At 44.8% G+C, this 72,089-nt stretch overlaps 1 long non-coding RNA gene and 1 pseudogene across 1 annotated transcript; one reads left to right on the top strand and one right to left on the bottom strand.

Moving 5' to 3' along the window:
• Positions 1 to 8,143: 8,143 nt before the first annotated feature.
• LOC134482314 (uncharacterized) lies at positions 8,144 to 10,038 on the top strand. Its single transcript, XR_010058348.1, has 2 exons — positions 8,144 to 8,338; positions 8,661 to 10,038. It is a non-coding gene; the product is annotated as an uncharacterized LOC134482314 (long non-coding RNA).
• A 13,682-nt stretch (positions 10,039 to 23,720) lies between these two features.
• On the bottom strand, positions 23,721 to 39,021 carry Rps7-ps2 (ribosomal protein S7, pseudogene 2; annotated as a pseudogene).
• Positions 39,022 to 72,089: the final 33,068 nt, after the last annotated feature.

The following is a 72,089-nucleotide window of genomic DNA, read 5'->3' as shown; positions in this document are numbered from 1 at the left end:
TGCAATCAGGAACCTACATCTGGAAATATCTATGAAGAGTTTAAAACAAGGAAGACTATTTGTAAAGTGCAAGTTCCAGCTTATTTAGAAAACCAATTCCCTGACTGCCGAGTTATACCCTCTCCTCCCTCTGAGAGTGAGCCACGTTGCTGTAATTATCTTCTCTCTCTCTCTCTCTCTCTCTCTCTCTCTCTCTCTCTCTCTCTCTGCTGGAAAAGTTTAATACAATATATTATGATCAGTTACTTCTCCCCTGACTCCTCCCACCCACCCAATGCCACACCCCCTCTCTCTTTAGAAAACAGGCAAACAAAACAAAAAATGTAAAATTAGAAACCATAATATACAAACAAAAGACTAGTAAAAAAAAAAAAAAGCCCAAACAAAGCGATCTGAGACAAAAGGTCTATAAAGACACCCTTGAGTTCATTGTGTTGGCTGTGGGACTTGCTTGTCCTTAAGTAGGGTGAGTGTACATAGTGAGACTCCGCGGAGAAAACTTTCTTCTGTAAGCACTCGTCAGCCTCCTGTTTAGGGGTGGGAGCCCATGTCCACTTACCACTCTCAGGCGGCTCTACATATCAAGTTCCAGGACAGCCAGGGTGACAAGTGAGACCCTGTGCCAAACAAACAAAAACAAACAAACAAACAAGCAAACAAACAGCAAAACCCCCTAAACTTTGCTAAGAGAAATGTTAAAAATATCTTAAAAAGGAAATGGGGCAAGAGTCAAAGATTTTAACATACCAGCTCTTGTATTGATCCGAAGATAAAACTATCAGATGAAATATCTATCAGTATTCCAGCTGGCTTGCCTTCAAAATTAAAAAACAAAAAGTAAAAAATGAAAAGACAAGAAGCAGCTTGAAAGGACATAGTTGCAAAACACATGCAAATGGAAGACGCAAAGAGTTTACATGGGACAGTTACAATTTAAGTATAAGAAGAGAAAGGTGCAACAGGCCACAGGCAGAGACACAGTTTTCAGCAAAAAATGGTGTGAGTGTACATGTATGTGTGTGCATGTTTATGTATGTATGTGCATGTGTATCTGTGTATGTGTATGCATGTGTGTTTTTGTGTATATGTTTACACATATGCACATGTGTATATTGTGTATGTATGTGCATGTTTATATATATGTGCATGTGTGTTTGTGTATATGTTTACATGTATGCATGTGTGTATGTATGTGAATGATTAATAAACACACACACACACACACACACACACACACACACACACATATATATATATATATATATATATATAAAATTTTATTTTATGAAGTGCCCAGGAAAGACAAACTTACAGATACAGAGAGTTGATTAATAATTCTCTGGGGTAAGACTTTAAGAATAAATTAACTATGAATGAGCGTAAGGGTGTAACAGGAGGGTTAGAAATGCCTGGAGCAGGTTTATGGTCATAGATGCAGCGTTAGATAGTGCAACTAAAAGTTACTGAATCATATACTTGACTTAATGGATCCAAAATATACATCAGTCAAGTTATTAAAGAAAAGGCCTGTGGCCCTGGGAAGATGTCTTAACTTCTCTATGCATAAGTCTATGTATTGTGTCATGAAGATGTTTGCCTCACAGGGTCATTGGGTGAAGCAGAAATTTCTGGTTTATTTAGAAACTCAGTTATGTCATATGTTGTTTTGGTAAAGCAGACACAAGAAGGAATGTTTTGCTGAAGCAGACACAGGTGAGGGGATGTGGTGCCGAAGCAGACACAGGTGAGGGGATGTTTTGCTGAAGCAGACACAGGTAAGGGAATGTTTGCTGATACAGACATGTGAGAGGACGCATGAAGTTTAGAAAGAATATAAATATGACTTCACAGACAGTGAGATGTAGGTTCTGGCATTGGCTCTCCTTGCTGGTCTTTGTGGCCGATTCCCTAAAATTGGTTTGCCTTACATTTACCTTACATCGAGTTGCTGATCTTGGCTTGTCATGACTTTGTAGAGAGTAACTCACCAAAGAACTTCTGATATTCCTGTGGGCAGATTGGTGGAGCCTTGTGGTTTCTTCTGGATTGATGATTCATGAGAGGTGTTTTGTTAGTGGGCTGGACTTTTGCTGCTGATTTGTGCTTGATGGTTCGCTAATGAACCAAACTGCTGATACAATGAAGACTGGAATTGCTCCAAAAAATTATTTCTAAACAGGTCTGCATCTGTCTTTGTCCTATTATCCTTTCCTTTCCACTACCTCTGGTGGGTGGTAGCATTTAATAATGCTTAGTAAAGTAGGTTTTGAAACATCAAGCCTACAATTGGGTCCAATTGTATAAGATAGTAGATGCCTACAGATGAAAACTAGAATGCCCGATGTGCTGTTTTGAATGGAAATAGCCCCAATAGGCTCACACATTTGAATGGTTGGTCCCCAGTTGATGGAATTGTTTGGAAAGGATTAGGAGGTGTGGCCTTTTTAAAGGAGGCGTGCCACTAGGGATGGGCTTTGAGGTTTAATAGACTAAAGCTCTTGTCCCTTGGCTCCTTATTTATGTTACTTAATAATATATTCTTGTAATTCTCGTTGTGGTAGAGAACTTTCTCCAGTAGCACGGTGCTTGGCTGTATGCATCCACCATGGTTTCTTTGGACAGATTCATGGTGATGATTGGTGATGCTTCCAGTATCTGGCTGCTGCTCATGATGCCAGAACTCATAGCCTTGGCGTTGCAGCAAATTTAATATATATATATATATATATAAGCTTCTATGACCAACCCAGCACTGTTTGTGAGGCAGCGCCTATCGGTTTGAAGCTCCGAAGTTGCTCATTTGCTCAGGCTACTAAATTACCATAGGAACAACTCTTTAATGCGAACCATAATCATCCTATGTGATTATCAAATGCTTTAATACCACCTACAACCAAACTGACCATCATCAATGAGTACCATCGGTATATTTTATAAAAACCAGCCACCAATTAACTCCGTGAACAGTCTTTTACTTAATAAAGTATGGAAATTTGGAATCCACAGAACTTATTGTGTTAAATGTCATGTATTTGAAATTTAGTGAAGCTCTAGATGTATTTTCACAAAGACTTGAAAATATTTTGACTTTTAACAAGGTTTTTATAATTTTGAACATTTTGTGATTTTCTTTTCGAGACACAGTCTCAGTCTGTAACTGGCTGGCCTTGAGCCTCCGTAGCTCCTATATCTGCCTCCAACATGCTGGGACCACAGGCGTGTGCCGTCTCTCCTGGCTCCCACTGGTTATTGTTTTATGCAGTTTATCTTTACCCACTGGAGAACCGGGGTGTTCAGATGGGCAAGTCTAGAAAAGGAGATCTAATCCTAACCCCAGAGGTCAGCATCATCATCATCGGGGTGCATATCCTTCTAGGTTTTTCAAGCATCTTCCAGTTATCAGCATGTCCTTCTTGCTCCCTAACACGTGCACGTGCAACACATGCATGCACACACGCACACGCACACGTGCACACACAGAGACATGTCAGTATCTCCCCCCCTCTCGCTTTTGTAGTTTAAGGAAATTCCATCTACTCAACAGGTTTATTTTTTAACTTAACTCTATACATAGCATATTGCATAGGTTTCCCCTCTATGAAAATTAATGCTTTGTATTCCCAGCAGTTTACCTAAGAAATAGAAAATCAAAATCCCCCCCCCCGGGGTACAGTGTTAATTGAAGTCTAAAATGGTTTCGGAATCCTGCGTCCTTGAGTTATTTTCCTTGAGTTATTTTCCTGTGTTTGCTCAGGGACGGTCTGTGGGTTCCTCTAGGAGAGTGGTGACGTGAGCAGGCAAGCATTGGCCCTTGGAGAGACTGGCTGTGCAACTGTGGATGCTAAGCTGGTTCTCTGTGTTATTATTGTCTTGTTAGTTAAAAGGCTGGTAGAAAAAAATAACAGCAGAAGTCTGAGTGTCTTGACAATTAAGCATTGTGTACCCCAAACTGGAAAACACAGAAATAACAAGATACAGATGGTAAGTAGTGGACTGGATTTTAACCTTCTTTGTTGCAAGATTTTGCTACTTTGTATACTAGCTTTATGCATCTGGGATAGAGGAGAGGGGTTTGTTTGTTTATTCTGATGTAGATCATTGGAAACCAGTAGCCACACAGAAGTGACTTCTTTACTATTTTCAATATACACACACCCCACAGCTCTCACCCTAAAGAAAATAAGAGATTGTTCACTCCAGAACCAAATATGAGTGACTAGAGCTTGGGAACACAAATTCAAGTTACCCCAAATACTATATTCCAAACTGGTAACATTTGTGATGTTTTTCTAAAAACTAAAGGACAGAAAGAAGCCATAAGTGAAGTCTCTTCACATACCCTGGAGGAAACGTCAGCTAAGCCGCTATGGCAAATGGGGAAACCTCTGCTCCAAGTCTCAACTGCTGTCTGTGATGTTTTTAGTCTCTGGGCTGGTGGAAGCTAGGGGTCTGTTTGTCCATCCTGAAATGATTTAACTAATAACCACAAGGATATTAGGTCACAGGCAGAATTGGGAAATAAATGCTTATTTAGTGGGCCAGATAGCCCAAGATAATTTGGTTTTTGTATCTGCACCATTCCAATTCTCCACAACTATCGAAGTTTTAGTCAGTTAATCAGCCTTGTAGGGAGTTTAATATAGGAGTATCCCAACCAGGAACTGCAGTTCATACCTGGTTTATTTTATTTTTTTATAAAGACATTGGGGATAAATTACTTTGATAATTTTACACACAGAAACAGAAAATTTGGCTCGTAGTGAGTTAGTTTTAAAGATGCATTCTGTTGCTAATTGAGGTGGTAAAAGGATGGCCAGGTGTGAGAAGACAGAGTTGGGAGCAGCAGGAAAGCTAGAAGAGAAAGAACAGGAAAGAGGAAGGGAGAGGGCAGATGGGAGGCAAGAAGGGCAGGAGGCAGACAAGAGACTTGAAAGCTGTCCTCCAAGGTAGGGGAGCATGCAGAGGAAAAACAGTTGGTTTGAGAAGCCAGTTCAAGGGCAAATTGACACTGTCAGCATTTGAAGTCCCCTAAACCAGGGAGTTATTGGTATAGACTCAGAAATACATCAGCATCCAAAGACAATTATTGCAACAAATCTGTAATAGCAGAGACTGGGGGGTGGGGTGGTAGCCTGTGTACTTTGCGTGCGTAAGGCTTTAGGTTTGATTTCTAGCCCTCTACAAAACAAAAACAATAAGCAGAAAATTATAATCAGCTTAAACATCCAGCAAATGCAATAAAATATCTTCTTCATTCAGTAGAAATCTAGGTGGATATAAAAAAGTGTAAGATAAGAGTTATGGATGTGAACACAGAAAAATATGTATATGATTGTTAAAAACATGTTGAGGAACATTATAGGAGATATGATTTTAATCTATAGAAACAAAAATATGATATAGCTAGTATACATCAAAAGGTCTTTATGCCGGTCCTGATAAAACCAGCAATGGAGAGGATGAGGCAAGAGCATTAATGTGAGTTTGAAGCCAGTCAAAGCTACAAAGTGAGCATTTTAAATATCCAGTTTAAAAAAAGAGAAGAAAAGGAACAGAGAGAAGAGACAGGAGGGAGAGGGAGAGAAGCCATGGCAGGGGACGTTAAGATTCCGCTCTGTGTATTTAGAGGTTGATATTAATGGTGGGTTTTTTTTTTCCACCCGGAGCTGAGGACCAAACCCAGGGCCTCGCCCTTATTAGGCAAGCGCTCAACCACTGAGCTAAATCCCCAACCCTGTTATTAATGTTCTTAAGGGATGGATGGTACTGGGCTTTGTATGGTTAGGTAGGCAATTATATTATATCAATTGGGAAAAAAAGAGAAGAAAAGAAAATTAAAATTAAAAAAGAAACTAAAGAGCTGGAGAGATGGCTCAGTGGTTAAGAGCACTGTACTGTTTTTCCAGAGGTCGTGAGTTCAATTCCCAGCAACCACATGGTGGCTCACAACCATCTGCAATGGAATCCGATGCCCTCTTCTGGTGTGTCTGAAGACAGCTACAATGTATTCACGTACATAAAATAAATAAATCTTAAAAAAAACTAAAAGCCAACAAAACCAAACGAACCTGTGCTTGCATGAATATATAGTAAACTCTTGATGGTTTGGGTCTTGATAGCTAACAGAGAACTGTTAGCAGGACATCCACTGGCCTCTGAGAAGGGAGCTCTGATTTACTGATGTGCTCATGGTTACTGATAAGAGGCTTCAGCTTCCTGTTTGCCCAGGGACACCAACAGAGCCCAGACCTGGGCAACTCTGTTCTTGCTGGGAGTGGGCAAATTTCATTATAATGTTTGGGCTTTGGGGTGAGCCTTGGGAAGACAATTTCCTCATCTATAATCTTAGGATAATAACGATCTTTACTGACAAGGATTATTCTGAATATTAAGAGTACAGAGATAGATACACTTAGACAACGCTTAGCCCTGTGTCTTCCCTGGTCAGGACCCATAAGCTGTAGCTACTGCAGTTATTAATAAGGTGGAGAAGTTCAGGATCAAATTTCCATCTTTTCAGGCCTTCATTTTCTTTATTTATGCCTCCCCCCCCCCCTTGTGGAGAGGAAAGCAATTTGATATGTGGAATTGAAAGCAGACAGATTTACCTACGATTTCATGCTAGGCCATCACAGCTTATGTTTGGAGTCTATAGGAAGAAAGAATTTTTTTTTCTTCATTTCGATTCCCCTCAACACAGCTTAGGTTCTTATCTGACAATTTGTATTGGTCATTAAGGCAGCCATTCCGGAATACAGACCTCTCAATTTTAAAAAATTCTTCCATAACGTTTAGTACTTTTTAAATGGAGTAATTTTAGTGCATTAAATTTATTCTGTGAGATGACATTAGGCCACATTCCTATTTGTTTTCTTGTGCTGATTTAATGTACTTTCAGATTCTTAAAATGTCTTTTTTATAATACTTCATGATTGCAAGGGATGCTTTTAAAATACGTTGACCCCACCCCACCCCCCATCCCCCCATAAAAAAGAAGAGAGGAAAAGGAGAACGCCTTTGACTTGCAGTTCATATGCCTTTTGCTGGCTCTTTACTGCTTCAGCGTCAGCAGCTTGTGGTAAGACGGAATTTGAGTTACACCACAGCAGGGATAATGGGATAGTGGGAGCCAGGCATGTAGTCACACCACGGCAGGAACTTGTGCTCATTGATGTATTTATGTAATAGTTCATCATTGAGAAATGACACTCTTAGAAAAAGTGCTGCTGAGTGGATGAGTACACTTCCCCTGTTTTCCAAGGGCCAGGCAATTCCCTCGAATGTTGACAGTGCTCCCCCCCCCCCCTCCGCCCCCCACCCCCACCCCCCCCACCCCCCATATGCTATGAAGCTCAGTTCTACCATGGCTTCCATTCCCACAACGGGAAGTCAAATCCCACAGGTCAATGGTTGCATCCTTCTACGCCCAGACCCTTTCACCTCATACAATGTAGCAGTTTGTAGAATCCCTTTTGAGACATCTGCAGTAGAAGCCGCTGCTCTAAAGAAGGGGGTGCATCAAACATTCGCCGGTGCTTTTTTTTTTTTTTTTGGTTCTTTTTTTCGGAGCTGGGGACCGAACCCAGGGCCTTGCGCTTCCTAGGCAAGCGCTCTACCACTGAGCTAAATCCCCAACCCCTCGGCCGGTGCTTTAACAATAACACTGAGCCATCATGGAAAATTCAGCTATCAAGTGTGCTGGTTCAGTTTCTTTTAAGTCCTCCCAATTACTGATTACTGATCAGAGACCATGTAAACAAGGATGTTTGGGGCTGGAGAGATGGCTCAGCAGCTAAGAGTACCAACTGCTCTTCCAGAGGTCCTGAGTTCAATTCCCAGCAACCACATGGTGACTCACAGCCATCTATTCTGGTGTGTTTGGAGACAGCTACAGTGTGCTCGTATCAGAAAATAATGATATAATTTTTTTTAAAAGAATGTTTGCCTGTTTGATTTGGTACTGGGGACTGAATGAGAGCCCTTACAGATGCTAGGCAGGGCTCCTCCCCCAACAAGTGGTAGCTTTGCCCCTCTGTGAATTCGGGTTGTTATTGCTATGAAGAGACACCATGGGTACACAACTCTTATAACATAAATCATTTTATTGGCGCTGGCTTACAGTTCAGAGGTTTAGTTTATTATCGTCATGGCAGGAAGCACGGTGGCACAGACAGACGTGGTGCTGGAGAAGGAGCTGAGGGTTCTACATCTGGGTTCGAAGGCAGCAGGAAGAGAATGCACATCAGAGACCTCAAAGCCCGCCCCCAGTGACGCACTTCCTCCAACAAGGCCACACCTCCTAATAGCGCCACTCCCTGGTGACCAAGCATTCAAACACGTGAGTCTATGGTGCCATTCTTTTTTTTTTTTTTTTTTGGTTCTTTTTTTCCGGAGCTGGGGACCGAACCCAGGGCCTTGCGCTTCCTAGGTAAGCGCTCTACCACTGAGCTAAATCCCCAGCCCCCTATGGTGCCATTCTTATTCAAACCACCACAACCCACATATACTTTTTATATTTGAGACAGGATCCCACCAACTTTTCTGGGCTTCGAGAACTTACTCTAGAGCCTAGGAAGGCCTTTCTCGGCCTCTTACGTGGCTGGAATTATAGGCTCTACAAAAATGATGTATAATTATTTAGCAAAACTCTTATTTTTCAGATCATTGTCTCTGCATTATGTGGGATACAACTGAGTATCTAAATCCGGCATATCTGAGAAACACGTGTCGTTGCATGGACCACGCCTATGAAATGGCCGGCACTTATCCAGAAACACAGGAGCAAGTGTGAGCGTGTCTAAAACCTCCCTCTGAAATAGATTTCTCACTGACCTTTGTCATTGGCTGCCCTGTCAGCATATATAGGGTTGTTTTCTGCCCCATCAAAATTCATCACCATTTCCCGGTGTCATGGCAGACGGAGAGATCTGTGGCCCAGCATCGTGTAGAGGCCTCTTCACTGCAGCTGACTTATTTTACAACCTGGGTTCAGTTAGTGGGGAAGGGAGACTAAGTCTGACGTGATGCCACGGAGCCCTAACACGAAACCACCTCTGATCCGTCTCTAGTCAAGGCAGGTGTTTGGGAGCTGTGGGAAGTGGAAAGGAGTTCTCCTTCCCTCCAAAACTCTGCTGGTGTCATTCCACAATTTGCAGCCACTGGCAATGCCTTCGACCAGACACCAAGGATCAGAACGTCCTCTGACTTCCCTTCGCTGCGCCTTCTGGGTTTCTTCTGATGAGTACAGAGACAGCGGGGAGGAAGAGGGAACGGCCCTCCTTTATCTGAAGCTGATTGCCTAAGGCTCTTTTGGGTGACAGTTTTCACTGTAACAACACTAATGAGATGTCATTTGGCCTATAAGGGGGGTGGGGAGAAAACATGAAAAGGATCAGAATAAGGCCAGCACGGTGACACCTGCCTTTAATTCCAGCACCCAGGAGATATTGAGGCTGGAGGATAATGGATTCCAGGCTAGCCTGAGCTACAGAGTAAAACCCTTTTTCAAAACAAAGGCAAACAAACAAACAAAAATCCCACTGTAAATCAGCATAAAACGAAGAGAGAAAAGGTTTTCTACAAAAGGGGTGTACAGCTTTCAGATGCTCTCTTCCTCAGCAGCTATCTGTCCTTGGGAGGTCCCTCAGTGCTAGCTTCCGATTTGCCCTTGGGCGAATTTTTGCGCCACTTATTCCTGGACATACCGCAGGCATAGCTGTGGCCCGGTAGGTATGTATATGCAGACACTCAGTATTCTGTCTTCATCTTTCCCCAAGATCTGCCCTGCCAGCTTCTCTTGTTTGTGGTCCCCTAAGGTGCACGGCAGCCCAAGGATGAAACCAACACCCCAATTTGCAGTTTCCAGGGTAGCTCAGTTCCCTAAGCAGTGAAGGTCATGTAACGACTGACTAATTTATTCTCTTTTATTCTGAAAATTAGGGAAGTTTTTTATTAAATTCTTCGCAACAGGACTTTTGATCCAAACTGTCTCTTAATCTTGTGTTTGATAAATAATAAATGTCTCACTGCTCACCAGAATGTGCTGTAGTCAGTGATTACTAATGCCTCATTTGCATGTGAAATTGATATTCCATACGGCTGGCCCAATCATTTAGGTCTATCCCAATAGGGAGACACAAATTAATTTGAGAAGTTCGAGTTGCAAACTATTGAAAGCTATCGAGCAATTACCAGGACAGACCTAGATGTTCAGGTTCTGGGTTAAGGTGGCAGACTTTAAGCTGTCTCTGTGCAAACTGGAGAAGGAGAAAATCTGAATAGGAGAGTCTAGGCTTGATCTCAGCGAGGTAGAGAGTTTCAGAAGCCCACAGAGGAAGTCCAGAGCAGTACTTAAAAGCTCTCATGGGGAGTCCTGGAGGCTTGGCAACAAGGGGCAAATCTTTGGTTTGGGTGCTGACTTCAAAATAGGAAGTGCATTCTGAATGTTCTCTGCCATAAAGATCATTCACCATTCAGTGTCAATCATTCTATACTCATCCGAGAATGCTTGTTAGACTCCCGTGGTACCCACACCACTGTGGCCAGAACACTTGAGTTACGCACTTCTGATTGGTGTTAGGGTTCATCGAAGAAAGCAAACGTTCGACTCTTTCTTAACATCCAATGGATTTTAGATGTCGTGCACAGATCAGTGGTGGTTTGACCTTTGTCAGCATGAGTCATGTAGCCAAATGGTTTTTCCTCCGAATCTCTGGTTCATCCCACCTTATGGTTAATACATTGCCAACAGGCGAAGAGTACTATGTCATACAAAGGGTTACAGAAGCTCCGCTTCTGTACTGAGAATTGGACCTAGGTTATCACACAATGTTCTGTTAAGCTGGGCCACTAGCATTTCAAGACTCATTTCTCTTTTGAGGCAGGGTCTTGTTATGTAGACCAGGATGGCCTTGGATGAACTCATAGGGTTCTGTCTGCCTTTCTGTCTCTTGAGTTCTGGGATTAAAGACCTACACCCCCATGCTCAGCTCAAAGTTCATTTTCATTAACGTGACAATATGAAGATTAACGTTTTACTCTTGTCCTTTTGCAGCAGACCTTTATACGTAATTTAGGAATTGAGTCTGATGGTTTACAAGTGTCAGAAACACTCCAGCTTGAGTGTTATGCCAGTAATGATGTGGCAATTATTTCCCTCCTTTTGGTGGTGGCGCTGAAGAGGGTACTTCTAGTTCATAGAGGGGCTTTATATTGATTAAGCCAGGCAATGTATGTTATGGTAAAAAAAAAAAAAACCAGCCCAACTGGCTTAGCATAAGAACCGTTCTGGCATCACTCACGTGAGTCTGCTGTAAGACAGAGCAGGTCTCTGAGCAGCTGCCCTCTTCCGTGGACTTAACATTCCAGGGACTGCCTCTCTTATGCTGTGTCTTTGCTAACGTACTCCTCTGTGACTGCTGTGGCAGGAGAAGGGAGGGGGTCTGGAAACTGGCTCCCCCTTGGATGTTCATTAACAAGACAGAGAGGACGAGCACACTCTCAGTCTCCCAGCAGCACTGCAGGTCGCTTGGCCAGAGTGGAGGAGTAAGGTGATCTGGGAAGTGAAGCTCACCTGAAAGTCAATGACAAGGATACTTGTTTATTGTTCCGTATCAGGCCATTAGAATCTTCATGACCGCTTTCATCACTCCTTTGAACAGCGTATTGGGGGGAAAAAAAGAAATAAATGCGCCAGTGTGACAGTAATGAGACAAACATGGGAGATTCCGCCATGCTCTTGAAATGGTAGGGCCAGAGAGTCCCAGCAACCACATGGTGGCTCACAACCATCTGTAATGGGATCTGCTGCCCTCTTCTGGCGTGTCTGAGGACAGCTACAGTGTTCATAAAGTAAATAAATCTTTAAAAAACAAGGTTGAAAGTAACTAGTAGTAAGTTAGGAAGGTCACAATTGCACAGTTGTTGCTGGATGCATAACTGTAATCATATCTCTATGGAGAATGAGGCAGGAAGACTGGACTTGAGGCCAGCCCAAGCTCCATAGTGTGCCCCTGTCTTAAAAGCAAACCAAATGAGCAGAAGGGAGCACCGGGCGTTCTAATGGAGACCATGAGTCTTTCTCTTCAAGGACTTTGGCTGAGAGAACCACCATCCTCCAAAGATATTCACATCCTGATCGGTAATATCGGCGACTGCATTGCATTCACAGCAAGGAGGCTGGAAGTTACAGGGACAACCTCATCAATGGACCTTCACATACGTAAGGAGATTGTTCTGGGCTATCCAGGGATGTTCAGCATCATCCAAAGGGCTCTTTAGTGTGGGTGAAAGGGGTTGAAGAGAGAACAGACCCAGAAGATGGCAGTGTAAGGAGGCTGTAGCATGAACTCGTTGGATTTGAAGCTGGTGAAAGGTGCCACAAGCTGAGGAACTTCGGACAGAACCAGGGCTTGAGAAGACAAAGGATATCTTTCCCCCAAGCCCTCATGTGGAACACTGGGTCACAGGCAAATAAGGACCACTGCTGTGCCCACCAGCATCTCTGCTCATGTGATCTTCTAGAAGAAAGGTTGATGTGGGAAGCTGGCATTTGTTGGGAGGCTGTGTGCAAAGTGCAGAATTACTTTCTTTAGTCCTTTAGTATTCTTTAGTATTTGTCTAGATAGATGCCCCTGCAGGAGGAAGAAAGTGGGGGAGGGCACTGTTTTTTTTTTTAGGAAACCCTAAGGCTGCATCTTTCCCAATCATCTAAGTCATCTTGTTAATCTGCTGAAAAAACTTATACAGGAGAAGAGGAGAGGAAAATGGAAAGCAGTGGCTTGTATCAGAAACTCGGCGTGTCATTACAAACACTAGATTCCACAGCTAAAATTCAAGGAATATTCAGGGAAGTCATTGGTGAATTACTCTGGAGCAAGTGAAGCCTAGGGCTGAAAAGTTAGAAGAGAGCTTTGGGTATGATCAATTACTTGGCAAGGAAAAGAGAAAGAAAAAAAGGAGAATCAAGGAGAACAAGTACAGCCCGTCTGTTCGAGTCTAGGAGGTAGCCAGGATGAGTGGCCAAGTCCCAGTTTCTATGAAGGTTTAAAGTAAACTCATCATCGTGTTAATGGATGACTGTCTAGGTAAATGGACAGATAGGTAAGGGGGTAGGTAGAGAAGAGCCACAGCAGGAGAGTTGCTGTTTAGAATGACCAGCATTATAACACACTCACAGACATAACAAAGAGGCAAGCATTCGGTTCCATGAAGAATTGTTGAAGACTTGGTTCATGAGAGTCCCTAAAGGCCATCAGTGGTAGACACCCAGCTAGACTGCACCCAACAGTCTTTTCTATCTTTCCAGATGTGGGTGGATGGCTGACTATTCTTTTCATTCTATCTGATTAATTCTGCACTGAATAGAACTAGGAAATATCCTAAAGGTCTTTTATGTCTCTGCTAAGCTACGCCATTTGTAATTATTCTCCTGCTTCCTGCCCCAGTTCATTGTCGGGAGTTCTGCTCCACTCGAGTGGTGAGCATGTTATCACCAGCAGCTGCTCTGTAGCAATGACGGCAAAAGACAGCCAAAGTTTTACCTTTTTAAAGAGAGTCTCATGGTCAAGGCTGGCCATCTATTCACTACATAGCTTCTGGTCTTCCTGCCTTCCGGCTGTTGGGATTACAGGCATGTGTCACCACCCCTGATTTCACCAGGTTTTATGCAGTGCAGGATATCAAACAAAGGTCTTTGCTCATGCTGGACGAAGAAGCATCGTGCCATCAGAGGTGACCTGCCAAACCTTTATAGAGCTGCTTTTTAATCAAGTTTCATTTCCACCATGCTTCAACAAGCAGTTAGGATAGGCTTCAAAACCCCCCGTGTTACAAGAAGATACAAGTAAAAGTTAGCAATGAAGAAATGAGGGCAGAGGGAAACTGAGGAGGAGAAACAAAAGATCTCAGGAGGCACCATTCCCTTGTGGGATGTCATAGATCACACCGTGCACACACATCAGACCACATGCACATGTGTGTGCCCCCAGCTCTCTAGCAATTCATAGGGCAAGATTATCAGTCCCACGACAAGTCAGATGGTCAGAACCAGAACAGTAATTCCTGGAATCTAGAGCAGAGAGAAACTCCCATTAGTGGTCTCTGTAGAGAGGACCCTTGCAAATTTAATGGGTCGTGTTCTCAGTAGCTCTCTTCCTGAAGAGGATAAATTTTGTCACCTACTTGAGTATAAGCTTTTGGTACCATTCCCTAGCAGAATTTAGCCATACTACCCTACAGAGGGGTCAAAAGCATGTGTTTCCATTTCTCTGCGGTCCGTGGTTTAAGGAGTCAGGTAATCCCAGCACTCGGGATGCAGAGGCAGGGAGGATGGAGGATTTGAGACCCCTCTGGGCTGTGCAGTAGGACTGTGGTCTCAGAAACACTACAACCAACCCCAAACGTAAAAAGTACTTAGAGATACTACAGGGTAGACAAGTGCTCCTCCGTATACATCCCTGCTCTGCTGGGGCCCTGCAGGGGGTTAGCATGTGTGTGTTCTATTCTTTGTTTTATGAACAGGATGCAGGGAAAGCGGATGGTCCTTGCAGAGAGTGAGTCGGGGAAGAGCTTTGTTCTTCCTTTTCTTAGGGAGCTCTGGAAAGAAGGGGTGTATGTGTCTGTGAGCATGGTTAGTGGAGTGTGTGTGTGTGTTTGTTTGTTTGTGATGTGTATGTGTGTGGTGTGTATGTGTGTGATGTAGTGTGTATTTGCATGTGTGTGATATGATGTGTGTACATACATGTGTGATGTGTGATATGAATTTGTTTGGTGTGATGTGTGTACATGTATCATATATGTGTGTGTGTGAGAGATGGTGTGTATGTGCACGTGTGTGTCATGTGATGTGTGCACATGAATGTGTGTATGTGTGTGTGTGATGTGTGTATATGTGAGATATGGCATGTATGTTCATGTGTGTGTGGTGTGATGTGTATACATGCATGTATGCGTGTGTGTGTTTGTTTGTTTGTGATGCATATGTGTGTGGTGTGTATGTGTGTGATATAGTGTGTATTTGCATGTGTGTGATATGATGTGTGTACATACATGTGTGTATGTGTGATATGGGTTTGTTTGGTGTGATGTGTGTGCATGCATCTGTGTATGTGTGTGTGTGAGATATGGTGTATATGTGCACGTGTGTGTCATGTGATGTGTGCACATGAATGTGCGTATGTGTGTATGTGTGTGTGTGATGTGTGTATATGTGAGATATGGTATGTATATTCATGTGTGTGTGTGCTGTGATGTGTATACATGCATGTGTGTGTGTGTGTGTGTGTATGTGTGTGTGTGTGTGTTGGGTTGATAAAGGGTGGGAAGCCTCCTCTCCCAGCAGCTCAAGCCTATGTGTGCTTTGGCAGGAGAGCCAGTGGTTAGAGATCTTCCCCTCTGAGTTTTGAGGAATTTGATGGAGACCCTGTGAATAGGGCTGGCTGGGGCACCATAACCATCACCGAAATCAGAGGTACTAGTTGCCTGCTCTTGCCCATGTTCGAGTCCCCTCTAAGGCCCTAGATGCTCATCTGACTTGACATGTAAACAAAATTCACTCATGCTACCCTCTACAGCTCAGCACTGTCGTTGCCCCAAATCCCAAGGCCGGCGAAGTGTGGGAAGGCCTCCAGGATCCAGCGGTAGCTACTCACCTCACATCATTGGCAGGAAAAGGAAACAACAAGCCAGATTCCTTCAAGAGCACTTCAGTTGATTTTCTATGCTACGGTCATAGGGATCTTCTCAAAACATAAATCTCACGTGTCACTTTCCCATGGAAACCCTGCTGTAATTTCCCAAGCTCTTCAGCACAAAGCTGTGGGTTTGAGGGATGGGTGACAAGGACCTTAGCTGCTATTCTTCTTCTTCTTCTTCTTCTTCTTCTTCTTCTTCTTCTTCTTCTTCTTCTTCTTCTTCTTCTTCTTCTTCTTCTTCTTCTTCTTTTCTTCTTCTTCTTCTTCTTCTTCTTCTTCTTCTTCTTATTATTATTATTATTATTATATTTTCATCATCACCATCACCACCACCATCATCATCGTCATCATGAGGATGTCTTTCAACATGCTATGTAGCCAAGGGTCATCTTTTTTTTTTTTTAAAGATTTATTTATTATATATAAGTACACTGTAGCTGTCTGCAGACACACCAGAAGAGGGCATCAGATCCCATTACAGATGGTTGTGAGCCACCATGTGGTTGCTGGGATTTGAACTCAGTACCTCTGGAAGAGCAGTCAGTGCTCTTAACCCCTGAGCCATCTCCCTAGCCCCACCAAGGGTCATCTTGAACTGACTTTCCTGCCTCTACTTCCCAAGTGCTACAGTGTAGGTGTGCTTCGCTGGAGTTGTTTTACATAATCAGGTCTGCATGCATATTAGGCAAGTGCGTAACCATCTTAGCTGTGTCTCCCTAGACTATACCAACTACATTAGGTTTGAGACGGGGTCTCTCTAAAGTGCCCAGGCTGACCTTGACTCATGGTCCTTTTGCCTCAGTCTCCTGACATCCTGGGATCATAGAATTTCAGCCTCAGTTTCCCTCCACCAGCTCCTCCCTCTGGTTTCTCCTGCTCCTCCCCCTTCTCTTCCACTGCTCTACTTGTCCAGCTTCTCAGGCCCTGGGGCACCCATTTTCTTTTTTCTACCTGAATGGCCAGATGCAGGCTATTCCTTCTTTTTAGGAAGCTATTGTCTTTACTCTTTCCTCTGTTAGGCCAGCCCTGAGGAATTTTGCTTCAGGTTATAGCCTGGAAATCAAGGAGTGGTTCTGGCCCCTCAGGTGACATGGAGCTGGCTCTCTTATATCTCCATGTTTTCCAACTGTGGTGTAATGTTAGGAAGGTGACAACCGCAGAGACACCCCATGTGCTAGTGCTTTGGGGCAAAAGATTTTTATTTCTCACCTGGCTGAGACTCTCGTGCGGTGCCTCCTAGCAGCTAGGGAGACTACAGGGGGACTCAAGGCCCCATACACTTTTGTAGGGTAGCTCTTCCAGCTTTTAAGGCAATGGTTTTCAACCCATGTGTGTTGAACGACTCTTTCACAGGGGTTGCCTAAGACCTAAAACACGGATATTTATATTATGATTCATAACAATAGCAACATTACACTTATGAAGTAGCAACAAAAATAATGTTATGGTTGGGGCTCACCACAACATGAGAAATTGTGCTAAAGTGTCACAGGATTAGGAGGGCTGAGAACCGCTGGTCTAAAGCCTCAGAGGGCTCGACATCAATCTAGGGAAGAAGAAAAAAGGCACACCCATTCCTCCCGGCCTTTATGACAATGCCATGACACAGGGGAAGCACAGATCTCAGTGGGCACACTGCTCTGATAATTAACTGCCTATGCCTCCGACTCTGATCTTGGGGAATGGGAGCAAACCAAAGCATTGCTCACTGTTAAAACCAATTTGCCAGCTTCATACCTGGCAACCGGATTCAGGGTGGAGGAAGGAGATAGCCACCATGGAGGAGGGCAATTCTTCCTGACACTGCTTTCCCGTTCTCTGCAGTGGTGGAGAGATGGGCACAGAAGATAAGTTACCTTGCTTTGCTTTTGTTGCCGGACAGACCCTGTCAAAGGTGTCGGCTCCTTCCACAGATTGGAGCATTCGTTGTGGGTGGACGGGCTCTATAACGGCAGGTGCCCTTCAAGGCACGAGGATCTCCTTGCAGAATGAAGCCTTCTGATTACACTTGTTATAATGTTTTATGGAGTAGAGAGAAAATCTCTGCTGCTGTGATGGGCATTATAGCTCCACCCCACATCTGGCACCTGCCTCAGAGTCCACGGAAGTGGGTGGTTAGCACGCTTTTCAGAACCCGTTCTTACAAGGTGCCTATGAATTCTGAGTGTCTCTAGCAGCCATTTGTGTGCTAGTGTGGGGAACACAACAGTAGGAAACCAACCAACCATCAGTTAGGGTAGAAACAGAAGGAATGAGTAGACCTGGTGTGTAATTGGCTGATGAACCTGGAGGTGCAGAACTGTCTTTCCTGCAGCATGGTTCTAGTTAAGTCTCCAGGTAGAAGAGCTTGTTTTGTTAACATTTGGGGCCACACCTTGTTTCCCCCTTCCCAGCAATCCCTTCTGCCCTGACCCCTGCAGGCCAAGTAGGTGTTATCCCAGCTGCGTTCTGGCTCTCCACAGAGAGTCACGTCCCACTAAAGCTTCTGACTTCAGGAGAGGCAGGGCAGGTAGGAATGGTCTTTCTCCAAGCTATACACACTGTGGCAGGAATGAAGATGTTCTCAAGAGACACTTTGTTCCCTGTAGCTAACAGACCATTGAGACGATGTCCCCAGAGCATTGGAATTTTCCGGGAAATCTCATGCATGATGAGGGAAGAGGCTGGAGCCTGGTGACAGTCACAGGAGGAACTTTTCTCCCATAAAGAGATGCCACACAGTTCCTGTCAGAGCACCCTGCAGGAGAGACTGCAGCCAAGAGGACAGCGATGGGTGAAACAACACCTTTACTGTGTGCTTAGCCTTGGTATCCTGGCCTTCTATTTAAACCTAAGCCTCCTGGGAGGACCCCAGAGATGGACTTGTGTGTGTGGTGAGGGGTGGGTACTGGGTTCTTCATTATCCTTCCCAGTGTGACCACATGGAATGATTTCCTTCTTCATTTTTTGTTGCTATTCATTTGTGCTACTGAGTAAGAGTGGGTGAGCCTCACTTTTTAGGACTGCTACTAGGGCCCAGGATTTGACCCTAAGGCCAACAGATCATCCTGCTTATGGACTAAGAACCAGGCTGAGGCCTTATGGGATCACAGGTCCTCAGGCGGGGCACGGCCGTGTCAGGCTTTCACAGGCTCCCATGACTCTGAACCTCAGAGAAGGCTCAAGCATTCCCACTCCTTCCCCTACAGTCTTCTTCAACCAGTGAGCAGCTTAAGCAGATAATGACATCAGCCCTGTGATGACATCAGCCCCATGAATACTGACGGGCTGTCCAGCAAGTCTGGAGGCCTGTATGTGGACCGACCGGCTTACTTAGTCTTTACACATTTTCTATGTGTGAGCTCCAATACCATCACCTAAGGTAGAAGGAAGTTAAAGAACAGAGGAGGCAAATCCCCCAGGGTAAAGGTAAGAGGAGAGAACGTGGGCTCCTAGTCTGCTATATAACGAAGGGTGGTTCTTCTTGAAAATCAGGTCAGCTCTTAAAGTCACAATGGCATTCTGATATCATTATTTAAAGTGCAAACAACGACTGAGCAGGGCTACGTGGGCCTGGAATACTAGCACTGTACAGAGGAAGCAAGAAGATGGGTCAAGGACAGCCTATGGGATGAGATTCTGTGTGTGTGTGTGCGTGTGTGCGTGTGTGTGTGTTAGGTAAACAGAAAGTGTATAAAATCACTATTGAAGGTGGAAACCTTCTCTCAGGTGTGTAAGTGATACATATCCTGGCAGGCAGGAGCCAAGGAATTCCACAAAGTCACAACACACAACAAACCTCACACAAGAGATGTTTTGGGAAAAACCCAGATAGGTGGCTGCCTCTGCTCTAGAGAGAAGCAGCAAAGAACTGAACAGGAGGCAGGCTTTATATAGACTTGTGTGTGTGTGTGTGTGTGTGTGTGTGTGTGTGTGTGTCTTTCCATGGTAGCCTGGTATTAGAGGGATTTTGTGATCTGATCTTAGGGCAATCTCAGGTATTGGTGGGATTTTTGTGGCCTGATTTGGAGTATGTATGTATGTATGTATGTATGTATGTATGTATGTATGTATGTATTTAATTCTATAGGGCTATTTATTTATTTATTTGTTCTGTAGTGCAGGGCCTGGTCTGGGCACTTTCCCACCTTGAGGGGCTAGAAACAGCTACTGTGGTCATTAGAGAAATCTGGGGGTGGGGTCTAGCACACCTGGAAGGGCTTCCAGGATGTTCTTTAGTAGAGGTCACACCATGGAGGGTCCTTTTCAGGTCTATATGAAACCAGAATATTTTCTACAAAGTGAAGAGCATGCCGTGAGTGTTGTTTTCAGGCAAGGACAGTTACCCGAATCATGTCCTGAGACTACAGACGGCTCGCCCGTCACTTAAGGTCAGATCCTTTAATGAGGCATCTTCTTTACCGTCAGTGCGCTCTACAATTCCCTTCCAGACTCTATCCCCACTGATAGGTGGTGAACGACTATAGTCTGCATGACAGACCCATCTCTACACCATACTTGACTGGCCCAGAGTTCCATGGTCTTCCCCAGCCACCTTGGCTGAAGTAGCATGTCCATTCCCTCCGCCTCTTTCCCACCCCTCTGCTTCTCTTCTGTTAGGTTGGGTTGGTGGCTCTCAGTCTTGAAAGGGACAAATTAATTCTATCCCACACCCTGGGGTGGCTAATTAGCATATGAAGGGTCCTAATCTGAAATCCCTAGGCCCGGTTAGGTTAATAAGCATAGAAAGATTAGAAGTAATTTTTTGACTGGAGACATTAGTGGGGCTGCAGAATGCAAGGCAGATTTTGCTGGATTCGGTGCTAAGTGGAGCACAGGATCTCTTGTCAACAAAGCAAGAAAGAGTGCTGGTTAAGGATCCTACGGTGTGACGGTGTGACGTGTTTTCCTTTCTCTCGCTCTGTCTTCACCAGGTGCTCTGGTTTGGGTGTGGTTTGTCACCAAAGGTTCTTGGAGGAGGTTTGGTTCCCATGCGTAGATAGGGTGGGAGTCTTAAAAGCTGGGCCCTTGGAAGGTCATTAGATCATAGAGGTCTCACCTTCATGGGTGGATTAATTTTGGTCTCCTAGGAGTAGGTCAGGTCTGGGCGTGGCAGTTATACCGACGGCATCCCTGCTCTTTCCTCGGTCTCCTGCTTCCTGTCTCAGCACGTGATCCTTCTCTTCCACACGTATCCATCCATGCTGCCATCTGCTATGTCTTGACACAGATGGAAACAGATGAAGCCACCTTACGTACCATCCAAAACTGTGGGCTGAGTGACTCTCTTTTCTTTATAAAGTGTCTGGCATCAGATAGTTTATAACAACCACATAAAATAGATTCAGACACATCATGACGTTTTAAAATTTTTCTACTCAAGCCACCTTCTCCCTAACCAGTGGAGGAAGGTCACAGAAATTTGGGCTGCTCTGGGAAACAAGGACTGGCCCCTTTAAGAAGGGCTGCTCTGGGTGGGACTCTCACCTCTGCTCCCCACCCCTACCCCTTGGGATCTGTTTGTTCTAACAAAGTCTGTAGTTCTGTTCTTTCTTTCTTTGCGTGCTGTGCTTCTCTCACGGTTGGCTTTCAGCTTCTCAGCCGCCTCTAGGATCAGTTGACTGTTACTAGCTGTCAGGGACTCTTCTGATCTCTGCTTTCCTCTTTGACTGCTTTAGCATTCCCTGTCTCCATCTCTAGATGTCACTCTCTGCCAGAGGTCATTTCTTGTCTGAGTGGGTCTTCTCTCCAGACCTGTTCCACTACCTGTTCATCCCACGGGACAAAATTGACCGTTCCTCTAGACAGCTACCCCTCCTCAGGAATAGTGTGGTTAGGGTTTTACTGCTGTGAACAGGCACCATGACCAAGGCAACGTTTATAAAGTCAACATTTAATTGGGGCTGGCTTACAGGTTCAGAGGTTCAGTCCACTATCTTGAAGGAAGGAACATACATGGCAGCATCCAGGCAGGCATGGTGCAGGAGGAGCTGAGAGTTCTGCATCTTCGTCTGAAGGCTGCTAAAAAGACTGGCTTCTAGGAAGCTAGTAAGAGGGTCTTATAGCCCACACCTACTCCAACAAGGTCACACCTTCTAACAGTGCTACTCCCTGGGCTGAGCATGTACAAACCATAACATGTGGTGAAGACATATGCCCTCCAATGGAAGTCCAGAGGTCCTATTTTGTGACTCAGTTGACTTCCAGAGCCCATCAACTTCTGAGTTCCTCTCTTGCCTGTTGTTGGTCCAATATATCAGACTGAGCTGGGAGGCAAATTAAGTCAAGCCAAGCATCTCTTCTTTCCGTAGATACATCCCCCAGCCCATGGGGGTTAGGTGACCCCTAGAATATTGTAGCCTCTGATCTGAGATGTAGGGTCAGCTGACTGAATTGATGACCCTTGTCATCATGGCCCATTAAAAACCATTACAGGGGACCTGAGCCAAGCCCACAGAACTGAAGCTTATTCCTTGGTCTCTGGGGAGATTGGTCAATAGTAGTGATTGTTAAGTAGGACAAGGTGGTGGCAGTGGCCAGGTGGGGTCCAGGATGCCACAGCCCAGGGAGTAGAAGGCTGAGACTCCACCTGGAAGGCAGCCTGAACCAGATTGTAGCTCCTCTCCTCTAGAGCATTTGTCCTTGTCCTTTGGACGTTACTGCATGGGTAAACACCTTTGGGCTGTCAGTATGATGACTGCAGCATTTGAAGCCAACCGTGAGCCCGTTTGTGAGTGCTGTAGCTGTTGCAGGAAGTTCCAGGACTAGGAGTGCTGTGGCCAGATTTTAAGAAAGTGGAAGCTGGCTATTGGCAGTCGGGCAGGCCAAGGCGTTCTTGTCAGAAAGCCACAGGCCTTTTCTGAAATGCACTGGAGTCCCGCCTTTCTCTGTCAAGGCTGTCCTACATGCCAGAAGCTAAGTAGGATCTCTCTCCGCCTGCAGACAAGCCGGGGGCGGGCGGGGGGTCCTGCCTGAGAATAAAGTATTTGTCCACAGTTGGAATATGATACAGATTGCTTGCTCGGTGACCTTGTAACAAGGTTGTTGCAGAGTTGGTATCCACTGTCCCCATCTGCTTTTAACCACTCAAAGCCACCGGCTGATACTCCCAAAGGGACCTGAAAAAGAATCAGTGAGGGTGATTGTGCCATCATTTCTCTTGATTTGTAATTAGAGTCATCCCTCGATAGCTACAAAGGATTGGGTTCAGGACTCCTGTGGACAATAAAATGAGATAATGTTCAGATCTCATATAAAAGGAGATACACACACACACACACATACACATACACATATATATCCGTACCTACATACACACATACACACCTATATACACACATACACACATATATCCATACACACACACATACACACATACACATATATCCATACACACACACATACACACACACATACACACATATATCTATACACACATGCACACATATATCCATACACACATACATACACACATATACACACACATACACATACAGACACACAAAATACATACACACACATACACACATACACATACACACATACACACACATATACACATATATCCATACACACATACATACATACACAATACACACACATATATCCATACACACATACATACATACACAATACACACACATACACACACATAAATACACACATACACACACAGACACATACAGACACACAAAACACATACACACACATACACACATACACACATACAGACACATACACACATACACACATACACATACATACACACAAAGATACATACAGACACATACACACATACACATACATACACACAAACACACACATACACACACACACATATACACACATACATACACATTTATGTAGTGTGTGTTTGCATATAACCTGTGCATAGCCTTTCATGCATTTTATTAATTTTTAAATTGTGAGGTCTTCGTGTGGAGGTCAGAGGTTATTGTCAAGTATCTCTCTCACTTCATATTTAACTTACTTAAAAAAACTATTAATGACACTATATTCAGTCATTTTCTTTACAACTGAAACTCGGAATTAATTGACATCCTTACCTGTGAGCTTCCTGTACACACCAGAAAAAGTTCCGACCTTGTGCTCCACATTGTTCTGCTGTGCTTTGTCTAAATGAACTTTTATGAGCCGGCTGCCGTCCAGTTTCACTCTGATCCTCTGACCTACAATTTCACTTGGGAAGACCAAGTCCTCAAGGATGGCGTCGTGCACTGCGGTCAGGGTACGGCTTCTGGGGAGCTTTTACTTATTTTTCACAGGGCTTTTCCAGGTTGGCTCGGGCAGAATCCTCCTCTGAGCAATGAAGACTACTTGCTTCCCACTGAACATTTTCTCCAATTCATGAACTAGCTAGACTTGGACTTCCTGGAAAGATTTCAGCTGAGGAACAGCACAAAAATTATGATAGTTTTCTGACCACCACCAACTTCGATTTCCTTGGCTGTGGTGATGTTGAGTTCCCACAGCTGGGCCTTGAGATCTGAGTTTGTCTCAAGTTTGAACATTGCCTGAGATACCAGACCCAAACTCATCTGGCTTCTCACCTTTGGACGTTGGCACTGGAGCTGAACATGGCTTCCTCCTGATGGAGTGCCTGCTTAGAAAGAGCTGCTAGCTAATTTTAAAACAAGGTGTCTCACTGAACCTAGAGGTCATCTGCTCGGCTAGACTGGCTGGCCAATAAGCTCTAAGGATCTTCCTGTCTTCTCTTCCCCAGTGCTGGGATTACAGAGACCTGTCACAGGGCTCCAAAATGAGTGGAGATCCGAGGTCAGAGGTCAGCATCAGGCACCTTCCTCATTACTTAGCACATTAGGTTTTTTACACGGGGTCTCTCACTCAACCTGGAGCTCACCCATTTGGCAAGACTACCTGGCCAGCAAGTTTTAAAAGCTTTCTGTCTCTCTCTGTCTCTTTCTTCCTTTCTGTCTGTCTCTGTGTCTGTCTCTGTCTCTGATTCTGTCTGACTCTTTGACTCTGTCTCTCTGTCTGTCTCTGCCTGTCTCTGTCTCTGCCTCTTTGTCTGTCTCTGTCTCTCTCTCTCCCTCTTTCTCTGCACCATAGCACATATGTGGAGGTTACAGGACAACCTGCGGAAGTCAGTCTCTCCTCAGATCTCTAGGATTAAACTCAAATTGTCAGCTCTGGTGGCAAACACCTATCCCTGCTGAGCCATTTTGCCAACTTTATGCCTGGATTTTTGCATGCTCAGAATCTGAACTCAAGTCCTTACACTTGTGGAGGACTCTGTCAACCGAGTCATCTCTCTGTCCCCATTCAGACACTTTAGTTTACCAAACTATTTAACCAGGATAGATTATTTACCAAACCTAATACAATGTAAATGCTACATAGTTAGCACACCATATTGTTTAATAAAAATGATAAGAAAAATGTCTATATGTGCTCAATAGAATGTAATTTTATCTGGGGAAATATCAATAAATAGTTTCTGTGCATTCAGATGTTGCCCCCGACTCTATCTATCTATTATCTATTATCTATTATCTATTATCTATCTATCTATCTATCTATCTATCTATCTATCTATCTATCTATCTATCATCACCAAACCAAAGAATTTATTCACCTGTAATACAATTTAGAATGATAGCACGCAGTGAAACAAAGAAGTTTCTCCGTGTTTCAACTTCCTGTTAATTTTGTTGGGTTACTTTAATCAGTATCCTAGGTATTCTTGGGGTTTTCAAAATTATAATATCTTAAATATTTTTCTAACAAGCTTTACACCATAATTTGCATATCTAAAATTTTCATTTAAAGAATAAAATACAGTAAGACTAGTTAGCAGCACTTACAAAGAACCATATTCTACAGGAATATTCAATGAAATTTGTAATTTAAAGTCCGGGTCTCTCAGAAAGTCAGGTCACCTCACACAGTCCCCTTCAGACACCATCCACTTTACATCAAAAGTCGAGTACCTTCGGAGAGCATTCACAGGGCAGACACGAAGTATACTGTTTACGTGAACTCATTAGTAAGAAATTTCATCTTTTAAAACTACCCTATCTGCTTCTTCTCCTTTCTAAATGTTATACTCTATGCAGGCATACATTTATTTACTTATATATGTTATACATTATAGGCTAGGATCTGTATTGGAAGAGGAACCTGCCTTTTATTTTTTTCTTTTGGGATTGGGTACCTTGCTTGATATGATACACTATACATCCTTCCACTTTCCTGAAAATGCTGTGATTTCCTTTCTCTTTAGTGTAATAGCTCATTCTGTATAAATGGCAGGTTGGTGTTTTCTGGTCCTCTGTGTTGGACAGCAAGGTTGGTTCCGTTCCCTTGCTAGAGTGACTGAAACAGCGCTAGAAGTGCAAACATCTCTGTGGTAAGGGTGCAGTTCTCTGGGTGTCTGTCCAGGAGTGGACTCTCTGGGTCATATGGTAGTTCTATTTTTAACGTTTTGAGAAACATCCAGACTGATTTACATAATGGCTGTGTTAATTCGTACCTAGAGGTAAATAAAGGTTCATCCTTCTCTCCCTGTTCGTGCCAACATTTGCTTTCATAGTTCTCCATGGTAGCCATTTTGAGTGGGGTGAGGTGGAATCTCAAAGTAGTCTTCATTTGCATTTTCCTGGTGATTAGGGAAGCTGTATTTCTTTGTTTGAACATTGTTTGAAAATTGATTAGTCCATTCGTTGATTGGCAGCTTTGTTTCATTGACATTTGATCTCCACAGGTGTAACTAATACATTTTCCCCGTTCTGGTCTTTATGTTGTTGTCTGTGTGCCCTACTGATAGCTTCTGTTATTGTGCAGTCGCTTTTCAGCTTTATGCAGTTCCATTTGTTGATCTGTGAGCCAGGTCCTGCGCTACTTATGTTTCCTCTGCTCAGAAAGTCCTTGCCCACCCCAATGTCTTGAGGAGATTCCCTATGTTTTCTTCTAGGACTTTCAGTATTTCAGGTTTTGTTTTTTGATTTGTTATTATATTGCTGTTTTCATGATGGTGCTGGTGTCTGAATGTTTCAGGTTTTAAATTAAGGTGTCTGATGCAGCATGGTGGAGGCGGTTGGATTGGGTCTAGGATGTCAAGATGCCAGGGGTGAGGGAAAGGAAGGCTTTCAATAAACTTACTGTACTTCAGTATGCTTTCTTCGCCATGTACATGTAGTGTTTTAACTATAATACGACTGAGGTTTTGATGCTGACGGATTAGAAGCTCACACCTAGGTCTGTGTATCTGTAACTGCCCTGGCCATAATGAAGATAATTCTTTTTTTTTTTTTTTTTGGTTCTTTTTTTCGGAGCTGGGGACCGAACCCAGGGCCTTGCGCTTCCTAGGTAAGCGCTCTACCACTGAGATAAATCCCCAGCCCCAATGAAGATAATTCTAAAGGGATATTTTTTACTCCATCAGACTAGGGCGACAATGGGCCTCACAAACTTGGAATTCTCCTAGGAATCTAATGCTGGAAAAAGGAAAGGACCAAAATTTGGTACTAGCTTGTCTTCCAGGGGGTGGGGGGGGATTCACACAGTATGACAACGTGTCAGACTATCTTGCAGGAGAGACTAGAGCTAAGGCAAGGATGGACCAGTGAGGAGTAGGAGCATGCCTCGGCCAGGACTTCCTACTTAGCTGTGCGTGCTTCCTGTCCTGTCTTCTGTTTAACTAGAAACTTCATGTCGGGACCCTGAGGACGGATATGGGTAGAGGTGGGGCAGCTGGACTTCCATATGTATCCTTCTTCCCAGTGTGGCCTCACTGAATGCATCTCCTTTCTTCATCTTAAACTATTACTTGTGTCTTTATTGGCCTGTTTAGGGCAGGTGGTAGAGCCTAGCTCATTTAGCAGACCCAGAAGGAAGAGGAAGCCTGGGTTCTGAGGAATCAGAGTCCCCACCAAAAGTCCTCTCACCCTTCTCCTAAGTCCTGTGGCCAGAGTGGCTGTTCCACTGCATAAACTGCTCATAGCATTTCCAACCAGAGACTGTTCTGCAGCTCCCTGGTAACTTGGGTCCTCCTACATGGCCCTGCATGGCCTCCTGCCTCTTGGCACAAGGCTAACCCCAAACGTTACTGTGCCCTGGGTCTTTTTCCAGCAGCTGCCTTGGGCTTTGTCAGTTCTGACTATGCTCAGGGCCTTTCTGGCCTGCAGCTTCCTCCTGACGGAACATCTTATCCTAGTTCTTCTCAAGGCCCATTCCTCATCTTCTGGGAGCCCTTGCGCTTGTCTTCCCAGGACACTCATCTGACAAAGGTTTCACCTTAGTCCCATTTTAAGGCTCAAGCATCTAACTGCTCACCTGCTTTCCGCATTGGCCTCCATTTGCTCTAGAATGTAAAGTCTGGCATGGAAAGATCCTGGTTACTCCATTCTGTCCACAGTACCTGTCTTGTCGGGTCTTGAACCCAGTAGGAACTAAAAGGGATATTTAACTAAAAGGGATGAGATGTTGTTCAAAGCAGTCTTAAAGACGTGGGAAAATTAAAATGACCTCTCTATTCTCTGATGCTACATAGCATTAAAAAGCTCGCCAGGGCTCTGTGAAACATCCACTTTAGGGGAGAGAGTAGGACGGATTAGAGGCCACTCAGGTTCTCCAGTGACAACTGGTTTATTGTTTAGTGCGGAAAGGCTGACCTTTGCTTCGGTTTGTGGTCATGTGCTGATGGAGTTCATACCCAGCTCCCAGCAGTGGAAAGTCAAATCTGATCCCCTCACCCCACTTCTCTGGGTTATATTTATTTGAAGGACTGCTGCCTGATGACCATTTTTAGGCTAAAGAGAGACCCAGTGAGATCCCTTAAGTTTTGGCCTAATCAGCACTTCCCTCCTGTGTGGTTGTAATCCTATGTAATACGGGCTTCCTCTTCCTCTTTAGCTACTCTCTTACTGTCACTGAGAAGGTGATGTGAGCTTCAGACCCAGACCTACACATACACACACCACCACCACCACCACCACCACCACCACCACCACCACCACCACCATGCTCCCCTCCATGGGTCCAGTGGCCTTTTCTAGCAGGCATAGTCATATTCGAACCTAATAATGAGCTGAACAATTTCCCTTAGTTAGTGACGTCATAGCGGCGAAGACATCCGTAGCACAATGCGTTACACGTGTCTGTAGTGAAGAGCTGCCAATCTTGTAGAAGAACAAGGCATACACATATGTGCAGTGCATACCACTCAGAAAGGATGATGAGGATCTGCCAATGGCGTCTGCATTTACTTCACTTAGCATTGCTATCTTGGAGCGTGCGCTTTCTCATTTTAAAGAAAGGCTACGCAGAGATAAGTTTCCGAGGGATGCTGGTGGCAGCTTCACGTGTCTGCTCCTCTCCAAGCCCTTGATTCTGTCAGTGGGGCCTTGTGGAGGATCTGACCTGTCATGTCTAGGCTGTAAAAGTGATTGCATAGCAACAAGGTCACCAAAAATATGTCTTCTGTTAATTGGCACATGTTTAAGTTTAAATTAAAAAATTATTTTTTTTACTGTTTGTATGTCCAAATGTGTGCACACACAAGTACATACATGCATAGCATGTGTGCAGAGGTCAGAGGACTTTCAGGAGTAAGTTCTCTTCTACCAAAGAATCTAGGGAGTCAACTCAGATCCTTAGGGTTTACGCAATAAGATCTCTTTGTCAGTGAGGCACCTTCCTGGCCCTGACTGTACGTTAAAGAAATTCAGCTAGGAAATTCCCGTGTCTCGAACCTTGTCCTGCGTCCTTCTAGCATGGCTATTCAACTCCATAATGCAATGCAATGTGATCTGCTTTATCCCGTAAAAAAAGATTGTTTTGTTAAAAAAAAAAGCATCAAATTTACAGAAGAAAAATTAGGATTGATTCTTTAAAGTGTCATTGCAATAATTCTTTCAACAGAGACATACCAGTAAGTATTTCAAATGATGTGATTCCCACATATTTAATCTGTACCCAGGCTTTAAGGAAAATATGTTAGAGAGAAGCACACATGGGTGTGGCCTGCGTGGGCACATTGTGTGTCCTTCTACACCTCTGGTGTATTTCTGTGTCCAAGCTACTGTACACACTCTCTCTCTCTCTCTCTCTCTCTCTCTCTCTCTCTCTCTCTCTCTCTTTCTTTTTCTTCATGCCTGTCATTATCATTAGCACGAGTGTCTTGCTGTCAGGGAACATATCCTAATCATCTTATCACTGACACTCAGTGGGATCAGTGACAGCTGGACACTGTTTCTTTCTGCTCTGAGCACTTCATTTGGGACTGATGTACATGCAGAAAATGTTGGAGACACTGAAGTAGCTAAAATATAATGTTCTTGACAAGGGAGACGGCTCCATGGTAAAATACTTGCTATGGAAGCACAAGGACCCCAGCTTGGATCTCCAGCACCCATAAAAAGCTGAGTGTGGGTGAGGCCGAGGAGTTGGCTCATTGGGTAAAGCTATTTCCGGCCAAGTCTGAAGACTTGAGGTTTGGTGCCTGGACCTCCACATTAGAAGGAGAAATCTGAGATCTGAAAGTTCTCTGACCCGAGTTCAATCTCCAGAACACACAGAGTGAAAGCGCTGACACAAGCTCTCTGACCTCCACATATATACCACATGTGCAAGCATACACACACACACACACTCACACACACACACTCACAGACTAAATAAATTAATTAAAATAGAATCAGCTGTGGTGGTGAGTGGCTCAGAGGAAGGTGTATCTGGGAGCTCACTGCCCAGTCAACCACTTTAGCTGCATCTATGAGCGTCAAGTTTTGGGACAGAGCCTGCTTCAAAAAAAATGATAAGGTGGAAAGCAATACAGGGGGACACTCAGCATCAACCTCTTGCACACATATGCACATACAAGCCCACACACGTGTGTGCATATAGAATAATAATGATAAATAGATGGAAAATGACTCTCCCTCTTTGGTAGTGGTATTGATTTTTGCATTTGTATTACATTATCGGGGAAGGCCATTAAAACAATGACTAGCCTTGATCTCAGAGTCCTGGCTTCTCTCTGACAGGCCTACCATGTGCCTGGCACAGAGCTAGTAGCTGGGGGTACACAGTGAGCAGAGCAGAGGGACTTGCTTTCCTTCTGAAGGCTGTGGTCAAGGAAGCAAGGCCAGAAAGATGAGCAAACAGCCCTATGCTAAGTTCTGGTGGGTGGAAGGAAGGCAGGAGTGGAAGTCGCATTTGCAGAAGGGCCAAGAGGAGTTGACAGACGGTGGGGGCGGCAGGGGCTTCTGAGGACAAGGAATTGACAGACAGACAGACGTTGGGGGAAGAATGTGTGAGAAAGAATTGGGGAGACTAAAGCTTGGGTCAGCCTAGATCTTTAATTTAGTCTGAGAGAGTTGTTTTAGCACGAAATAAACGGAAGCTAGCCTGTGAGGAAAAATTATCTACTCAAAGCCACTTCACCTTGCATTCTGGCAGAGGCTGAAGGCAGCTAGGAGAACAGGAGAGGTGCACGGTGCTTCTGAAAGATGCTTGTCAGGTGTCCTGTGTGGAGGCAAAGGGGTGCAGGAGCACGGCTGGCTGTTTCTGAGCAGTCCAAACTTGGAAGCAGGGACAAAACCCCAGGAACGTTCTCAGCTGTTCACCTGCCTCGCTGGCTTGTGCCAACAAGAGTTACTTTCTCCTGAGTTCACAGGCTGGTGGTTATTTCCGAGGCAGCTTAGCGCTCCAGGGGTGGGGAGCATTTCTGAAGGCCTGGTGTGCATTTGTTAGCATGTTCTGTCTGTTGCAACCGTTGAGAGGACTGTGTACAGTTGCAGTGGTCAGAGTTGCTACTGAAAGCAAACATTTTCGTTAGTGCAGATTAGATAGTCCCCCCGCCCCGGAACTCTCCCCAATATAACACTAATTAAAAGCATTATACTACATTTTACAGATTCCCTCAGTATATTTGACTTTTTTTCAAGCGCTTCCAAATGCCTAGCTGGGAAGACGTGTAACTCTGGAAGTTTCCGTGAAATGGAAGTCTGCTCGAGAGGGACATCTGTGCCTCTCCCTTTGGCTACCAGACTATTGAGGCAACGGCCCCCAAAGAGTTGGAATTTACTCAGAAATCCCTTATTGGGAAAGGAAAAGACTGAGCTCTGGAATTCCAGAGAAAAGTCACATATTTGCTATCCAGCCAGAGGGGACGTTGTCTTCTAGGGAGACATTTCCATGCTTCTGACAACTCATGAGCCTACCTTGCAGAAAAGACTGCTGCCACCGAAGGGGAGGTTCAGTGAAGGGTGGGACCACGCCTTGGCCAGAAGTGGTTAGCTATGTGTTTCTTCCTCTTGCCCCCTGTTTAAACCTACACATCATGTCATAATTCCGGAGATGGACTTAGGAGGAGGTCACAGACCCATGCACTCATCCCTCTGCCCAGTGCACACATGGCATGTGTTCCCTTCTCAGCCTTTTATTATTAAACCCAGGTATTAGTTATTGAGGACAGGTGGCTGAAGATCGCCTACTATGGTTCTCCCGTTTTAGACTTTGACCTTGGTGATTCCATTATAACAACTTCCTGAATATTTAACTATTTCTTACGATGTAATAAAACAGGATTTAAACTATACCTCAAATGACATGTGTCTAGTTTTTATTTACTTATGCATTTACTTTGAGACAGGCTCTTTCTATGTAGCCTAGACTGGTTTCTAATCCGCGACCCTCCTTCCCCATCTTTTCTAGTTCTGGGATGACATGCGTATGAGCCTGGTAGCCATATTACTTTTTTGTTTTTTGTTTTTGTTTTTTTTTCAGAGCTGGGGACTGAACCCAGGGCCTTGCGCTTGCTAGGCAAGCGCTCTACCACTGAGCTAAATCCCCAACCCCAGCCATATTACTTTTAAGCATTCCCACAATCCTTTATCAACCTAATCAAATTTTACTATGGCTTTAAAAAGTTAAGGAAAACCCTAAGTCTGCAACAAATCACAGGCTCATGTTGTCTACTGTATTTTGACTTAATTTGCTCATATTTAAAAATGTTCTTTAACTGAGATATAATATTTTAATTGGCCACATTATTATGATGATCACCTAATGATACCAATTAATATATATGCACATTGTGTACTGCCTAAATTGGATCAGCCTGGTCATTAGAAGCTTTTGGTCAAGTACTGTGGGCTCTTGCCCAGTCTTAGACAGAGTCAGTGTGGATGGACACTATTACACCTGTGGCCAGCAAGGGATTAAGGCTGGTTATGTGTTACTGCTATGTATTATTGGCCCAAGACTAGTCACAAGAGATGCTAGCTGGCCTAGAAGGCTCTTCCCTTCACTTTTTCCCAAATATAAAACTGTTTCTGAGGAAAGGCTCTGTCTTTAGTTGGGGACCATTTGGATCTTTGCTGTGGCTTCTCTAGTACAGCTCTTAGTTCCAGAGAAAAGTCACATACTATCCTGCCCTACCTACCAAATGGGTACCCTGCTGTGTTGCCCAGGTTTGGGGTAGTGTACATGAATCTAGACCCTTGGCCGCTTGGCCAGTGCAAACTTGGGATGTGCTTGAGGCTTAAATAATGGGATCAGCATAGTCTCAGATGTGTATTGAGACCCAAGTCATAGCAAGTAATGACACAGGCCAAAATAGGAGTCCATCTCTATCTCTACCTTTATCTCTATCTATCCATCCATCCATCCATCCATCCATCCATCCATCTATCTATATCTATCTGTCTGCCTATCTATCTGTCTGCCTATCTATCTGTCTGCCTATCTATCTATCTATCTATCTATCTATCTATCTATCTATCTATCTATCATCTATCTAGTCTGACGATAGCCCAGATTAAGGGACAGTGGGTAGAGACAGTCATGCCTGAGTCTTAAAATCATGGGGCCTGTACAGTTTCAGGAAGAGGTCAGGTGTGAACTGGATCCACTCTATGGCTAGAACTTATGGTGTCCAGGACGCAGGCTAGCCATTTGGGAACTAGAGAGGGCACAAACATAAAACAGACAGGCATCTGCACTCTCTGGGTTCTGACACCTAGGGACGTCTACAGGCTCACCAGACTGTGGAGCTCCACTCCCCTTTCTATTCAGTATCCCAGATAAGATTTTTAAAGTGGCTGAAGAACCGTGTCCCAACTCTACTCCTTTTGCGACCTGCATGTAAATAAGAATTCCTGTGAGCAACATCATTTCTCTAGACCTGTCCTTCCTTCCTCACCTGTAAGCCTACACGATGTACTTGAAAGCTTTCTTCTCAAGAATAAGAATTTTTGACTAAGAAAACTAGCACACCAGCACATCCGTTAGTTTCAAAATCCCCTTATGCCATAAATAGCTACCCCCAAGACACCTAGCTACAGTCCTCTTCTTGCCTGCGTTCACTCTCTCTTTGAATGTGACAGCCCTCCTCCTGAATCAAGGGGCTCACTTACTTCATTTTGTTCTACTTGTCCTGAAATTCTCTCCTGCCAGGCATTCAAGGCCCTGGATGTCCCCAGGGGGCTCAAGCTGCACAGCCTCAATGTAGAAGTACATTCCCACTTCCAAGGCAGCGAGAAGCACGCGCTGCCTGTGCTCAGGTGCCCGGCTAACAGGGAGCTCATCTAGACACTCTTACCTAGCAGGGGTGGCTAGGGAAGAAGACGTGGAAGGGAAATGAGGGGCTCATAGACACTGTCTGGGTATTTGGCTTGGACAACTGGGGAGGTATATGTTGTGTGTAAATCCACTGACCTGTTTTAAAGCATTCACTTCTTTCGTATATGATAAGGTCAGCTGGATGTGTTAGTAACTAGAGATGGCTTATTAGAGGCACCAGGATGTAGGTGGAAAAACCCAGGGGTAGGGGGTGGGAAACATTTCCCAGCTCTGCCACTGCCCTAGTTGCAGCTGAGATAGATGTGGGCCCTATCTGGGGTCTCCCTTCCCTTCCTACAAATAGACAAGTAAAGTATGCCAGAAATCCAAGTTCTATTAGCTCTAAAATGTAAAAGTGGTTTAGATGAGAGAGATCTTATAATCAAAGTCCTTGAGAATTTTATGAACACCTAGGACCTTCTTAGGAAAAATCAGGAAGAATTTATGCACACGTTCGTGGAGTGCAATTCCTTCTTTCCTCCACCCCCAGCAGCTCATGGAATTAGGTGTCTTCCAAAGCTCTTTCCTGTCCCTTAACTCTCTGATACTAGGAGTCTCCAAACAAGGCTGCCCTCTTCAGCATCTTAAATCACCTTCTGTCTTCCAGAGACACATGGATAAAATGCTGCTGTCTTCCTTAGCCGCTCCATTCTTTCTTATCCTTTGAATTACTCCACCATCTATTTAAAGTGAGGTCCCTTCAGGCAAAGGCTATCTGTCTCTGTGAGCATTTGTTCCGGCAGCTAGGATACAGTGGCTTAACAATGCCTAATTATCATAATAGGGATCATGCTATAATGCCATCTGTAAACCCAGATAAGCTTAGGAGAGCATCATATTCTGAAACCTGTACAAAATAGTAGGCTGATGGCATTTAAGGGAATGTATTGGTGGTGGGGGGTGTTGTGCTTATGAGCTGTAATACAAGGTTAATTAAACATCCCTAAGACTCCACGTCTTTTGGTATACAGATGGCGGTAGATATATGTTTAAATATATTATTCGAAGTTGTCAGAATTAGTCACTAGATCCACTGTTCACTGAGGATTGGAACCCAATAGTCGAGCTTAGTTTTCTATGTGTCAGTGAGTGCCTGATGGGTCTGGGTTTGGAGAGTGAGGTTTTCTAGCTGGTTGGAACATGCCAAACGCTTAACTGCTTTCTTAAGCAGATTATTTGGAACATAGCCTCCCCTTATGAGTATTGATTATTATATTTGTAACTGTGATCCCATGCTGGGAGAAAATGGGCCGGAGCCCCGGAGGGGCAGACAAGAAGCTCTGCATTCTAAAGAGAAAGCCTTGTGCCCTCTGCTGAGCACAGAGGCAGAATGCTGAGCACAGGGACTGTGGATAGGAACAGTGGCTGCAGCCTGAGACCATCTCCTTTCCTGCAGGAAAGGGCTACTAAACGGTCCTGTACAAACCTACCTGCTAAGGCCTTGGTTTCATAGATTTCTATAATCGTAAGACTGCCATGGACATGGTGGAGAAGAATCAGGTTTGTTTTTCTCTTCCGTCCTGGCCAAACTGTAAAGAAACCCATTTTCCATTATCACTTTCTATTCTCTGATTTCCTTTAGAATACGGGAAATGAAAGTGATTGGTTATAGTCCTGGATGACCGGTAGCATGCTGAGCTATGTGCTGGGTTTCAATATCCTTTAGGGGTAGGCAATGGTGCGTGCGTGTGTGTGTGTGTGTGTGTGTGTGTGTGTGTGTGTGTACATAGTGTATGTGCCCATGTACTTGCCTGTTATCTTTTTCATGTCCTTCCTGTTAGCGTTCCCTCTAGGCTCCACCCCACAGTTACTTGGCAACAGCCAGGTATGCCTGACTCTCTATAGAAGGAGCTGTTTGCCCCCTCCTCACTCTCTTACTCCCTTGCTCTTACTCTCTTCCTTCTCTGTCCCTTCTCTCCCCACCCCCCCTCTCCACTCTCTCCATGTGTTCATGGCTACATGGATGGCCTCTACTATGTCTTCTCTCTCTCTCTTTCTCTCTCTCTCCCTTTCTCAGTCTCTACTCCCTCAACTCCCCTCCCCATGCCCTCTATTTCATACTATATCCATGGTCTGGTGGCTGGTACCTCAAGGGGAAGAGTTGTCTCAGCATGGGCCTGCAGAGGTACCCCCTTCCACCTCACCATTCCACACTTCTGCCAAACATATCCTGGTTCTTTCTTTCTGTTTTATAAAACACAACAGTCTGCACCCCAGTGAGACAGAGTCTCTTCTGAAGCTAGGGTGGTAGTCAGCAAGTCTTAGCAACCCTCTTATCCCCACTTCCCATAGCACCATGGTTACAGGATGTGTGGCCATGTCTAGTCTTTTATGTGTGTGTGCTGGGGATATGAACTGGGGCCCTCACGTTTGGTTAGCAAGTGCCCCACCCACTGAGACGTCTACAGAGTCAAGTACACGCAGAATTGTTTGCTTCAACACCAACTGGCTTCAGAGCTTGATTTGTTAGAGAAACACATGGTTCAAAGAAATAACTAACTCTTGTTTGCTTGTTAAGTCAGAGTCTCCCAGCCCAGGCTGGCTTCAAACTTGATAAGTAGCTAAAGCGGATCTTGGATTTCTGATCATACTGCCTCCACCTCCCCAGTGCTGGTTTGCAAGCCTGCAGAGATAAACGCTTCTTTGAGGATTGCTGTCCACATCTACCTTGCTTCTATTTTTCTCTTCTCCACAGGAAACCCTTTCATATGGATGATTAAAATTGTCCTTCTATATCCAGAAACAACATGGTGGTACTTATACGTCTTGGTTCTTCTGTTTGGCTATATCTATTGGCTTCTCACCGGGGAAGATGGGAATTGACTCCTGTTCTTCCTGACTTATCACACATGCTTACTTCACATCCTTCAAAGATAATTCATCATAATTTTAGTTAAATCATCAGTCAATGTTTACATTATTATGACTTTATATGCTATTCAGAATTCAGTCATGTAGAAAACTATAATTACTTTCCTTTCCCTGAACAATTTTTTCCCTCAAGTTAATAATCATTTTTTGTTTTAAAATGTGCCTTATTTTTCTGTGCATTATTTCTGACTCAACCCGTTGCCTGAATCAATGCTTCTAAAACTATCTGTGACGAATGATTAGTACTTTTTAAAAATTCTGGTCTGATGCAGACAGAAACTTTGCTGAAGCATATTTCTAGAACAAACTGTTCATGGACAGCACCTGTTGGCCAGCCACATTTTTGTATAACCCAGTTCAAGTTACGTTTAATGCTAGAATCTAAGTACCCCGTGCTATACCAGCCATCTTCTTAAGGAAGCTTCATCGGAGCTGGACCAGTATGGGCTGGTGGCCTTCTTTCCCTTTTTACTTCTTGGCTACAAGATGAGTGGCCTTACTCTCCACCCAGTGTTACTGCCATGAAGGTCTGACTTGAATCCAAGCAACAGGATCAACTGACCAAGGACTGAAGCTTCCCAAGCTGTCAGCCACTCCTAACCCCCTTTATCTGTGTGAGCTGATTATCTCAGGGATTTGTTACAGTTGCTGAAAACAGAAGCATTCTCTCCATTTTCTCTTTCTAGAGGTACACATGTTTGGACATTCACTTCCTAGATTTGCCTCTCATAGGAGGGTTTTCCACATAAATGATTTTGATTCTCAGGTCTTCACTCCCCAATTCCCGGTAGGCTTAGTCAGCATCCTGTAGATTGCTAGTCACCTGCCTTCCACCTACCAGAATTTTGTGTCCTCTACCCCAAAGGATTTGTATCCCTTGGTAGTCAACTTTGTGAGATTTTGGGAGAGATTGAAACCAAGCTTGTGTTCATGTTTGCTATCCTTACAATGTCTGGATCTGCTTTCTTTTCTCGGGGTCCAACATCCTTTCAGGCATGTAACACGGCAATTGAGGAGGTAGCTGTTGGATTCCACAAACTTTGATTTATGTCTCACACATGACTCTTAATAGCTACGTGACCTTAGACCAATCACTTCACCTTCCAAAAGTTCGGCTTTCTTGTCTGTCTGATGGGCACAGTAATCATGCTAACTCTGTATGATTGTGATGAACACTGTAGGATGTACATGCTATCATAAATGGGGGCTGTTACAGCCGCTACTACTAAAGGTTTCACTTTATCTTTTTCTTCTCTGTCATAGAGGTCTGTGGACCATAAAATTGCATTGCTATAGAAGTTAAACTAAGGCAAATTCTCTGAGAGGGTAGGGGTTTTCTAAGGGGGTGGCTGACAGTTTTAGAGGCTTCAGAGCTTGGATTCAAGTCAAGCCTTCACGGCAGGAATACTGGGCAGAGAGCGAGGTCACTCAGTTTGTGGCTGGGAAGTCAAAAGCAAAGGAAGAGAAGGCCACCAGCCCACACTGGTCAGGCTCCGATGAAGCTTCCTTAAGAAGATGGTGGATAGAGCTTGGATGCATTAATGGTACTTTGAACTGAGTTATACGAGGTGCACACAGTGTGCAATAGATAAATTACTTCAACATTTTGTGGCATCTCTTTTGATTACCCAGCTGAGATATTGAGTTTACACAGTGTTTCTGGAGCAGTCAGAGGTCAATCTTACCATGAAATCTCCAGAACTTTCCGGACGATGGCCGTGTCTAAGAACGATGCCAAGGTGTTGTCCCTCTGTGTCCAGTTCTTCTTGCTGAGGCTTTCAGGTTCCAAACCCTCGTTTTCTTCATTCTCCTCTGTTTTCTCCTCTGCCTGTTCTGCAGAGCCCAGAGCCAAGGCTGGTCCTCCTCCAAGCATCAGGACAGCTCTTCTTGACCTTTCTTGACCCTTATCCCTTTCTCTCAGTCTCCACTCTAAGGTAGTGCATCTGCTATGCTTCACCACCATGGCCTTTGGGCTCTTAACTCTAACTGCTGCATGGTAGATTCTTGTCTTAATCTTAGACCACAAACTGGTACCTGGCACATCTTTAGCATATATACCTTAAAATTAGCTTTATTTGTTACATATGGGCAGTACGAAGAGTTCAGGGAATATCTTTGTATGTACACAAAGAAGAAAATTATGGAATAGAGGAACTTAATATACCATTTCCCCCTACCAACTGTTTTCCTTCCTTATTTCCCTCCCTCCCTCCCTCCCTCCTTCCCTTCCTTCCTTCCTACCCACCTGCTTTCTTTCCATTTGTCTGCCCTTCCTTATTTCCTTTCTGCCTTTTCCACACCCCCTTTTCTCCTTCCTCTTTTTTTTTCTATATGGGCACTCAATGACTTTTCCAGCTCAAAGTTCCAAATGCTACAGGCCTTCTACAGGCCTTCCTCCCAAACAACATGGTCAGATACATCCCAGGGACAACCCTACTCCTTGTACTGATTTCTGACCAAGGCACTTTTGGTTGTACTATTTGTCATAGAGACAGAAAGCATACTGGGATGAGAGTTTTTTTTTTTTTTAAATCATCACAAACAATTGTCCAGGCAGGCCTTGAACTTGCCTTCTTCCTGCCTCGACTTTCCAAATAACTGGTCTTACAAGCTTCCTCCTGCCTCTAGGCCCACCTAAAGATGTAACACTTTTGTCTAAGCATGTTTACTTAGCCATTATTCTTAAAAGTGTATTTGAGTAGAGAACTTTGACAGAGGTTCTAGCTGCCCAGTCTGTTTCTGCTTGTTTACTAACTGGTCAATGGCCTTAGCACGGGGGTGGTCTCCCCTTAACAATGTCTGAACAGACATAGACAGTTGTGTCTCTTCCCCAGTCAGCCTAGAAGTAATATTTCAGTCACATTTCTGTGTGCTCACTGCCCTTCCTAAAATATAAACTCTGTGCATGCAGTTTCTAGTCAAACGAAGGCAGAGCAAACTTTATCTGTTTAATGAGGGAGAAGCTCAGAAGATTGGGAACAAGGCAGCTTGACACAGAAGCATGCACTTCAGACATGCAGGCCTGGGGCCCCTTGACCATCCACCAATGGAATCTGTCATTCTCCCGAAGGAATTTGGATTAACATAATGGTGGTGTTCAGGAGCTAGCTCATTATCATCTAAGAAAACTTTCGGGGCTAAATCAAACGCCAGACTTGATGTTCAAGATGTACTACCAACAGACATTTATTTAATGAACTATTTTCTGCTTACAGATGGAGGCTGAAGTTGTGTTCGCATGCTCTAAATGTCAAATGTGCATCTTTAGACTTAGTGGAAAGGGGAAAAGACAAAGCATGACGCACTGAACCTTGTTATGGGTTCCCAAACACAGGGTTCCACCCTCCAGCAGCGAGGAGGAGACTCTGAGTGTATCCGAGGGTTTTGAGTGGTGTCACTGTTTCAAATGGAAGCAGTGACCGACTCTTGAGATTTCAGGTGAGAACTGGGCTCTTTGAAAGTGTTCGTTCTCTGCTGGGCAGTGGTGGTGCATGCCTTTAATCCCATTACTTGGGAGACTGAAGCTGGAGAATCTGTGAGTTCAAGGCCAGCCTAGTCTACAGAGTGAGTTCCAGGAGAGGCCAGGGCTACACAGAGACACCTTCTTGAAAAACAAAAACCAAATAAACAAACAAAAATGTTCATCCTCTCTGGCTGTCATCCCTCATGGGTGGCGCTCTGTTTCATTGCCTCAGCATGCTTTTTCTCTCTTAGTAGGTCTTGTCCCTTACTGAAAAAGAGGAGCACATATGCTGATCTCTTAGGAAGGTGAAAGGAAACTGATAAGGCAGGATGGAAATCTAGAAACTGACCTTGGGAGCAAGTGATTGTGTTGAAATGCCATGGTCATGATCATTACTAATGGGAATAAAAAGCCATTATATGCAAATGAGCCCAAAGCAAATTTGATGAGAAGAGCAATTCATTTTATTAAGCTGTGTTTCTTAAACTGTCCTCTGGGTGTGAGTTATCACAGCTCTTAGATACCAGCTGACCATCTCTTAAGGACAATAGACTCTGAGTAGAGAACAACCCTGGCTTTTTGTCTGAGACTGAGAGGGATGAGGAATGGGAAAATAACCCTTGGTCACATGGCGTCTGTGAATGTTTTTCAAGACTATAGCAGTTCCATGAACTCCAACCAAGGTGGACCCACGATAATATTTTAAAATATCTCCGCAGTAAAGGGTGTTCTTTCTTATCTATGGCGATGCTGCTGTCTCTGCCACCCAGGTAAATTGGATTTAGTTGTTTAGTGCTCTGAGCCACATGCAGTCAGGCAGCTTTATTGAAGACTTGGGTTGATTGATTCATGGCCTTGTGGGCACAGGAAGAGCTAACCCTGGCAGGTAAGCTCGCCCATTCTGGGCAGAAACCAGGAAGCTATACATCTTGCTATCCTTGAGGTAGCGCAGGTCTCGAGACCTGCTGGATATTTCTTTCTCTTGGTGTTCAAGTCCTGATCAAGTCCTGATGTGACTTTGATTTAACTTGTCACTGATGAGTTGGAAGTCAAGAGGCGTTCTATTTTATGCGTCAAAAGCCAAGTTCCTCCTTTCTCTGTGTCGAGAAAATGCTAAGTTCTCATTTGTCCATGGCTTATTCTAGACAGAATGTGGGCATCTGAGTCTTCAGATACTCAGCAGGAGTTTGTTGTTGTCATTTTACAAAGAAGCCAAACACAATGAGAGGTTTGCTCAGCATTCAAGTTATGATGGAGCTGGAGTCTAAACCTAGGTCAGTTTCTCCAGGCCTTCTCTTCCTTCCTACTTGGAATCAAAACTGTTTCTCTCTCTCTCTCTCTCTCTCTCTCTCTCTCTCTCTCTCTCTCTCTCTGTCTCTGTCTCTCTCTGTCTCTGTCTCTCTCTGTCTCTGTCTCTCTCTCTCTCTCTCTCTCTCTCTTAGTCTGTGTCTCTCTCGTGTGTGTATATGTTTAATAAGCACATTGGGATCATAATCAGGTATGATGCACATCAACTTGAAGGGACTTAGGAACGAATATCAAGGTAAACCTGTAAGGTTGGATTAAGATAGGAATCCAGCATTTTCTGTCTCTACTTCCTGGTTATGATACACTATGACCAGCTACCTCATGTTCTTTGTGCCAGGCCCACTCTGACAGGATGGACTGCACCCTCAGTCCGTGAGTCACAGTAAACCATCCTTTCCTGGAGTTACTTTGTTGTGCATTTTATCACAGCAGTGAAGAAAGTAAGTGTACCTCAGGCACGAGGTATAGATATCTGTAACACTAATACTTGGGAGGCAGAAACAGGGGGATTGTGAGTTTGTGGCCAGCCCTTTCCATAGTAAGATCTTATCTGAAACAAACAAATATCAATTCCTCTATGGAGTAAATCTAGATTCCTGAAGGATTCATCGCAGAATGCCCACATGCCATGGTGATTTCATCTCTAGTTGTACACCCTAAAGTATGTAAAACAAAGAACCAATAGTTACTCATACACCAGGCTCCACTGAAGCGCTGTTCATGGTGCCCAGAGGTGAAAATAATCCAAGTGTCTCTCAACTGAATGGATAAGGTACAGATGGTGTGCACATGTGATAGACAGTTATTCACCACAAAGGAGGGAAGATGCTTAGTACATGCTACTTCACGAATGAGCATGAAGACAGCGCACTAAGTGACTCACACAGACAGACAGACATAGCATGGATGTAATTGAGCGCTGTACCTAGAGTAGGTACATCTCTAGAAGCAAGGCAGAACGCTGGGGCTCAGGGAGAAGGACAGAGGAGTCACTGCTTCCTGCACAGCTTACTTTGCCTAAGAAAGTGTTTTAGGACCACCAACATGCATGCCTGTGATTCTAGCATGCAGGAGGTTGAGGCAGGAGATTCGCCGTGAGTGCTAGGTCATGGCATATAGAGTGCAACCCTGTCTTAGAAATAACAACAAAAAAACAGTCTGGGGGAATAGATAGTAGTGATGTTACACAGCACTGCACATACTCAGTAACGCTGAAGTGCACACGTTAAAGAGGCCAGGCATGGTGGACCATGCCTGAATCCCTGCCCTCAGAAAGTCAAGGCAGGAGGGTCATGAGTTCAAGCCCAGCTTGGGCTACATATTTTGAGGCAAATCTGCGTTATATTGCACATCCCCCCAAAGAAATAAAAACAAGTTAAAGCAAATGTCTGTCTGTCTGTCTGTCTGTCTGTCTATCTATCTATCTATCTATCTATCTATCTATCTATCTATCTATCTATCTATCTATCTATCTAGGTCTATCTTTCTCCATAGGAAAGAAAGTATAAAATAAAAGAACAAGGTGTGGTGGATGGAGAGAACCAGTGGATCAAGACAGGAATCCTAACATCTCTGAACTTTTCTGTTTTGAAACTGAGTTGCTGTGGAATGCAAATTAACCAGCTAGTACTACCCAGAGTGCTCTGCAGAGGGTGGTGGAGGGGGTCATGGTGGCGTTATTGATTGCTCAAAGCCTGTACCTGGAAGGTTTGGACACATAGAAAGTGAGGATCTCTCACCACATGCGCTTGCAGCTGAGCAGGTCAACAATAACTGAGATTTTATTCTTGTTTTGTAAGAACTGCTCCCCCCACCCTTTTTTTTTTCTTCAACAGAATGCCACTGACGGACCAGGTGTTTAAAAAATGTGGCTGTGTTAAGTTAAATGAGCCTTTTTTGGACTCCAGATGGGAGCTGTTTGAAACCCCAACCATTTTTTTTTCTTGTTGATTTCCATGTGACTGGGAAAAAAAAAGATCCCACCATGGCAGAGAGAGACCGCTGACGTGTTCTTGCCGCCAGCTCACTGATGCTATTTGGGAGAAAGGAGAGACGCTAAAGCAAGACTCATAACCTTTGAAAACCGGAGGCTTGTTCTAGAAGCCTCTGAGGTGCTGTTAATGATGGCCAAGCCCAGGTGGCATGCTTTTCACAGGGCTCTCCCTGTCAAGGAGAGAGCATCCATTGCCTCATCTCGGGATGGGAGGTGCCTAGTAAGTTTCAAAGGACCCACAGAGGGCCAGTGAGACGGCTCAGTACGTCAAGGCACTTGTTGTTGAGCTTAATAATCTGAGTTGAACCCTAGGACCTATATAGGGTGGAAGGAATGAATGACTCCTGCAAGCCGTCCTCTGACCTCTGCAGATGGCATACGCCTGTCTGTCTGTCTGTCTGTCTCTCTGTCTCTATTTGTCTCTCTCTCTCTGTCTCTCTGTCTCTGACACACACACACACACACACACACACACACACACACACACACACACACACACACCCTGCTAACTAAATAACAAGTAAATAGAAAACCCACAGAAAGCTCTGGAACACTTCTATTAGACTGTTTGGTATCTGTGCTCCAAAGAGCAAATATAGTAAATCTGCTCTCTTTGGGCGTTAGCATTTTCTCAAGTAAGTTCTGCCAAATTCTTCTGGGTACTGACTACAGCCCCCTAATAAAACACAGCTGTAGACCTGGAAACTTGTCCTTTGAACATTTGGAAGTGTCTCTGCAGGCTTCCTCCTTACTTGAGACACATATGGCCACTGAAAAAAATAATGCGCCTTTGCATTTAACCCTTCCGGTCTCTCAAGGAACTGTTTACTGAGCAGAATTGTGATTCAGTTCGTGATTCCTTTGTGAGCTAAGATCAAATACACCTCCTAGAGCTAGTTTTTCTGATTATCTTGGAGTTAATAAGTTATCCAGGGGGACTTAGTATCTCTCTCAGGTCATATGTCCAATACTTGTTGAAATTAATAAGATACTTTGTATAAAGCACAGGCTAGCCAGTCCAACTACTCATAGATAAATAACTGCTAATGCATTTTGATGTATAACTCTAGACTTTTAATGCCTAAACATCACTTTTCAGTTTTTGAAAAATGGAGATCATACTAAACTTAGTTTAAGCATGTCATTATCAAGTACTAGTGCATTGTGAATATATTTTACAAAATCACTTTTTATTTTTGAGGCAGAATCTTGTTACATAGCCCAGGCTGGATTTGAACTTATGATCTTTCTCTCTCAGTATCCTGAGGGTCAGGATTACAGGTATGCACCATCATGTCCAGCTTCACATATTAACATATAATGCTATTATTATGAATTTATATAATAGATAACTCTAATGCTTATGTGTATCTGTGCATACGTGTAGGCACGTACCTGCCATGGATGGAGCCCAGAGGTCTGCAGACAACTTTTTGTGATTAGTTCTCTTCTACCATGTGGCTCTTGGGGATGGGACTCAGGTCCTCAGGCTTAACAGCGAGTGTCCTTGTCCACCGAGATACCTCAGCAGATCATATAATATCCTTGAACGGCTACTTAGGTTTTGGGTGTTTTTCTCACTTTGTGAATGTTTATAGTACATGCATGTGTGTGCATGTGCCTGTGTATTTGTGTAGGGGGTTCCCAGGCTCACACGTGAAGCTCAGAGGTTGACATGAGATACATTTGTCTTTCATTTTCCCACCTTATTTTTGAGATGGGGTCTCTCACTGAACTTGAAGCTCATCAGTGACCTAGACTGGCTGGCCAATGAGTCCTTGGGTCCTTCTGTATTTACCTCTTGGTGCTGAGATTACAGACACACAGCACTGTGCCTGGCTTTGTATGTACAAGAGCCCTGAACTCAGGTCTTCATGCTTGTGTAACAAGAACTCTGCCTCTGAGGCCATCTCCTCAGCCTCCTGACTGCTTGAGTTTTACCATGTAGATTTCATATAGCTAGTTAACAGTCTGCTACTAAAGTTGGTAATCTAAGAGACTTCTACTAGCTAGGCTTGAGTTTGGCTTTATTTAGAGGAAACAACAAGGAATAGGTTTGAACAAGTTGGATATTTCTTTCTCTTGGTGTTCAAAGGATGGCAGTGTGAGGTTGAGGACTGGGACCTAGCACTTGATCTTGTCTTCTCCACCATTTTTCTGGAGTACTTCAATCTACAAGGTCAATTCTTGGCTTAAAGTAGCTGTAGGAGTTCTGGACATCACGTCCAAATTCAAGATTGTACAGAATACGAAAGAGCCCAAAGGATCCCTCCCAGGCAAGTCAGTTGCCTTTACTGATTCTCTATACAAGTCCTGCATAGCACTCTGTTTTCCTAAAGCAAGTTATTCATGGTTAGCTGCAGGGGTGTCTGCGAAGAGTCAGGTTTAGCAGGTCAAGGGGTCTTGAGTTTGGTCCCTGAAAAACTGAATAGAGAGAACAGACACTGTAAGGTTGTCCTCCATGGACATGGAGAAGCATTGTGCTGGGTCTGAAATTAACCTTGGCATGCAGAGTCTGCCATAGTGAAATGCAATGGGTAGTTCCTGTCCATCTTCTTGAGAGGACCCTAGGGTCCAGGCCAGCATGGTCTAACAGTAACATCAGCAAGTCTGCTTCCAGGATCTGAGGTTTCTAAGGATTGGTGTGCAGAGGTTGAAATGGTTTTACTGAATACCTATTCCCTTTCAATTACATCATTCCTAATTTTAAGGAGATTTTTCTCCAAATAAGAGTCCTCAGTATTCATGAATTCAAATCCTTGTCCCAGTGGAGCAGTGCAGCATCCTGGGAAGAACAGGAGCCCCCCAGGCCAAGCAACCTGGTTGAGACCCTATCTACATTTATTACTTTGGTGGGTGTAGGTAGATCCTGTGACTTGGGCAGGCCTCTGTTTATGGGACAATTAAAAGGGACCGCAGAGATAATGAACTGAAAGTGCCTATCACCATAATTAGCTCACAGAGATGTCTGCCATCAACAGATGTTTCCACAATCTGCCCAGAAATAAGAGTTTAGGTGTATTGTGCTGAGTCTTGTCCTTACCAAGAATCCTTTTAAGCATGCAGATGGCTACCCTGTACTCTATCCTTTGCTCTTCCTAATTTGAAATTTTAGAGGAGCTTAAATGCAGCCTCTACGTGTACTGTTCCCAACCCTTGGCCTTGAGATCAGCCTTCATGTGCTTACCTACAATAACCACCTCTACTATCCAGCCCCTGCCCACACAGTCATCGAGAGAGGACTGATAAATGCTACTGAGAGCTTAAAAATTCAGTTGAAGGAGAGTGAGGACTTGGGAGGAGATGGTTAGCAGATGTTCCTGAAAGTCAAGCCGGTAACCAGTCACTGGCCCCAGCAAACAGCTCTACATCTGTCTGCTGTCTTTTCTTGTAAGAATTTTGACATTTGTCCATGCCTCTTAGACCTTGTAGAGATGAATTTTCCCTTTGTGCCTTCTCAGGGCCTGGAGGAATCGAGGTCTCTGAGGAGTTTGGGCTTATCAAATAGCACACCAGTGGTGATGCCACACAGGGCCACGGCTCCAGAGTTTGCGGTGTGCCTGTGCTTCTTGCTCCAAAGTCCTTCCGAGCCGATGACCTGACACGGTTAATTGCTCACAAGTTTGAACATCAGAGGTCAAGACGATCGTTAGCTGCAGCCTGGGGAATAGCCATTTCATCTCCAAGGGAAATAATATGCCAGATGAATAGGAGCATTAGACATTTTCATTTGTTCGGTGCTTGCTTCTCTCACAAAGGTGAGCTGCCGTCCTGAAGCTACAAGCTGGCAGATTTCACTCTGTGCTATTTCTGAGGCCTTGGAGCAGAGCCTCCTCTCCACTCTAGATCTCTGAGAACTCTGAAGAATCTGGTGCAGGGTGTTCCTGTGAAGGAAGATCTTGACAAGTATCCACAGAATCTGGGTGATCGGAAGTACGACAGGACCAAGTGGCTCATAGTTCAGTCCACATCCGGTTCCAGGCAAATGAGCTGTCCAGCAGCTGAAGACTCATTTTTTTTTACTGCTGAGAGGATGTGCAGGGAGACCGGAAGTGAGAACTCCAGGCAGTCAGTGACTCACGCTGTACCAGCCAGGTTCCCCCAGCTGTGGAGGGGATTGTTTATAAATATCGGTTTCCAACCATACATCTGGGTCCCCCGGGTTCCCGGAGTTTACAAGCAAAATAGCTTTGATAATTTCAGCTTTGCGATTCACTGACGGAGAGCTCGTTTACTCTCCAGGAAGTCAGGGTGCTGAGTGGGTGGCTCGTAGTGCAAGCCTGGGAAAGGTGATTTGACCTAAAAATCTATTAGCTCATTTAGAATGAGCAAGAATGACTGTGGCTCCAGAAGAATTTGCTGTGGCTCTCGGTCCACCTCAGCACTCCTGCTTTTAGCTGTTCAGTTATCCTCTCAGCCCCTTCCTGCCTTCCTAGTGTTTGTGACCTCTCCAGACCTGTACACTGAGATTTAATCTCCAAAGGGATGGGATTAGCAGACAAAGCCTTGGGGAAACGGTTATGCAATGAGCAAGGTCTTCATGACTGGGGTTAATGCCTTGACACAGGGGAGAGTTATATGACCCTTTCTATCATTAGGACACATGTGTCATCTGTGGAGGAGGTAGGCCTCACCAGACTCCTAATTTTCTGGTGCTTTGATTTCAGACTTCTATCTTGGACTGGAGAACACTATTCTGTTGTTTATAAACCACAGAGTCTAGGGTAGTTTGCTGTGGCATCAGGGTGGCCAAGAGGCTGTCCTGTCCCTGACTGTCTTCAAGGCGATTCCAACATAAAGGTGACAAGCTCACATTTGCTCTGCAGTCCAACACAGGGCCATCTCACGCATACTCCTCCTGTGTCCAGCTTATGGGGACAGTGGTTAACTTAAGAGACCTAAGCTGGGCTTGTGGTTGGTGTCTGACCATCTAAGGTTGTATCTGAGGACTCACCAGGGTCACCTCTCTCTCATACTTTGTGTATCTTTCGAACTGTCATGGGTCACTGGACCTATGTGAGTCCAAGTTCTCTGGAGACCTGCAAGACACACTGAGCAGGGTCCAATCAGGAGTGTGCCTCGGGGCAGCACAGGCAGTGTTCCACAGGGTGGGACGGAGGAGAGAAAAGGGTGGAGAGGGGTGTAGGATTGGTTGCAGTGCAGATTTCAAAGACCCTGGTCCTACCTTGTCACCTAGAGAGATATCATCCTGGGAACACAGGTGACCAGGTCCCAGTCATGGCTATCAACATTCCTGTGGCGTGTGTCAGAATATGGAGAGTCCCAGGGCCACCTAAGAAAGCTGACACCATTGTGTCTGTGACTCCGACTAGAGGGCTGCTCAACACTATGTAAGACTGAGCAGACAGGAGCCAGTGAATTTTGGGCACTACTAATGTGGCTTGCACAGTGCTTATGGGAGTGTAAGCTATTTAGCATTCTCCTTTCTCACCCCAGAGAAGAGGAACCAAGGACTGTGGGAGGCAGTGGCAGTGGTGAGAGTCTCTGCCTTCGAGAGCCTCCTCACTGTCTTCTGCCTTTGGGATCCATGTTAGATTCTGCTTCCTGGTGGCTTCCTCCTCTCCTGCCCTCCGTCCTCCCCTCCCCTCCGGTGGGCTCTAGAATCCTCTTCCAGGCCCTTGGAATTTTCTGCTGGCCCTCTAGGTGTGCCATCGGTCTGTCCTTGCTGTGTAGGCTATTAGAGGCGGTTGCCAGGGTCTCGGTCTGTTCTTGTCCATTGTAACAGCTCTGGTTTCTTTTGACCATTGGTGCTTTCCCACATTACAGACCCTGGTAACCGTTTTCCCTGCCAGAGTGGGGCATTCCGTTTTCATCCATTGAAATCTTTACAGACTTTTCAAAGTTTGATCCTTAGCACCCCATCCCTTAGTCTCTCCCTTTAAAAGACTGAAGAGCTTACTGCCAAGCAAGACAGGGGGAGATATCTACACAAAAGATCTGTGGGAAGTGGGAAATTTCCCTTTCTGGTATGGAGAAATGACTTAGTCATTGGTAGCAGGCACTGCTTTTGTTCTTGTTTGTTTGTTTGTTTTTTGACACAGCTCTCACCACATAGTTTTGGATGGCCTAAACTCACCATGTAGAGCAGTTTGGCCTCTAGGCCATAAATGCCTATAGGTATGTGTCACCCACACCCAGCCAAGAGTAAGCACTGTACGAAGAGGGCCCAAGGTTGGCTCCTAGCACCCATACTGGATAGGTCACGGTCACTCCATGCTTTAGCTTCAAAGGGATAGGACACCCTTTTCTGGCTTTAGGGCCACTGCACTCATGTGCACATGCCCCCCTTCCCCTGCACATAATCAAAAATAATGAAATATTAAAAGAGAAATGTTCACTACCTGCCAGACCTGTCATTGAAGACTATAATTTCAGATTCTCAGGATAGCTGAAGTAGAAGAATTGCAAGGTCAAGATCAACTGGGGTTACAGAGTGTGTTAAAGGCCACCTGTGCAGCTTGGTGGGGCCCTGGCTCAAACTGAAATGTGAACAGAATGTAACACAGGCAGCTGGTGTCGGAGGTGCAGTTCTGAGTCCTGGTTTAATGCCACCTCCTTACATACGTACACTTGGCCTCACAGCTGGGTGCTTGTGCTCCACTGCACTGACACAGATGTGGAAAGAAGCAAAACTCAGCCTTTTTATACAGGGCAGCAAACCCAGGGGCTCACAGAGGCACGGGCCTCTAATCTACCTCTCTTACGTCCTTTCAGCAGATCTGGCAAGCCTGTTGAATGCTGTGAAGAAAACAGAAAGGGCAGGCTGGGGAGATGTCCCAGTGGGTACAGTGCTACTATGCAAATCGGAGGAGCTAAGTTCAGGCCCTCACACTGCCCTGCTGTAACCCTAGAGCTCCTGCATGAGGTGGGAAGAGGGCCCAGGAGAACCCCTGGGAAGCTTGCGGCCAGCGAGTCTGATATATGTAGCTTCAAACAGTAGGAGGTTCTGTCTCCAACCATGTGGAAGACATAGACTGGCACGGAGATTGCCCTCTGACCTGTACTCATTCATTTGATATGCATATACTCCACCGCAGACACACGTGTGTGCGTGCACGTGCACGTGCCCAAAGAACATGAGATTTGGGGACGTAGTTGAGTGGCTGAACATTTGCCTAGCATTCATGAGGTGCTAGGTGCTCTTCTTACGGTTCTAGAAGGTTCTCCCCAGTTGCTCCGTTTTCGGGAGAATTCTCTACCCTGTACTCTTTTCTTCATGGTACTTAGATTTTGGACTCGTTAAAAAACTTTTCTTCCCACTGTAGCATTTCTTCTCTCAGGAAGGGGTTTCACGAAACCCTCCCTTCCAGAAGGCTTTCCTCCTGAAATATCTGGCAGTTGCTTCTGTTTGCTTAAACTTGAAATCAAAATCAATGATTTTAAATTGCAAATTCAGTTAAAATTCGCGATAATATAGGGGGACGCACCACCAGGGTGGGGAAGCAGAAAGTCAATGAGGCAGGGAAACACGATAACGCAGAGGATGCTAGAACAGGTCTCTGATTAGTGAAGCACAGTTGCACGGAATAAATACGATATCGATTTTTTCGTAAAAACCCCGTGCCGAGGAGGCAGCAAGCAGGGGCTCTGTCACCCCGCCTCTTCATCTCTGCTCCTCAAGACCCTTTCGGGTTCTCGGGACTGACTTAGTTTTGTTTTGGTTTTGCTTTGGATGATTGGTATTGCATTAAGTGCCTCTACTGCACCTTCTTTGGAAGTTTCTAGTGTTTCTCCGGAGCCACACAGCACTGTGTCGGATTTGTTCTTTGTCTCTCACTACACGGTGTGGAGAATAGCTGCATCCTGCCCTTAATTTCTCAGAATGTGAGTTTTTTGAGAGCAGAATAATGCTTATAAATGCTTTACCAACAATAAATTCCCCAGTGGCATGAGTAGGTGGAATTGTTATTTTAAGAATATCATTTTGAAAGACTGAGTTACTGAATAATTTTATAATGAGAGTTTTCGCTTGGAATGTATGTTTTGGTGACTCTGGGATGAGGAACATACACTTCATTTATGTCTTTAATCATCAGTAGGAGGAAAAGATGGATGTGCCATCTGCAAAACTCTCTTTCAGTTAATTATGTTTGTTTACGGTTTCCAGGCGATATAGAAAGAGTTCAGCTGAAGTTGCACACTTATACGTACATGTAACCCTCGTGTGTGCACACACGGGATACCTGTATTTTCTCTGACACACACACACACACACACACACACACACCACACAGAGTCTGGAAAAGAGCAAGGATCACCCCTTTGTGCCCCTGTGGGGAGATGGCAGATGGCACCTCTGTTGTGAGGTGCTGAAGGGTTTCAGTTCTCGGTGATGAGGGTCACGGTGTTCTGGTGATGAGTTTGGTAACAGGTTTCGGGATGCTTACCGGTAGGAAGCACTTGGAAAGAGAATGACGGGCTGGGGCCTCCGTTCACCAACAGACCTCAGATGTATCCTCAGAGGAGAGAAGAAATGGACAGTTGCTTTTCCGTGCTGGTTTTTTGTTTGTATGATTGTCATTTTCTTTTTTGTTGTTTGATGTTTTTTAAATTTTATTTTAACTTTACTTGGTGTTTACTTTAACGGTTTTTTAAAATTTTTTTATTTTTTTATTTTTTATTTATATGAGTATACTGTAGCTGTTTTTAGACACCAGAAGAGGGTATCAGATTCCATTACAGATGGTTGTGAGCCACCATGTGGTTGCTGGGATTTGAACTCAGGACCTCTGGAAGAGCAGCCGGTGCTCTTAACCTCTGAGCCATCTCTCCAGCCCCTACTTTAATGCTTTAAACTCAAGTTTCCCTGAAGGTTTTGTTTTATGTGGCATTCCAGAACCAGTCTTGAATATTCCTTGGCAACTAATGGAAGACTTTTGCTGTAGGAAGGAGGCCTGCTCCTCTTGAAGATATACGTTTCCTTTATTTTTTCTTTATTTTCCTACAGCACTAGAGGCAGATTTCAGAGCCTCACGCATGCCAGTCCAGTGCTCTACCACAGAGCTGCGCGGGCTATAGTTCCCAGTAACGGTGTGAATTACCTTTATCTTGCATCAGGCTCTCAATTAGTTGATCAGGCTGGATTCGAACCTGTGATCCTGTCTTAATCTCCTGAGTACATGGGATTATGAGCCTAGGCCACCAAGCCCAACAGTCCTTCCTCTTTCTCAGCTGACAGTGTCTACAGCCAGACCAATGTGAAAATGCATCACCCACTCACTGTGTGAAGGTGCCTAACCTTAAAGAAATGGTACCAGGCTCCTTCCCTGCCAGCATCTTTCAAAACTCTGAGAAGGGTGGAGCCTCACTGTCTCTGTTCTAGTTGTCTCTCTGTGTCTTTCTTGGTGGTGGAGGTCAGGGTAGCACTCAACAGCTTAGGGCATTTTGAGGGTATGGCCAAAGGGAACTGAATTAAGAAGGCTAAGTTACAGAGGGTACAAGGGTGGGGTGGTGGTGCATGGATCTTTATGGGAAAGGGGAATAGAATAGATTTTGTGTGCGAACTGGGAGTGGGTGGGGATGGGAACAGGAAGAATTAGGTAGAGGAGGGGATGGAGAGAAAAAGTACTGGGAGAGACAACAGGAATTGGGGGACATCTCAAGGGTAAGGTAGAAACCTAGTGCAATGGAAACTCCTAGGAATCTACAATAGTGACCATGGTGAAGACTCCTAGTAAAGGGGACACCAGCCATCTCCTATATCCAGGCAAGTGGAGGGATTGGGACACCAACCCAGCCACAAACCTTCAACTTACGATTTGTCATACTTATAAAATGTGGTAGGGTAAAGGTGACACAGATTTTGTGGGAGTGGCCAACCAATGACTGGTCAAACTTGAGACCCACACCGCATCCCTGGTGCTACCTGGAGGCCAAGAACCAGAGGCTGTATAGCTCAGACCTAGAATAGAATAAAACATGACCTGCACACACACACACACACACACACACACACACACACACACACACACGCACACGCACACAGAAAGAGAGAGAGAGAGAGAGAGAGAGAGAGAGAGAGAGAGAGAGAGAGAGAGAGAATCAATGAAATGATTCTAACGAGACTCTGTAATATTCTTAGACCAGGGCCTAGCATAATTCTCATCAGAGGTGGTTCACCCAGCAACCGATGGAAACAGATGCAGAGGACCACAGCCTAACATTAGGCAGAGCTTGGGGAACCCTGCAGAAGAGGTAGAGAACAGATTGTAGGAGCCAAAGGGGTCAAGGACACCACAAGAAAACCCACAGATTCAACTAACTTGGGCCTATAGCGTCTCACAAAGACTGAAGCGACAATCATGGAACCTGTGTGAGTCTGAGCTAGGTCCCCTAAATATATGTTACAGTTGTGTACACTGGTGTTCTTCTGGTACTCTTAACAGTGGAAACAGAGACGGACTCTTGTCTGCTTTGGGGACCTAGTTCTTCTCACTGGGCTGCCTTGTCCAGCCTTAATACAAGAGGAGGTGCCTAGTCTTGTAACTTGTTATGTCATGTTTACTTGATATCCTTGGGAGGCCTGTTCTTAATCTGAAGAGAACTGGAGGAGTGGATCTGGGGTAGGGGTGATAGAGGGACTGGGAGGAGAGCAAGGAGGGAAAACTGTGGTAGAGATGTATGAGAGAATAATAAATAGTTAATGATGATGATGATGATGTTGTCTCAAATGAAACCTGAGGAGTCTTTTTGACATACATCAATAGGACACATGAAAAGGGCTAGATCCTCTTTCAAATTTCTGTTTTCTTTTCTTTCTTTTTTTTTTTAGTAATTGTTTTTGAACAACTTGAACAATTAAAGGGAAATTCATTTTCATTTCTTCATTTTCATTTATAGTTGGAAGCAGAAGTGATAGAGATAAAGTTAAACAACAACAACAACAACAAACAGAGAGAAGTTGCCTCAGCAGGTAAAAGTAAATTCCCAAGCCAGAGGCCATGAGCTCACCCGCAAGGAGCCTACATGATGGGAAGAGAGAACTGACTCCTAAACTTTGCCCTCTGATCTCCACAAGCACGCCATGGCACGTGTGCTGCAACACACACACATGCACTCAAACACGCACACATGCAAAATTTTCAGATACTATCAAGTCCAGTAAGTAACAGAAAGAATTTGTATTTATTCATTTGTAGTAAGAGATACTTACTAGTTTGAAATAGTGAAAGGTTTCCTGGAATTCTGATAAGCTAATTGATAAAACAAACAGCTTCCATCAGCTCACCGAAGAAACAGGTCAAATTCTGACTGACTCAACACAGAGTAAAGGTAGCAAATACATTTAAGAATGAGTTACCGTGGGGCTGGCTGTGGGGCTTGTGTCTGTAGACTCAGCACGTAGGAACCTGAGGCAGGAGGATTGTCAGCCTGAGGGTAGCTAGCCTGGGCCACATAGTGAGTTCTAAGCCAGTTCAAAACAAAACAAATAAATGGTGTAGGCCAACACCATGATCCTGGTTTAAGGCCAACATGGCTGACAGGAAACTTTGAATTTCTCTGAAATCTCATGACTCGAAAAGGAAAAACCTTGGTGGAGCTTTCTCCCAGTTGGACAGTAACCTTGAGGATTCACCTAACACCATCTCTAATCACTCGTTTTATCAGCCAGGGGTGTTATGACTTCATGGTCTTTGGGTCAAGAAGTTTAATGAAGTAGTAAAGATGGGTGGTGGTTTGAATGAGAGTGGCCCCTACAGGCTCATATGTTTGAAAACTGAAGGATTGGGATGTGGGACCTTGTTGGAGAAAGAGTATCACTGGAGGGCATTTCAGGTTTCAAAAGCCAAGCCGGACCCAGTCGTTTCGTCTGTTATCATCGCGGTGGGGAAACATGGCAGTTTGCAGGCAGACGTGGTAGTGGAGAAGGAGCTGAGCGATCTACATCTTCATTTGCAGGTAGCAGGGAACTAGTTTCCTGTCTTGAGCTTCTGATTCGCCCAAAGCCTGCCCCTGCGGTGACATACTTCCTTCAACAAGACCACGCCCACTCCAACAAGGTCATACCTAACAGTGCTACTTCCTACGGGCCTATGGTGGTCATTTTACTCAAACCACCACATGCTCCTTGTCAGAATCATCTGTTCAGTGGCCGCGGATTAAACACCCAAATATTCGTTTTATTTTCAACAGAGGACAGCGTGGGGGGGGAAGTCCTAGTTTATTTTAATTGCTCCTGTTGTTTGCGACCCTTGCTCCAGGCTCCTTTCGAGCTCCTCTGCCTCCTAAAGGGAGTTGTTGACTCTTCTCTCTCTTCAATTCGAATGAACAGTGACTTTGGAAAACCCGCGGCAATGGCATCATGCCCACCCTAACACCAGGGTAGTAGGGGTTGGCATCCCTGGTTTGTAATTTGGCATCCTGAGAGGTCAACACAGAGGAGCCACAGGGCAGGGAGTTTAGTAAGTGTACGGGGGCTCTCGTTGTTGCTCACATCCCTTGAAAGCTTTAGAGCAGAGGAGACCTGCGCATCTAGGACACAAGTCATTCCCTTCTCCACGGGGACACATGCCTCCCTAGCATTTTTCTGGGGACTAACCTATCATTTGGAAGTTACCAAAGCATAGCCTTCCACTGCAGAGGAGGAGTAAGGAAAGGAGGCCACGCACACAGTTCTGAGGACCAGTGGACTGACTGCCTTTCCGCTTGGACCTCTTGAGTTCAAGCATCTGCGGAAGTGTATTTATAGGCTTAACTGAAAGGGTCTCGGTTATTCTGCGGCAGAAACCCAGTGTACTGGCTCTAGTCCAGTTCTGGAAAGCTGAAATGTTTGACTCTTTTGTTTTATTTTGGGAGTGTGCTGTACTGGTTGGAATCAAATGAGGAAGCGGTGGATTGTGAGCAAAATGCTATATTTTTAATTTTTAATTTATTGCGTGCGTGCGGGTGACTTGGTTGGGAGCTTGACAGTCACTTGGTCATTTGGAGATGGTTTACACAGTGTTTTAGGCTTTATAGCTGGAGGATTTTGTTTATTCTTCTTTTATTTGCCCCCTCCCCTTGTAGATGCCCTCACTCTCTACAAATGCCCCCCCCCTTCAGCTTTGTGTCGCATAAATTGCAGTAGCCTTCCTCTTCCCTCTTCCCATGCTCCCAACTCCCCATGGTCCCTTTCTGCTTTTCAGTCTTACTTATGTACGCATCTACATAAATTTAAATCTAAAGTCTGAATGTGAAAGAAAACATGTTTGTCTTCCCCAGACTGGCTAACTTTGATTAACATAATGATTTCCAGTCTCATCCATTTGCTTACATAATTTTTTTATGGCTAGATGTAATTCTATTGTGTATCTATGCCACATTTTCTTCATTCATTTGGTGAATCGAAACATCCAGCCTGGTTTCATATCTTGGTTATTGCAAAGAAAGCAGCAACAAACATGGATTTGCAAGTATCTCTGTGGCGTGCTGACTTAAATCCTTTGGGTAAACACCCGGGACAAGTATGTCTGGATTAGTTAGCTCTATTGCTAGTGTTTCGAGGAAGCTCCTTCTGATTTCCATAGTGCCTCCACCAGTTCATCCGTTCACATTCCCACCGACAATAAATACAGCTCCCTTTCCCCACATCCATATCAGCATTTGCTGTTTTCTTAATGCCGCCCATTAAGACTGGAAGGAGATAAAGTCTCTGTTTCTGTTTTAGAGGCAAAGTCTCATTATTTACCCATGGGTGGCCTAGAACTCATTATGTAGATAAGGCTGACCCTGTACTTACAGTGGTTCACCCTGCCTCTGCCTCTGCCTTCTGAGTGCTGGGATTAAAGACACATCTACTATGCCTAGCCTCCTGTTTTACTTTCCATTTCCCTGAGGCTGAGAATGTGGAACATTTCATAAAACATTCCTTGATTTTTAATTTCTTCCTTTAAGAAATGCTTAATTAACCTCGCTCTGTGTCTTCATGTCTTTGTGTTTCTTGTTTGTCTGTCTCTCTCCTTCTCCCTCTCCCTCCCTCTCTCCCCTCTCTCCTTCCCTCCCTTCCTCCCTCCCTCCCTCCTTCCTCCCCTATGTGTGTGTGTGTGTGTGTGTGTGTGTGTGTGTGTGTGTGTGTGTGTGTTTATAAGCTTACAGGATTATGTTGTCTGCAAATCAGGATAATTTGACTTCTTCCTTCCCTATTTGTATTTCTACATCTTGTCCTATTTTTCTAGCTATGACTTCACGTACTTTACTGAATAAAAGTGGAGAAAGTGGGTGTCCTCATCTCGTTCCTGATTTTAGAGAGTTATTCCCCATTTGGAATACTGTTGGCTCTAACACAGCTTTCACTATGTATTCTTCCTTTGTGTCATGTGTCTGTTTTGACACTTAGCAGTCTGGATTCTGAATGATCAGTCCTTAACAGTCCTGTATATAGACTATGAGCCCCTCTAGGACAGAGACCTCTTCTGCCCAACCTGAAAACTCAGCATGTGCCTGGAACTTAATAGGCTCTCAATAATATTTCCCAAAACAATGAATGGGTGCTGTGGTGATTTGAAGGGCTTGTGCCCAGTAGTCTTGGGCATTTGGAGATCTGTTTACTGGTTGTTGGTAGTGTTTGGTAAGGCTCGTGCAAGTGTGTTGCTGGGATAGACTTTGAGAGTTTAAAGACTGGACTCTCATTTTGAGTGAGCTCTCTGCTTTGTCTTCATAGCCCAAGATGTGAGCCGTCAGCTTCTTGCTCCAGTGACCAGGCCCACTGCTTGCTGCCATGTTCCTCTGTCATGAGAGGCTCTTGTCCCTCGGAAACTGCTCAAAAAAAAAAAACCAGAACAACAAAACAAAACAAAACAAAACAAAAACCTTCTCCAAGTTGCCTTGGTCATGGTGTTTTATCCCAGCAGGAGAAAAGTAACTAAGACGGGTGCCGAATAAGGGCCCAGAAGCTAACAGCATTTGTAAGGAGGAGTCCTTAAGTATTTGGTAGAATCCCAACTCTGGAGAGCTAAAGCAAGTGGATTTGTGGTTCAAGGCTATATATTACACATCATAGCAAGATCCTGTCTCGACATAGAAAACATCAGCAAAAACTGGAAGGAGAAGGGGGAGGAGGAGGAGGAAGAAGAGGAGGAGGAAGAGGAGAGGAAGAGGAGGAGGAGGAGGAGAAGAAGAAGAGAAAGAAAGAACAGCTTGGAGGGGGAATGTGGAGGAAGCAATATCCACTAAAACAAATTCATGTTGTGTTCATTTAAGGCAGACTAAGGCTGACTCTGCTAGCTAGAGCTCATTTTAGAAATAAATGTTGTACTTTGAGAACAGTCATTTCCTGTGTTGATACAAAGGGAAGGACTTTGCAATGAGAGATGCTTTTACCCAGATGGGAAGTGTCCACATACTCCCTATTGTCAGTAGCTTGACAGGAGTCAGGAGGAGACCAAACCTTAAGCCAAGAGTTCTGGTGGGGCACTCTTGGCTGACTGACCTCAGGCACGTTGCCTAAGCGCACAATTCTTTCATCTATCTAGCAGGGGTAACAGCAGCAGCCTCACGGGGCTGCCGGGAGGGTGTGTGAGAGGCTGCTGCTGCTAGCGCACAGTACCAGCCCTGACAACCTCTGCTCCTTCTATGTCCTCTTCCTTCCATCTTGCTACCAAACCTGGCTGTGGGCCGTTCCTCCTGCTTGTATTCACGCCTGATCTCTAGGAAGCAAGTTGGTGTCCATTCACGGTGTTTATTCATCGCGGCCATGATACTTTCCATAGCCCTTGAAGGCTTTCAGTGGAAGCACGTCAAGAGCCTTGCTCCCGGAGTTTTCAAAAGAGCTCATTGCTTACAATTTTGGTCATTTAATTAGCAATCCTCCTCCTACACCCACTCTCACCCAAAGTTGGATGCCACCATCGTTCCAAGTCCCCAGCAATAGACCGCTCAGTGCTCCTTATTCTTGTTGGTGTGCAAGCCTACTTTGGTTTTTTTTTTTTTTCCCTCCTCAGAGATTTTACCGGGTGAGAAAATGACATTGAAGATGGTTTCCTAAACGCTTGGCCTCCAGGGTGACTGCTTCTAAAAAGCCATTAGTGATGCGGAGAACTCAAGCAGACCCCGCCTTCTGGAGAGACCCCAGGCTCCCCCAAGTCTATCTCCTGCCTCCTCTGTGATAGTTCAAGGTCAAGTTCATCTATGGTGGTGGTGGAGGTTTGCTCATTTTGTACCTTATTTATGTAATGTGCTGGTTGTGAGGGAGTGTGGATGTAGATGATTCATAGGCAGAAGCAGAAGGAAACAGATTGCAGGAGCCCAGCTTCTTTTCCTTGGGTGTCCCTGGGTGTCCCCTCCACCCCTAGCTCTCTTTGCCCTTCCTGCGTGCTTGGCTCTGTCATGGCTATTGGGCTGAATATAGACCTGGCCTCTCCAGGCAGCTCATGTACTGGCCCTGTCAGGGGCACTGGTCTACTAGGGGACCACAGAGCTGAGGCTGATTCTGGAACCACACCCAACTCTTTAGGTGCGATGCTCATTCTGAAAAGCCCAGACCATAGAGTAACATAAGGAATTCTAAAAAAGTTAGTGTGACTACTTCAGTGCTTATTTTTTTAAATATCAAGACTTTTTTTTAATCTCATTTTTTTTCTGTTGCCAAACCCCACTTTTCTGGGACATGCCTGGTTCCTGTGCTTAGCCTGCTGTTTATTGAGTACCCCATGAGCAGAAAAAAATATGCTTTTTTTTTCTTTTTTCTTCTTTTTTGGTGTGGTTAAACTACAAAGGGACTGCTGCATGACTTATAAAAAGTTTCGTTTTAACTGTAGGACATACCTTCTTGTGACATCTCTAGTCCCTGATGTGGCCAGAAGAACCCAGACTGAGCAGGTTGGTAGGCCTGGTCAGTGTGCTAAGATGTGAGAACCAAGCTAGAATTGATATCACAGAGTCAAACCCTAGGTTACACAGAGCAGGATTAATTTTTGTGGGGTTGCTCAGCCAGACAGTTCTGCTCTTTTGGATTGAGCTCTCTTAGGGGTAGGCATGGAGGTGGGCATGGGGATGGGCATAGGGGATGTTGGACTCTTGCCCAACTATCTCCCTATTGCAAGCAGCTATTCAGGCAATGCTTGTGCAAGGCAGAACTGAGAGTAAGCGTAGGGTCCATCAGATAAGCATTGCTTGCTATGCATTTGCTCGTATCCCATTTGCCAAAACAAATCACATCAGCATTTGTATAGGAGTAGATGAACCTATAACATGGCAAAAGAGCTTGTAGTCAGGAGGAGGTGAGGAACTGGGGTCAGTTTTGTAATTTACTATCATGTGTAAACTTGGGAACGTTCACTTATCTTTCTGAACCTCAGTGTCCAATGGGATATTGCCTTGAAGTAGATAGAATTCATGGTCTTTAGCTGTTCAAGAATGTATGTGAATCAGGTAAGTGAATTTGTTTAAATGGGTGTGACTCTGGCTATTTAAGTTCACACATGTCTTATGAGGCTGGCCTTATTTTGGTTTCCAGACTTAGGAGGGCAAATGTATACCCCGTTAGCTGTTTCTTTATTAACAGACTAGATGTTGTATAAGATAGGGCTCTCCAGGGAAACAGAACCAACAGGATGTGTATGTATATAGAATTTTATTAGTTTCAATGCTGGGATAGAACTTAGCTAAGCCTTGCCCATAGTTAGGTAAGTGCTATAACTACTGACTTCTACCCCTAAGTCCCTAGCCCTTCAGCCCCAAGCTCCTAGACCCCAGTCCCCCAGTCCCCAAGCCCCAACTCTTCTTTTGAGAAATGTGAAGACCAGACTATGAAGTTAGGCTTGGCACATTCACGCTGACCTTGAACTGTGGATCTTCTGATCTCACCCTCCTTGGGACTAGGGATAAGGGTGTGTGTCACTATGCCTAGCTAAGAGCTTTATTTAAGAACTGTTCTATGGAATTATGGAGATGTGTGCTACGTCTAAATTCTGCACAGTGGGTTAGCGCAAACACCAGGGAGAATTACACTTCAAGTTCAAGGACAGTGTGTAGAAGCATTTGCTGTCAGTCAGGGGAGGTCAGTCTTGGTTCAGTTGAGGTCTATTTCTAATTGGATGAGATACACACACACTACGGAGAATAATCTGTTTTACTCAAAGTCCACTCATTTAAGTGTTTATCTTGGAGGCTGAGGACATACTTCATGTTTAGCCCTAAATTCTCCCTCACCACCACCATGCTAATCTCATTTTAAAAAAAGTCTTCATAGAACTATCCAGAATATAGTAATGTTTGCTCAAACACCTGGGACTGTGGCCTAAACAAATTGCCACACTAAGTTCCTGGAGAGATGGCTCAGAAGTTAAGAGTGCTGGCTATTTGTTCTTCCAGAGATTCCTGAGTTCAGTTCCCAGCAACAACATGGGTGCTCGCAACCATCTATAGTGAGATCTGGCGCCCTCTTCTGGCCTGCAGGTATACATGCAGGCAGGACACTGCATGCATAATAAACAAACACACAAATTGCAACATAAATATGAAATGAGTCTGGAAATGTGGCTCAGTGGTAGAACATTTGCCCAAAACAGAAGAGCTCTACAAAAGGCTACGAAACAGTGACAGGATAAATGAGTGAATAATTGAATATCAAAGCCTGGTGGTGTAGCCTTGTAATGCCAGCTACTTAGGAAGCCAAGGCAGGTGAATCACTCAGGGCCAGCCCGAACTACAGAGTGAGTTTAAGGCTAGCCTGGGACTTAGCAAGATTGTTTTAAAAATAAACAGTTTAAAAATAAGAATGGAGAAAGGACTGGAGATATAACTGAGTGATAGAATGTTTGCCTAGAATGCATCTGGGCTGTAGGTTTAATCTATAATGTGGAAGAAAGAAAAGAAATCAGTGCTGTGGACTCGGGCTTACATCTAAACATTAATTTAACAAATATATATCGAGCACCTGTGGTGTGACTGGCACAAGTTTACCTATTGGAGCCAGCATAGCACTTGCCTTCAAAGCACCATTGGTCTCATACGAAGTAACGGAGCAGTGATGACAAAAATGTTTGCAGAATGCCCTGCTCTCTATGAGGTGGAAGCTGAAGCAAGCTTTCTTGTGCACGTTGTTTCCTTTAATCTGATAGGTAAGTAAGTGTTGTCAGAATTCCTTTCCTGGAGGGATATAAACAAATTGTCTTTTCCTTATAGCATCCCAAGACAAACCAAAGGAGGATCTCACCAAAGTTCAGCCTGGGCAGCCAATGAGTTTATCCCTAGTGTGGCCTCCTATAGATGCGAGAGTACAGGAATAGGAAGACTCTATTAGACTTATTGTGCCTCTGAACTGCTCAAAGTGGGGTTCAGAGGAAACTCTATGCTGATGCATATGAGGGAAGAGCACTCCTGTAAGGACGTAGACACTCAGAGCGGGCCTCTCTGCAGAAAGGATGAAGTGGATTTGCTCAAATGGCCCCAACTCCTCCTCTTTTGATGTCCACACACGCTTGTTCATTCGCCTCCTTCTGAGATGGGGCTGCTAAGAGAGATGTTCCCAAGATAGACTTTCAGACACCAGGAGAATGGTGAGAGTCTGATTGCCTCCCCATCTCCTAGGCTCAGAGAGTGGCAAAGCAAGCCAGGAGGCAGGGCTCTCTAAGGCAGGTGACATGCTAGGGGGCTTCTGCTCTCCTTAGCAGCTGGCCCTGGACTGCATAGAGTTGTGTAGACAGTAGCCATTGTCCTGGCCGTCACCAGCAGAGAAACAAGACTTGAAGCGGGGAAGAAGGACCTGTGGGGGCAGAGGAGGGGGTTGCTTATGTAAGTGGTTTTTAGACAGATGGAAAGCTCATTTTAATTGCATAAAAGGCAATCTTCCTTGAGTAGAGATGTAGGTCCTTTGCAGACCTGTGCTACACAGATCTTTCTTCCTCCGTGTTTATAAACGACTTGTTATTTCCATGATAATCGGACACCTGTGTGTTGAGTCCTGTCTGGGCCACTGCGTTCTCGGCATTCTCCCTGACTTGGGGCAAGTGTGCCCTAGACCGTAATGATGGCATCTGTGGACTTGTCATCTAAGTTAGAGCTGAAAGAGTGGCTTTGAGGAGTGGAAGGTTAAGTTTTCAGAGCAGGACACTGGGAGGCTAGAACAAGGCAAACGCTCAGCAGGCACACTGTTGGTGAGGCGGATCCCTAAAGGTTTCTGTGATATAAGTGTGAACTTCTTGTGTGCAACCTGGGGCTGGGTAGAAGGGTCCCCTGTTTTAAGAGGTAGAGGCCAGTGGAAGGCGGCTGGGTCCTAGGATGTCTCACTTTTATTTTATTTTTCCATAGAATATATTCTGATTATGTTTTTTTTCCTTCACCTCCTTCCAGAGCTCCATCTCCCCCTCACCCAAATCCTCTCTCTCTCTCTCTCCCTCCCTCTCTCTTTAGAAAACAGACATTATAAACAAACAAATACCAGACTGGGACAAAATCAACAGGAAAAGAGACAAAGAAAAAGCATAGGAATCACATGCAGACACAATGACACGCACATTCACCCACACAGAAAACCCATAAACAAAATCAGAAACCATAATATATAAGTCAAGTAAAGAAGAATGCCCAGGCCAACCATTTCCAGACACAGACGACCTCCAAGAATTCCACTGAGTTCCTCTTGGGTGGGCCGTTTACTGCTGGGCATGAGACCCACCTTTAAGTATGGTTTGGATACCCAGTGAGACTGTTGGAGAAAACTAATTTTTCCTTTATGATTAGTTATCAACTGGAGATAGCTTCTAGGTTAGGGGCGGGGGCTTCTGCCCATGTCCCCTCTCAGCACTGGGACCCATCTTGGCTTAGACCTGTGCAGGCTGCTTCTCTGTGAGTTCATATGCCCATCAGTCCTGTTGCAGCTAGAAGGCCCAAAGGCATTTTGACCCACAGGTTGTTCTGCTAGATCACTGCTTTAGTAGAACAGTGGTATTTGGTTTTTCCACTCGGTCCACAGCCTACCTAGTCTCGGCCACCAAAATAATGTCTTGCATGGGTCCATTTCATGTAGTAGGGCTTAATTCCAATCAGAGATTGGAATTAAGTGTACACTATTGTACACTAGTGCATCTTGCAAGCAGGTCACTATTGTAGAGCAAAGGGTTTGTAGTCGGTTGGTGTTCAAGAGGGGTGAAGGCTCTAGATAGGCACCGGCTCAATTCCTCCATGTTCGATGAGTTATGTAGGTGTTCAGCAATAGAACCTTACAGTTTGTGGAGAACAACCAATGGTCTTAGCAATAGCTTGTGTTGTTGGAATTTCTATGGGCTGCCGCCGCCGCCTCCTCCTCCTCCTCCTCCTCCTCCCCCTCCTCCTCCTCCTCCTCCCCCTCCTCCTCCTCCTCCCCCTCCTCCTCCTCCTCCTCCTCTTCCTCCCTCTCCTCCTCCTCTTCCTCCCTCTCCTCCTCCTCTTCCTCCCTCTCCTCCTCCTCTTCCCCCTCCTCCTCCTCCTCCCCCCCTCCTCCTCCTCTTCCTCCTCCTCCCCCTCCCCCTCCTCCTCTTCCTCTTCCTCCTCCTCCTTCTCCTCTTCCTTCTCTTCCTCCTTCATTGCTGTTTTGAGACAGGGTCTCCCTTTGTAGCTATGGCTGTTCTGGAACTTACTATGTAGACCAGGTTGACTTACGGAGATGACCATACCTCTGCCTCCCAGTGCTGGTATTTATACCACCGGGCTCAGATAATTTATCCTTTATAAAATACCCAGCCTCATGCATTTAAAAAAAATAGCAACACCCAAACAGGATAAAACAAGTCTGTCTGTCTGTCTGTCTGTCTGTCTGTCTGTCTTCCTTCCTTCCTTCCTTCCTTCCTTCCTTCCTTTCTTTTTTTTTTGTTTGTTATTTTGCTTTAATGGGTAGTACAACTTCAGGGACCCCATCATGTTCTGAATCTTTAGTACCTTGAATTCCAATTTAGAAAAGATTTCTTATAGTCTCTCAGAGTTAGCAATCTTAAAAACGTATAGGTCTGAGGGCTACAGCACCTGTCTTTAGAACTGCTCTAGGTTCAGATCTGGAAGCCATTAGTAGTCCATAGCTTGTTTCCCAGAAAGTCACTTGCTTGGACCAGAGGGCACCATTGCAGCTACTTTCAAGGTGAAATTACTTAACCATGCATGTTTATCAGCAAGAGTAGATTAGGACCCGATCTTCTCCACCAGGAAGCTGTATGAACAAACTGTTAAGCAGAATGAGGTTTTCTCAAGAAAGAAAGAAGAGTTTTAATTCACTTCAAATAGAGGCTCTTTGCCCAAGCTTCCTCCGTGGTGGGTTGGAGGAGGCTCACATAGAGTGCAAGCAGTGGGCCATTTTGCTAATCTTTGGAGAGCCAGTGTTTCACCCAGAGAGACACTGCTAAGTGTTTGTTGGGAGGATTGTATTACAAGTGGCCTCACCAGAACACTGGTCACTAACTGTAATGACACAGAATGAGACAGGGCTTCGTGCTAGCTGGTGGACCAGGTTACCTAGAGCAAGGAGGGACAGGGAACACATTTCCTGCTATGTGGGTCCCTCCACATTTCTGGTCACAGAGACTAGAAGTAGTTTCCTTGCTCCATCTGCATTAGCTACTTTGTGTCACTGTGACAAAGGAAGAAAAACAGTCAGCTCACAAATTCTGAGGGTTCAGCCCTGGCTTGCTTCACCCTGTGCACTTGGGAAGAATATCACGTGGATGGGAGTCTGGCGAGTGGAGAGCTGTTTACCTACCTCCCTGCTCAAGGCAGATAGGAAATAGAAAGACCAGAAGGGATGGGAACAAAATGCAGACTTCAAGGAACCCTAGCCCATGACCTGCTTCCTCCAGCTTGGCCCTACCTCTTCCAGTTCCTGGAACCCTTTAAAATAGCTGTGGTAGCAGCTGGTGAACCAGATTTCAGTGCAGGCACCATTTGTAGGGACACTTCTCTCCAGGGATATCTTTCTTCCTGCCTTTTGTCCTTGAGGTTTTTACCTTTTCCTAGACACGCTGTGTTCTACCCAGTGCCTCTGTCCTTGTCACCGCTGTCTGTAAGGACCCTCCCTTACTTGCTTAGACCCTGGCTTGGTTTCCCGAACATCCTGACATAGAGTTGGGCACTCAGGCCGGGAGGTCAGCCTGCTCCCCTCTCAATCCTGATGCCACCTTTTATCCTCTGGGACTTTGGCAAGTTACCCATCACTTAACAGTGGTGGGTCTTGATCTTTTCATCTCTCTCTTGAAATAGTGTGTTATGTATCCCAGCCTGGCTTCAGACTTCATGAGCTTGGATCCCTAATCATCCTGTCTCCACCTCCCAAGTACTGGGATTACATGTGTGGACATCATACCGAGTTTTTATGGAGCTGGGGATCAAGCCCAATCAGTCAGCATGCTAGGCAAGAACTCTACCAACTAACCTTAGCTAGGCAAGGGCTCTACCAACGAACTATAGCTAGGCAAGGGCTCTACCAGCTAACTATAGCTAGGCAATGCTCTACTAGCTAACTATAGCTAGGCAAGGGCTCTACCAGCTAACTGTAGCTAGGCAAGGGCTCTATCAGCTAACTGTAGCTAGGCAAGGGCTCTATCAGCTAACTATAGCTAGGCAAGGGCTCTACCAGCTAACTATAGCTAGGCAAGGGCTCTATCCCCTAACTATAGCTAGGCAAGGGCTCTATCCCCTAACTATAGCTAGGCAAGGGCTCTACCAGCTAAGTATAGCTAGGCAAGGGCTCTACCAACTAACTATAGCTAGGCAAGGGCTCTATCAACTAACTATAGCTAAGTAAGGGCTCTACCAGCCAACTATAGCTAGGCAAGGGCTCTACCAGCTAACTATAGCTAGGCAAGGGCTCTACCAACTAACTCTATGCCCATTTCCCAGCCTTGATTCGAGTTTTTTTTAAAAATTAATGATTTATTTATTTTATATATGTGAATACACTGTAGCTGTCTTCAGAAACACCAGAAGAGAATATTTTTGTTAGTTTTCTTTAAATTCCAGCACAGTTTTTTCCCCCTTCACCTTCCCACCCTTCCCTCATCTCTTTCTAACTTGGCCCCCTGGCTGGCCTGTTCCTTGTTCGACAACTCTCAGCAGGTCTTCAGGAAGCTCCTGTATATTCAGGCTTCTTAGTAGAATTAAGTAAGGTTTCCTCTTCCTGGAATATCTGGTGTGTGTGTGTGTGTGTGTGTGTGTGTGTGTGTGTGTGTGTGTGTGTGTGTGTGTGTATGCTGGTGCTCCACCTAGGGAAGCATTCTACCACTAGCCTTAGGTCAACTGATTTTAACATTGGATTTCCTTCACCACCTCCTGGTGTTGCTGTGCAAGTGTACTCTGTTCCTGAACCAGCCCTGGCTGGCTCAGACATTTATTATAGGGCCCTGTCCTTCCTGTCGATTCTCTTACCTGTCCGGCTTCTGCCTGAAGAAGGAGCCTGCACATTAGGAAGGCCTTTCCTCGGTTTGCAAACTTCAGGTAGATAGTCCAGGCTTGCTGCTGGAGGTCAGACTCTGCACTCAGGCTGGGAGAGGCAGTCCACTGGGGGATCACATTCCAAGGTACATTTGTAAATTGTAGCAATGTGAAACCCAGCCGCTTTCAGCCTCATGAAAGGTTAATGTTCCATTACCATCCAAAGTGGCCTGACGTGCTGGCCTCCTGGTGACATTGCTTCTACCACACTGCGTTTCTTCAAGGGCCAGCGTTGTTCATCTTGATTTTAATTTAGGAAATATGGAGAACACCGGTTCTGCTAGACAGCACAAGGGGGTCATTGTACCTTACTGTCCCTGAATGCATAGAGTTTTACAGTAATCGCTTAAGGCTCCACAGCTAGCAGAAAGCGCTTATCACGCTTTCTTAGAAGGGAAAACAAGAATACAGAAATGCATTCGCAGCCTGATCTTTTACAAAGTGTTTTTTTGGTGTATTTATTATGTATTTGGGTGTTTTGTCTGCATGTTTGTATGTGCATCCCGTGTGTGTCTGGTACCTACAGAGGTTGGAAGATGTGGCTGGACCCTATAGAAGTGGAATCATGGATGGCTGCAGGTCATCATGTGGGTGCTGGGAATCAAACTGAATCTTCTTACCTGTGGAGCATCTCTCCATCCTACCACAGGGTAATCTCATCTATGCAAAAACAGGTCCAGTTGAGGAAACAGGATTATCTGCATTGTCATTGTTGTTCTGTAAAACTCAAACGTCCGCTAGTAATATTAGTAATTCCTCTTTGAGATTGTGTGTGTGTGTGTGTGTGTGTGTGTGTGTTTGTGTGTGTGTGTGTAGTAAACATGAACTTAATCTGAGCCACTTGTCTTAGCCTTTGTGATTTGGCATTTTTTATTCCTGGCCCATGGGAGAAAAGAGTAAGGGAGTTGTCCAAAGTCCCACAGCCCCGAGGGGACAGATAAGTGCCTTCTATGCCGTGCCTCCTCCTCTCAGCTGCAGCCTGTTTTCTCTGGTTCTCTTATGAAGACAAAACTGAACAGCTTTTCATGAATCAGTAATACAAGCACAAGGCAGATCATAAAATAATGAGCAGAAGAAAACTTTAGATTAAAAGGAGCTCAGAATGGAGCGTAGCATATGATGTAGCATGTGCTTTATGGATAGGTGATGTCCTAGTGATACACTATATGCTTTATGGATAGGTGAGGTCCTAGTGATATAGCATGTGCTTTATGCATAGGTGAGGTCCTAGTGATACAGTATATGCTTTATGGATAGGTGAGGTCCTAGTGATACAGTATGTGCTTTATGCATAGGTGAGGTCCTAGTGATACAGTATATGCTTTATGCATAGGTGAGGTCCTAGTGATACAGCATGTGCTTTATGCATAGGTGAGGTCCTAGTGATACAGCATGTGCTTTATGCATAGGTGAGGTCCTGGGCTTGATGCTCTCTGCACGGAAGTCAAGTCATAAAGCCGCTAGCCCTCGAAGAATGACTGCCAGCCTTTGGGAACTGTCTTCCAAAACTGGAGCATCTTGCAAGTTGTTTCTCCATCCTCCATCTTTCCTTAAGTCACACTGGAAACTGTAACCTGCAAATGTCATGACCCTATACAGTATGAGGAAGATTTTCCTCTTGAAATTCAAGCTGAGGACTGTGGGAATTGAGTTGGGAATGGAATGAGCAGCCTCAGCTGACAGAACTGGGCAGGCCCAATGACCAGCTGTACCTACGTAGCTCTTCTCCTAACTCTTCAAATGGGTTGTGTGGCTGATCTAGTGCAGGAATATCTCAACACCTTCTTTAAGGAAGCTGAGCTATCAAACCACAGATGTAAATGCAGAGGAAGCAATGAGCCAGGGACTCCTCCAGCAGGTAAGCTCTGTGAACCCGTAAGATTAGACCAGGCAGTCCTCAGAGACTACGGTGGAGCTTTGAGCAGTGAAAGTAGGCGATCCTAACATTTCCATTTGATTGAAGGACTTAACTGCTGTCCACCCGAGGTTTTAAAAATAACTAAGTTCAGGAGTGATTGCAGCCTCCATCAGACATTTAATGTCGTCACACCCACCTAAATTAACTCGGTTACTGTGAGGGGAGAACATCCCAGCTGAAGAGAATTATCTTTCACTTCTTTATTCATTTACTTATCAATTCATATGGGAAATAGTCGTTGAAAAACAACCACATGAAGTCATTCTTTTGAGAATTTGTTATAAATTCCCAGTCAAAGGCATTACCTCATGGATGTGCCGATGGTTTATGTATAAAGTCTGCGTGAAATGTCACCTTTAGAATTCAGACCCAGAAGCACTCTCATTTCTCATTTGAACTATGCCAAATATTTTCTTTTCTGATCTTAGCCACTTGCCGTTGTTTCTCATCTTTTCCTGGCCGCTCGGAAGCTCAACGTTACTCTTTGGTGTGATGTTAATGATGCTGATGCCTGTTAGTGTGATCGTTGGGGCACATTCTCACTATATAGCCCACGTGAGTCTTACAGTCATCATATGGTGGTTTAAGTAGGAATGACCTCCATAGGCTCACCTATTTGGATGCTTGGTCACTGGTGCTGCTAGAATTAGGAGGTGTGGCCTTCTTGAAGGAAGTATATCACTAGGGTGGGTGGGCTTTGGGGTTTCAAGTGCTCAAAAGCTAGGCCTGGTCTTTCTCTTCCTGATGCCTGTGGATCTGGATATAGGACTCTCAGCTCTCCTGCACCATGTCTGCCTGCGTGCCGCCATGCTTCCGACCATGATGATGATGGGCTAAACCTCTGAACTGTAAGCCTGCCCAGTTAAATGTTTTCCCTTATAAGAAATGCTGTCCCTTCACAGCAATAGAATACTAAGACATCGTATATCTCAGGCTGGCCTGTAAGTCATTATTTAGCTTATGTTAGCCTCGAACTCACAGTGATTCTTCTGCCTCAGGCTCCTGAGTGCTAGAATCACAGGTGTACATCATTGTGCCCTGCTTTAGAGTTATTATTATTATTATTATTATTATTATTATTATTATTATTTTTGCTCAGACCTAAACATTGTGTTAGCTTCATACTTGATATGTTTACTTCTTTCTCTTTTAGTGGCTGTGGCTTTCGGCTTTCTGCTTTCTAGTATCTCTTGATTTCCCTGAAAGGTCACCTCAACTCTTTCTGGAGAAAGGTTATGGGGAAGGGGCTCAGCACTTTAAGGCACAATGCTCCTGTCATCAAACACCTTCCTGTTGAAAGTAGTTAATGGGAGTTGTGTGTGTGTGTGTGTGTGTGTGTGTGTGTGTGTGTGTGTGTGTGATGCTCAATACCGTGAGTGAACTCAACACTATCTGTATACTTTAAAATTGTTGGTGTTAGGTGAATCAATTCAACAAACAAACAAACTGTGTGAGGCCAGGCCTGGTGGCAAACACCTTTGATCCCAGCACTGGAGAGGTAGAGGCAGATGGAGCTCTGTGAGTTCTAGGACAGCCTGGTTTACAAAGAGAGTTCTAGGACAGCCAGGGCTGTTACACAAAGAAACCCTGTCTCAGAAAACAAAACAACAATAGCAACAAAACCCATCAAAACAAAGAGTCTCTCTCTGTCTCTCTCGCTGTCTCTCTCGCTGTCTCTGTCTCTGTCTCTGTCTCTCTCTCTCTCTGTGTGTGTGTGTGTGTGTGTGTGTGTGTGTGTGTAGGAGTGGGGAATGATCAACTGATCCTCCTGACATAGGGAAGACTGGAGTTGGAGGTAGTGATTTCCATAAAGCCTGCTAGGAACCATGGAAAGCCCCTCTTTGACTCAGGGAATTAAATAGTACTGCG

This window comes from Rattus norvegicus, chromosome 16, assembly GCF_036323735.1.
Source record: "Rattus norvegicus strain BN/NHsdMcwi chromosome 16, GRCr8, whole genome shotgun sequence".
In the NCBI taxonomy this organism is placed as follows: domain Eukaryota; kingdom Metazoa; phylum Chordata; class Mammalia; order Rodentia; family Muridae; genus Rattus; species Rattus norvegicus.
The sequence above is the reverse complement of the archived record's forward strand: the minus strand, read 5'-3'. Positions and strand labels throughout refer to the sequence as shown.